At 37.6% G+C, this 72,089-nt stretch overlaps 3 protein-coding genes across 3 annotated transcripts in view; all 3 read left to right on the top strand.

Annotated features, from left to right (window-relative positions):
- LOC107556526 (huntingtin-like) overlaps positions 1–11,836 on the top strand; it is a 54,786-nt gene extending 42,950 nt beyond the window's left edge. The window contains exons 49-66 of the mRNA XM_016239666.1: positions 443–620; positions 724–804; positions 905–1,089; positions 1,386–1,512; positions 2,477–2,580; positions 2,663–2,817; positions 2,891–3,030; positions 3,129–3,211; positions 3,513–3,643; positions 3,740–3,872; positions 4,725–4,880; positions 4,969–5,159; positions 5,658–5,772; positions 7,374–7,605; positions 9,059–9,164; positions 9,252–9,414; positions 10,010–10,170; positions 10,294–11,836. Of these exons, the coding sequence (XP_016095152.1) occupies positions 443–620; positions 724–804; positions 905–1,089; positions 1,386–1,512; positions 2,477–2,580; positions 2,663–2,817; positions 2,891–3,030; positions 3,129–3,211; positions 3,513–3,643; positions 3,740–3,872; positions 4,725–4,880; positions 4,969–5,159; positions 5,658–5,772; positions 7,374–7,605; positions 9,059–9,164; positions 9,252–9,414; positions 10,010–10,170; positions 10,294–10,507 (2,655 nt within the window). The 3' untranslated portion in view covers positions 10,508–11,836. The remainder of the gene's footprint in view (positions 1–442; positions 621–723; positions 805–904; positions 1,090–1,385; positions 1,513–2,476; positions 2,581–2,662; positions 2,818–2,890; positions 3,031–3,128; positions 3,212–3,512; positions 3,644–3,739; positions 3,873–4,724; positions 4,881–4,968; positions 5,160–5,657; positions 5,773–7,373; positions 7,606–9,058; positions 9,165–9,251; positions 9,415–10,009; positions 10,171–10,293) is intronic.
- Positions 11,837–16,468: 4,632 nt separating this feature from the next.
- On the top strand, positions 16,469–53,603 carry LOC107556525 (regulator of G-protein signaling 12-like). The gene is made up of 17 exons (XM_016239664.1): positions 16,469–16,540; positions 16,790–18,890; positions 26,909–27,019; positions 39,341–39,362; positions 43,485–43,654; positions 44,917–45,009; positions 45,277–45,420; positions 46,918–47,097; positions 47,823–47,973; positions 48,207–48,301; positions 48,599–48,793; positions 49,099–49,172; positions 49,367–49,493; positions 49,899–49,995; positions 50,774–50,841; positions 51,463–51,559; positions 51,839–53,603. Exons 2-17 carry the CDS (start codon positions 16,932–16,934, stop codon positions 52,414–52,416), a joined length of 4,161 nt encoding a protein of 1,386 aa, XP_016095150.1. The 5' UTR covers positions 16,469–16,540; positions 16,790–16,931; the 3' UTR covers positions 52,417–53,603.
- Positions 53,604–64,759: 11,156 nt separating this feature from the next.
- LOC107556527 (protein Dok-7) overlaps positions 64,760–72,089 on the top strand; it is a 23,586-nt gene continuing 16,256 nt past the window's right edge. The window contains exons 1-4 of the mRNA XM_016239667.1: positions 64,760–64,971; positions 65,092–65,137; positions 67,890–68,120; positions 70,625–70,825. Coding sequence (XP_016095153.1) covers positions 64,918–64,971; positions 65,092–65,137; positions 67,890–68,120; positions 70,625–70,825 — 532 coding nt within the window. The 5' untranslated portion in view covers positions 64,760–64,917. The remainder of the gene's footprint in view (positions 64,972–65,091; positions 65,138–67,889; positions 68,121–70,624; positions 70,826–72,089) is intronic.

Below are 72,089 nucleotides of genomic sequence, written 5' to 3' on the forward strand. Positions count from 1 at the left end.
TTTTTCGTCGACAAAATTAATGCTAGCATAGCATGCTCATTGGCTGGTCTATCCTGAAAAATAAGGTCTCCCTCAAGCCATCCTAGGTGTATATGATTTTGTTCTTTCAGATGAATACAATCGGAGTTATATTTAAAAATGTCCTGGCTCTTTCAAGCTTTATAATGGTAGTGAATTGAGGTCAAGATTTTGAAGCCCAAAAAAGTGCATCCATCCATCATGAAAAGTATTCCACATGGCTCCGGGGGTTAATAAAGGCCTTCTGAAGTGAAGCGATGCGTTTGTGTGAGAAAAATATAAATATTTAAAACTATATAAACCATAATCTCTAGCTTCCCCTATGTGCGTTCACGAGAGAGTTGCGTTTCAGCGTATGATGTAGGCATAACGTCCTATATAAATAAAAGCCACTCAGCGCATGTTTCTCTTTCTGTATCTGTAGGTGGTGGTTTGGCGTTTGCTGCAGGATCAGCTGCCTCTGAGTGTGGACATGCAGATGAGTCTGTCGTGTCTGTGTCTGGCTCTCCAGCAGCCGGCGGTGTGGACACACTTCGCCTCACACACTTACCTCACACACACCTGCTCCATTGTCCACTGTATACAGCTCCTCATCCACGCAGGTGTGCGTTGCAAAACTTTGGAAAACACTTATAAAAAACCTTATAAAAGTGCAATCAAAATTTATATTCATTTTGTGATTATGATGTTATGTGTGTTATGTAGTCGCTGTTGGTCCTGGTGACCAGCTTCTGAGGCCGGAGCGGAAAACAGAGCAGTCAGAAGACCAGTTGGACTCTGCAGATAGTAGGTTAACACATATATGTTACACACTGATCCATGATGACCACAACAACAAGCGTTAATGTCACGGTTGTTTTTTAAATTTTTTTTATTTTTTTTTAAGAACAACTTGAATGGCGGTGTTGTGAGATCATGGCTGAGCTGGTTGAAGGGCTGCAAAGTGTGCTGGCTCTGGGTCACCACAGAAACAAGAACATTCCAGCGTTCCTTACACCTACCCTACGGAATGTCATCATCAGCCTGGCCAGGCTGCCCATTGTGAACAGCTACACCCGAATCCCACCACTGGTGAGAGACAATGATTGAGTGTGTATGCGTTCATTGTTGTTATTGACCAAATACTTATTTTCCACCATAATTTGCAAATAAATTCTTTAAAAATCCTACAATGTGATTTTCTGGATTTTTTTTTCTCATTTTGTCTCTCATAGTTGAGGTATACCTATGATGAAAATTACAGGCCTCTCTCATCTTTTTAAGTGGGAGAACTTGCACAATTGGTGGCTGACTAAATACTTTTTTTCCCCACTGTATGTGTGTTTAGAAGCATATGAAAGTTTTTTTTGTTTTGTTTGATTTAACAGGTCTGGAAGCTGGGCTGGTCACCCAGGCCAAGTGGAGAATTTGGCACAGCATTGCCAGAGATCCCTGTAGAGTTCCTGCAGGAGGAAGATGTCTTCAGAGAGTTCCTCTACCGCATTAACACTCTGGGTATGAGAGACTAGTTTCAGAGTTTGTGTCTCTTTAAAAGTAGTCATGAAATTTTACGATATCTTACAGAATCTTTGATTTCTTCGTTATAACCCTGAACCCTGAAAAAATGAATGATAGTAAAGACATATGTGGAGGCATAAGATAATTTAAATAGTGCCTTAAATAGGTAAGCTACTATGTCAAATTACTGATTAAGTGGAGTATACACAACAGTCCAAAAGTTTGGGGTAAGAATTTATTTTTTTTTCATTATTAAGAAATTAATTTTATTCAGCAAGGATGTATTAAATTGATCACAAGTGACAGTTAAGACAATTATGTTGTTATGAAAAAAACATTATTTTACACACAAAGGCTGTTCTTTTGAACCGTCTATTCATCAAAGAATCCTGAAAAAAATTTATCAAACTTACACTGATAATTACAATAAATGTTTCTTAAGCATCAGCTCAGCATATTAGAATGATTTCAGAAGGATCATGTGAGACTGAAGACTGAAGTAATGAATGCTGAAAATTCAGCTTTGTATCAAAGGAATAAATTACATTTTAAAATGTATTTAAGTAGAAAACAGTTTATATTTTATATTAAATTAATTATTAATAATTCTTAATATATAATATATATAATTGATTATTATTATCTAATATTATATTATTTATATAGTTAATATTTCACAGTATTGCTGTTTTTTTCTGCATTTTTGATAAATGAAATGCAGCCTTGGTTAGCATAAGAGACTTCTTTAAAACGCATAAAAAAAATCTTACTGACCCCAAGCTTTTGAATCTATACATAAACATACTCTGTACGATACATAAATAAACAATCAGTCCAATAATAAAAAAATAAGAAATAAATATAAATATACATATATATTATCAGGCAGACCTCATGTATAGTCTTATGTATAGTACATGATAATTAAACAGCTCGATTTGTTCATGTGGTCTCTTTGCAGGCTGGAGCAGTCGGACACAGTTTGAGGAGACGTGGGCCACTCTGTTGGGAGTGCTGGTCACTCAGCCAATCACGATGGACCAAGAAGAAGAAACCCAGCAAGAGGTAAATCATTCAACTTCTAGCAAAAATAAAAACACTCATCCAGGTTTTGGTAATGGATAAAACGTGTCTGTTTGTGTCACAGGAGGATATGGAGAGGACTCAGATCAATATACTGGCGGTTCAGGCCATCACCTCTCTGGTGCTGAGTGCCATGACTTTGCCAACAGCAGGAAACCCAGCCGTCAGCTGCCTTGAACAGCAACCCCGAAACAAAATCCTCAAAGCTCTGGACACCAGGTATGTACACATTTATTTTATTATGTTTGGCCTCTAGGTTTAGATGTGGATCATACGTTTGTGTGTTTTGTAGGTTTGGTCGCAAGCTGAGTGTGATTAGAGGTATGGTTGAGCGTGAGATTCAGGCCATGGTGTCAAAGAGAGACAACATCGCCACACATTTCCCCTATCATGCCTGGGACCCCGTGCCATCCTTATCATCCTCAACGGCAGGTCAGCGGTCAGCCGAAAGATCCTCTTGCTCTGTATGTATACAGTCTCTTGTCGTATTCTTGACCTTTGTGTGTATGTGTTTATATCTGCATGTTCAGGCACCCTCATCAGCCATGAGAAACTCCTGCTGCAGATTAACACAGAGAGGGAGATGGGCAACATGGACTACAAAATGGGTCAAGTTAGTAAACTGACTATTCTACAAACCTTGATTTTATTAACATTTATCTGCATATTTGATTCACGCTTATTTCATTTAGAGTTTACACTCATTCACTTCACACACTTATTGTTGCGTATTAATTGTAAGAGGTTGATGTAGCTTGCTTGTTATCCAGCAAACACAAGGAGTATGCCATATATTTTTTCTATTATTCGGTAGAATTCGTAAATCGCTTTGAAGCTATTATCCATGACTTTCTGAATAAGGTATTTGGCTGCAGGCACATTTCTGCTTAAAATATCAATCCTGTACTTTGCAGGTGTCAATTCACTCAGTGTGGTTGGGAAATAACATCACCCCTCTGAGGGAGGAGGAGTGGGGTGAGGATGAGGAAGATGAAGCAGATGCTCCAGCACCTGCCTCACCGCCATTATCGCCAATCAACTCCAGGTCAGACTTTTACAAAGTTACTAGCAGAACAGCTCTTTAAAACCAGCATCCTCCAGACTTCACACCCTGCATTGTCTTTCTTCTTGTCCTGTCCAGGAAGCACCGTGCTGGGGTTGACATCCATTCCTGCTCTCAGTTCCTTCTGGAGCTCTACAGTCAGTGGATCCTCCCTGGCAGCCCCAGTAGCAAGAAGACTCCTGTTGTGCTCCTCAGTGAGGTGGTCAGATCAGTGAGTCTATGCTTAGCATTTCATCAGCCTTTTTATGTTGTATAGTAGGGCTGGGCGATATAGCTAAAAATGTATATCTGTAATATTTTTCCAGATTTTGACGATAAATTATATATTTTTTGGCCCCAATGAAAAAGGCATGATCTGTATAGAACAGCTATTGTTACAAAATAATTTTCTGCAAAATCAACACTTGTTAAAAGAAACCTGGATGTAGTGCCACTTGCTGCTTTTTACGAAATGAACACAAAAGGAACATTTAAAATCAATGAAATAATTTTTTTTTTTTAATTCACACAAAAAGTGCTATTTTGGTAACATTCTATTTTGGTCATTTTGAAGTGACATCTAGCAGTGAAACTGACATACTGTGTGTTTAATGTTTTAAACATTTAAGTCATGATTCAATGTTTTAATTTAAATTAAGCAGGAATGAACAGAAATTATGTTTAACTGAAATCTTTTGCTCTGCTTTGTCACAAAACTAACGTTACAAAACAGTTCTTGCCTCATTTCAAATCAGACATAACTGAAGTGAGTCAGATGTAAATTCAGTAACCACTCTTTCATTGAGTACATAATTAATTTTATTAAGACTGATAACTCCTGAGTTTGTGAGTTTTATGATTCTTTATAAGAACTAGGTCACAGGAGTAATTTGTTCATGAATCAGGCTATACTAGTCATACTGTGTATTTGTTTAGTGATTCAGTTGACATGTTTCACCTTTTGCTGCCTAGCACAGTAAATAAACATTTGAGAGTTTGAACAGTGAACAGTAAGAGTGTAAATGTTCAAATTTTCTTCCTATACAGTTAACACATCCTTTCTTTGTCTCGCTGTGTCTTTAAGCTGCTGGCAGTGTCTGATCTCTTCACTGAGAGGAATCAGTTTGATATGATGTTCTCCACTTTGACTGAGCTGCAGAAGGTTCATCCACCAGAGGATGAGATTCTCAACCAGTACCTCGTGCCAGCTATCTGCAAAGCAGCGGCAGTGCTTGGCATGGTGAGCATGTATATGCACTGATGCAGTAGCTATATAAATAAATGCAGCTACAGCTATTTAACAGTCGGGACTAATGTACTTGTGTCAGGATAAAGCCATCGCAGAGCCTGTGTGCCGTCTGTTGGAGAGCACCTTGCGTAGCACTCATCTGCCCAGTCGAATTGGCGCTCTTCACGGAGTTCTGTACGTGCTGGAGTGCGACCTACTGGACGATACGGCACGCCAGCTTATACCTACCGTCAATGAATACCTGCTGTCTAACCTTAGAGCTATAGCACAGTGAGTAACACTACAACCTGAATACATACACACACTTTACGCTCTGTCTTTGTTGGGATTGAATCAACAATCTTCCTATTAGCAGCCTTGAGCTTTAACCCCTACTCCACACACCAATCATTAGTGTTACACTAACTCTTAATATTTGCTGTTTTATTTAAGAGAATATGGAATGAGAGGTTAACGGCTTGCGTCCTGCATTGGATGAAAGACTTCACACTGTTAGCGTCTCTCTTAAGAGGTTATGCCCCATGCAGTCAAAGCTAATGCCAAAGTCTCTGTGGCATGCTGGGAGACTCAATAATAGGTTCACACTGGCAATCACAACACACGCCTGCACGCTGCATGGTCATCAGCTCCTCATTAGCTGTAATGTATGGTGTCTTACTGAGATCTGAGATCCCTCATTAAAGACCAGGTCTAGAATTAGCATCAGATAGCCTCACTGAAAATAGATGAGTGTGTTTATGCCTAACACTGTTTGTGTGTGTCTCTCAGATGTGTGAATCTACACAACCAACAGCATGTGTTGGTGATGTGCGCGGTGGCATTCTACATGATGGAGAACTACCCCCTGGATGTAGGGTCCGAGTTCAATGCCGGGATCATTCAGGTGAAACAATTTGGAAAAAAGTGTTGAAATATTAACTCTTTCCCCGTCAGCGGTTTTTTATTTTATTTTTTATTTTTTAAGTTGGCAGCCACCGCAAGCATTTTTTATCATTTTCACAAAATTTTCATGGTCCCCACAATATTTTGTTGTCTCAGTTTCTTCTCCCTGCTCATTCTTAACTTAGATTTTTTACTTTACATTTATGTATAAGGCTTGTAACTTCGTTGAAACAATATCTGAACTCCATAACTGCTCTACAGATTCTCGATCTCGAACAAGCAAATCACCAAACGGTATTCTGGGTTGAGCGAGCGGCGCTGAGCGTATTGAGCGAGTGGAGCGGAATCTTCAGAAAGGCGCTCTGCGCTCTTAAGGAAATATTACCACTCCGCTCCCCACTCCGCTCCGCTCACATGCTCTGGTATGAATATCTGAACATGTAATATATCAAAACAAAGAACAGAACATTTTTAACAGCTTTTAAACAAAAAACCCTGTTTTATTCAAGCTTCATGCATTCTGGTTTTATTAACAATAGAATATGAGTAAGTTTCATAAAAAAGCAACAAAAAAACAAGAAAATCACGTCTTTCAGTAGATGCATAATAGCGATTCCTGCCATACACCAGTGACAGAAAGCTGGAAAATTCTGTCACTGGCAGGAAAGCGTTGTCTCATAAATGGCAAAAGAGTTAACTGATCAGTCTGATTCTGGACCTCAACTGGTCGGTTTCTGGGTCAATGACATGATGCTGTTTTTATTGTCCTATATATAAATTCAGAAAATTATTCTAGTTTGGCAAGTAGTTTGCCATAATCCTGTATAATTTAGAGAAAACAAAAATGTTTTAAGTTATGTGGTGCAACCAACAAAGCCATGTGGCTGAAAAAACATGCAAAAACGGCAAAACAAGAAATTATACTATAATTTGACCTTTCTCTGGCAAGGCAAGGAATATTCAGGTTGTAAAATGTTACGTGGCATGATTTTCCAAAAACTAAATTATATTTCTGATTTAATAAATTGTGATATTTGTAAAAACATTTTTGAAAAATATATATTTTAAATGTTTTTTAAAGTAATAAATACTTGCATGTGTTCAAGGTTAAAGGAAAATATATTTTCACATTTTACTTGATGGCTACAACATACCACAAGTGTTTAATTAAAGGGATAGTTCACCCAAAAATTTTTAATTCTGTTAACATTTATTCACCCTCAAGCTGTATCCAACCGGTATTTCTTCTGTTGAACACAGAATACAATATTTTAAGGATTGTTGGGAACCAAACAGTTGCCTGGTATCCATTGACTTTGATAGTGTAGGGGAAAAAATACTATGAAAGTCAATGGCTACCCACAACTGTTTGGTTTCATTTCAGTTTCATTTTTGGGTGAACTATCCCTTTAAATTTAAACTCCTCTTGGAAATGGTGTTGTATGGTAAAATGTTTTCCAAAACCAATGTGAATATAAAGAGCATGTACTTTTAAGAACTTAACATGTTCTAAGCTACATTTTTTACATTTTATTTCCTTGGACACTCTGATATGTCACTGAACCTTCTCTCTCTCCTATTGTACCTTCTCTACATTTCCAGCTGTGCTGTATGATGCTGTCTGCTAGTGAGGAGGCCACACCATCCATCATCTACCACTGCATTCTGCGAGGTCTGGAGCGGTTGCTTCTGTCTGAGCAGTTGTCGCGTGTGGACGCAGAGACGCTAGTCAAGCTGAGCGTTGAGCGTGTGAACATGCCCAGCCCACACCGTGCCATGGCTGCCCTGGGTCTCATGCTCACCTGCATGTACACAGGTGTGGCTGGAGAGGAAGGCAGGACACATTTCAGCTTCATCTTTAATACTTACCCACCCTACTAACACGAACAGACTCACCTTAGATGCTCACCCTACTAACAGAGTCCTTAGTATGAATTCAGCATGAAAGTGTCTTGTGCGAAAGGTTTAATTTTGTTCCTGTGAAACTGAAGTGAAAATACTAGATAATAAGATTAACTTTCACTTTTCATTTCATTAACATTTGAACGCTGAGATTTTCTTTAGTCGGGATCAGGGTTTGAAATTAACACCTGCCAACCTGCCAAATGCAGGTAAAATATCAGCTGTGGCTAGCCAATTTGGCGGGTTACTTTTCGTAAGTTATGCTCACTCATTAATTTCTTGGGGAAGTTCATGCAAGCCAAATCTGCGCATGTTTAGCGCAAATACTGAACTCGTGAGACATCACATTATCGAGTATATTGCAAAAACTAAACATAACACACCTACAGAGGCACGCATACGCAACGTGATGAAGTCTGGTTAGACCAACACAGGCTTTAGTGCGCGTGTGCATTTAGAGTGCGTTCTTTCACTGCATGATTCAGTCTATTAATATGCATTAAGAATGATCACATAATTCAAGATAAGGGGGCAGAAAATGTATACATTTATATCAATTCATATAGTTAATAAATATCACACGAATAGCGCGTTTTTTTTCTTAAAAATCAGCATGGTTACAAATGTGATATGGATTTTATACAACAGTTATTCAAGTTAATATCGAGAGACTTACGTTTTAGACACCATATTGGCTGTTTATGCGCTATTTCGCCAACAAAAAAAACCATTCCAAACACAGCCACAGCACTGTTTTGCGTCTCTGAGGAACATGATGTTGTGTCGTTCCTGAATGAATCAACCGCTTAAATGATTCGGTTCAATCGTAATGACTCGCTTATTAACAGTGACTTGCTGCCACAAACTAGCGGTTTTAATTTCACATTTAAAGTATCTTTTCATTTTTTAAATTATTTCAAATATCAGTATTCAACATTTCATGTTTAAATATCGAAACATTATTTATCGAAGCATTTGTAACTGCAGGTTAAAGCAATTCCTTGTCCCCCTGAGCTGCATTGTGTAAATACATCTAAATGCCACTTCTGCAAAGATGAATTTTATTGATACTGATTTCATTTTAGTAACAGCCTAAATGTATTATTATTATAATTGACTGATTAAATGTAAGAATTTGACTCAAAAGATGTACACTTTTAGAAAAAAAATGGCTTTATAAAAGTAAAAATGCCCATAAAAGGTACAAATCAATTTAAACTTATTGGAAAAGATTAATTTCCATCACTGCTGCTGTAGCCAAATTGGCTGGTGAGTGAAAAAGTTAATTTCAATCCCTGCTCGGGATGTATAGAAATCTAGTTTTATCTGCATGGATCCATTATGGAACGGTTTCTCTTACTGGTGGCCATAATGTTACCCAACAGGGAAGGAGAAGGGAAGTCCCGGGCGCCCTGTTGATGCAGACCCCACAGCTCCTGACAGCGAATCGGTCATTGTCGCAATGGAGCGTGTATCCGTCCTGTTTGACAGGTATGTATGTCTTTTTTGAAGAAACCTGCCCTAGCTAAAAGCATTTTTGTATTGCACTGATTCGTCTATGGAAAACTCTTGCCACAGGATTCGCAAAGGCTTTCCGAGTGAGGCGCGTGTGGTATCCCGGATCCTTCCTCAGTTCCTGGATGACTTTTTCCCACTGCAGGACATCATGAACAAAGTCATTGGGGAGTTCCTGTCCAATCAGCAGCCTTACCCGCAATTCATGGCTACAGTGGTATACAAGGCAAGTGCCACTTTTTGAGCGCCAATTTCTTACATAATGCTTTAGGTGCGCTATGATCTTAAATGCTTTTGATTCTTAAAGTGCGGTCACATTAGCGAAATTTCACAGGCAAAAAAGGTCAGTTGTTTATTGTTGGTAAAGTGGCGATTATATGAAATACAGCTCACATAGTAGTCACTCTCAAACCAAGCAGCTTTGTTAGTCAACGTGGAGATTCCGCATGAACAACTTTTAAACTGTTGTGAAATCTGCATGGGGAAAAAGTTTTCGCCCCCATACAAAATTCCAGATTTTGCCCATGAAAATCAGTAAATGTGTTCGCATCTTTAGTCTTACTAGAATTCTGTCATCATTTACTCACACTCATGTTGTTCCAAACCTGTTTGTTCTTCTGTTGAACAGATTATATATATATTTTTTTAATTAAAAATATTTGTACATACAATGAAATCAATACTATCCCGTGTTGTTTTGGGCCCCATTGGCTTTCATTGTATGGACAAAAACAGTTATAACATTCTTTGTGAACTATCCCTTTAAGTCACTATATAAACAAGTAATATGGTCATATAAGTGCATGTATTTCTTGATACAGGTATTTCAAACACTTCATGCAACTGGGCAGTCCTCCATGGTGCGTGACTGGGTGCTACTCTCGCTGTCAAACTTCACACAGAGGACGCCTGTCGCCATGGCAATGTGGAGCTTGTCTTGTTTCTTTGTCAGTGCCTCGACCAGTCAGTGGATCTCTGCCCTGTATCCTTAAACATTGCAAAGTTATTGCACCTCTTGTTTTGGTGACACCACACTTCATATTCCATGCTTTCCTTTCCTTTTTGTCTTCATTCTTGTTTTCCTTAACATCTCCCTTCTCTTTAGCCTGCCTCATGTCATCAGTCGCATGGGTAAGTCCGACACAGTGGACATTAGTCTCTTTTGTATGGTAGCTATGGATTTCTACCGACACCAGATCGATGAAGAGTTAGACCGCAGGGCCTTCCAGACGGTCTTTGAGATGGTGGCTTCACCTGGTAGTCCGTATTACCAATTACTGTGCTGTTTGCAGAGCATTCACCAAGACACGTCACTATAATACAGAAAACAATATTGTATCATTAGGATCTCCATTACAAATTAGGCATCAAAAAGTTGGTAACCGTACTCGAGCGGAAGACATCACAATTATCAGAACGTTACATACCAGGATGCATGGCAACAAGAAACAATTATCTCTGATTGGATGTATGGACGGTTGCTATGAAACTGTCCGTGATACACCAGAGGACATTACCCCAAGTAGTTCATAGTTATTAGAGACAGTGGGACCAATCCAAGCAAGGACGAGGCCACACGAACCACAGCACATCAGAATCTGTAATCAAAAAAAGTAGTGCTACCATAAGAATATTTGACTGCTTTCACTGTATGTCACTTAACGTCTCAAAGTCTATATGGATGCAGGCTTCTCCATATTTTGTATGTATAAATGCTCTTCATCTAGTATCAAAGAATGCTACTGTGGCAAAACTGTGTGGCTGGTCGCAAAGGTTATCAGTTATGGGGTCAAAACTGCATGACGATGCATTTCCATCATTAGTAACGTAATATTCTAATATAGAGAATTTTCAGCTATGAACAAACTGACTAAAGAACATATTGTAGTGAATGTTCTTACAGACATGATGCAAACACTATTAAAATATCTCCTGCACTTCTGGAATTTAGCAGATCCGAGATCAGATCTTTAAGTCCACAGACTTAGCTACTCCAGTTTACTTATTGTCCAACCTTGCTAAAATCAGTACATCCGGATATTTTATACGATACCTGTCTCTACCCTCCTCTCCAACAGTCCATACTCTCTTGCTCCCTTAAAAAGGAAAGATGCTCGCTTTCATACACTCGCTACTCCTTCAGTTTAAAAGCATTCCTTTTGCATGGGGCGACGCATTGCTTTGCTCTGTGTTTGCTAGCACTTGAAGCGAAAATAGATTGTAAATTGAATTTGTATATCCCCTCTAATGTGGGAGAGGTTGCATACGACTATTGGTATGATAAGATTTTTGTGTATTTAAATGTAAAATGTGTTTGACTTGCTGAGTAAGAGGGGTGAATTGCCTGGAACAAAGTTTATTTTTCCTCTTGAAAATTGGTTGTCTATATTTGTTGTTTTTAAGTAGGTTTTTTTAAAGACGGAGAGAAACCAGATCACAAATGTGAATCTCTAAAGTCCCTTTATATGGACGCGGTTTGAAATAGCCAGCATGGATACATTTTTAGACGATGGTTTATGCATATGAAAATTGCAGCTCAAATCTACATACTGTGTCCCTTTAGTTATTTGTTAAATTTCTTTTAAAAGCTCAGGACATAAGATATGATTATTGATCTAGTGTAATGACTGGAAGTATGTATTTTAATCTATAGAGTGTTTACATCAATGTATAATTTGTGTAAAAGAAATACTATTTGTGATTAAATTAATAAACTGGTGCATGACAACATATAATGGTGGACATGAGATGGTGTAAATACAAAGGCCGTTAACTGAATGTGCGCAATAACCCAACCTTTTGTTTTTGAGAGCCTCTGACTGACTAAAAAAAATTGTTTATCCATCTTGGGTGGCATAGAAACCTTCACTGTAAATATAAGTCTATTTGAGAAGCTAATGTACGTATATTAACTTGAAGCATGCTTTAGTCTGCTTTCAATATTGAGTCAGTATTTTATGTGATGACACTAACTTTTGAAACTGGGTGACTTGTTATTGTTAGTCGGCTCAGTCTACATGGAAATTGCATAACCGTAACTACCAATGCAGATGAATCTGGCAAATTACATGACTCGTGGTATCTGCTTCCATGGAGACAATTAGCTGGTTATGTCTATTATATATCTGTTTATTCTGATTCCGATAAGATGTTTACGTTGTCTTAGTGAAGCGGAATATGCACATAGCAGTTAGGATATTTTCACTGCTCAGTGAAAAGCTTTTAGTTCCCTGAAATGTATTGTCAGATTCATCTCGAGTAAATATTGCCCCATGCCTACAGAATTTCTTACTGACCTACATTCAAAATATAGAGCCATTCAAAATATTAGATTTACGTAAGTCAAATCTACATACGGTGTCCCTTGAAACACATCTTTAGCGGCTGTGATGGCAGCTTTGAAGATCTTTAAATCTCAAGTCTTGTTGGGCTTAATATGACAGTAGTGTTAGGGGTCACGTACAGCTGGAATAACTTGAATGCCTTTCACAAAGACCACCAATGTGGTTGGACCAATCGTGACACACTGCAGAATTAATGTTACTACTGCGCCTATCGCAATTTCATAAAAATCAGGCGGTAAATACCTTTTATCCTCTTTAGTTTGTGTGCTTGGGAAGCTTAATTTACGAAAGATAGGAGAATCCTTAATGCACCTCAGATGGGAATAATTTTTAAGCCACTCCCCTTGCATCATATTGTTCTTTTCTAGCAAATTCAAATATATATATTTTTTTTACAGTTAAAACTTGAGATGAGTGGATTGCAGCAGCATGTCTCATAAATATCACAGTACGATGCCATGATGGTGAAGCACCGGAGCTTTCTTTTTTAAGAAACCTATTCCCTTATTTATTTAGCTCACTTATGCAAACTATAGCTGGCAAAAAGGACAAAAAATTGATGTATTTGTTTTAATGGTTTGTTTTAATGTCATAAATCATGAAAATGCTATAATATAGAAATGAATAAAAGATGTAGAATGTTCCATTTGTTTAATTGCATTTTTTTCATTGTTTATCACGTATTGTGGGGCTCGTCAACTAGTGACTCAGAAGCTAAATCCAGCCCGTCAATTATTTTTGACTTGTTTTTCACACAGAATGGGAGTTTTAAAGGGGAAACGAGAGAGACACTGTTCTTTTTTTATTATCATTATTTTGTAGTGACAGTTGGGTATTTGACATGCACGTTAGATTTTGAATAAAAGTGCTAAGCTTTGCTAATTAAAATGGTCCTTCAGATAATAATATAATGTGATTACTTCTTTTTATCATTATTATTCATTTTAGAATTTTTCTTTTTTACTTTACGTTTACTCCTAGGCTTTGAACATTTTCTATTCCAAAGTAGCATGTTTTATGATGTGCTCGATAATGGATTTAGATGTTTTTGAATTTATGCTGGTAATCCTCTGAAAAGCTTTCTGTGCAGAACAACTGGAGGATTCCAAGCCTCAGGGCTTGTGTGTATGTGTGTGTGTGTCTGTGTCTGTATGTGTACATGTTTTTCTATCCTGGTGGGGACTTAAACCTGAATACACACCAACTCATGGGGACTACATTGAGTTCCCCATAGACAAACAAGCTTATAAATCATACAGAATGAAGTTTTTTGAAAATCTAAAAATGCAGGTTTCCTGTGAGGGGCAGTTTAAGGTGTAGGGTTGGGATAGGGCAGGGGTAGGCAAGTTGGGTCCTAGAGAGCTGCAGTCCTGCAGAGTTCAGCTCCAACCCTGAAAAAACCCTCCCCTGCCTATAGCCTTAGTAATCCTGAAGACATTGATTTGAATTTATGCTGGTAATCCTCTGAAAAGCTTTCTGTGCAGAACAACTGGAGGATTCCAAGCCTCAGGGCTTGTGTGTATGTGTGTGTGTGTCTGTGTCTGTATGTGTACATGTTTTTCTATCCTGGTGGGGACTTAAACCTGAATACACACCAACTCATGGGGACTACATTGAGTTCCCCATAGACAAACCAGCTTATAAATCATACAGAATGAAGTTTTTTGAAAATCTAAAAATGCAGGTTTCCTGTGAGGGGCAGTTTAAGGTGTAGGGTTGGGATAGGGCAGGGGTAGGCAAGTTGGGTCCTAGAGAGCTGCAGTCCTGCAGAGGTCAGCTCCAACCCTGAAAAAAACCTCACCTGCCTATAGCCTTAGTAATCCTGAAGACATTGATTAGCGTGTTCAGGTGTGTTTGATTAGGGTTGGAGCTGAACTCTGCTGGACTGCGGCTCTCTAGGACCGAACTTGCCTACCCCTGGGATAGGGCAATAGAACATACAGTTCGTACAGTAGAAAAACCATTATGCTTATGGAAGGTTCCCGTAAAACATGGGGAAACAATGTGTGTGTGTGTGTGTGAAATTCAATTTTACATTTATGTTTATGTCAGGTCAATAGCAGCAGCTGTTAATTATTAACTAAATTAATTACTACTAATAATCTTGAAATAAACCATATCTCACTTGATAATTCCATGTTTTATGTGTTATGGAAAAACCTTGGATGGCAAAATCTGTCATTTTCTACAGACCTATTAAAAGAACAAGAACAATTTTTAAAATTACTTTAAATGGTGCTAGTGTGAACTTGGCAGGATATTTTACTTTATGCCATTCAAATAACTCTTAAACACCACATCTATATAACACTGAGGATAAACTGAATTATAGCCCTAAATCCTGTATGTCACGTGAAGGAAACCCCCTATGCCGGTGTTGTCCTTAAAGAAGAAAAGAAAAAAAAAACTGAGATATAGTTTCCTCCTCCTCCTGCTTCTGTCCACACACCAGCTGCCCTCTCCTTTTGTTTACTCCTTATGCAGCACTAAGGTTACCATGTCATGAAACTTCACATCAGGTTGGGACACATCCGTCACAAGTAAGTACACTTAATTACCTAATATATAGGTATGATCTTTAGTTACGATCTCAGTATTATCTGTACTGTAATGCTACGAATTTTTTTATTTCTTCCTCACAGGAAAGTTTTGGGAAGTGGCGGCTAATGTTAGCAATGTAGCCATGGGAATTTCTTGTACTTTGTGCGGATATGAAAACTTTCATACATTGTAGGTAAACGATACTGTGTTGTAACTGCATGCGTATCTGTATGGGGTTATCGTTTTATAGCTTACAACGAGTTTTGCCTCAATATATGTTACGCTTTTGTCAGTATCTGGCTATTGCTGCCGATAATTCAATACCGTTAGATGTTACTCACTGCCCAGCTGTTTCTCGCGAAAACCAATACTGATGCAGCTCGGCTGTCTACCGATATTAAATATTAAATTCATCTGAAGCGTAGTAGGTATTAAGATGTGTACGGTGGTGTTTTACTTTTCTATCGTTTTTCGCTCGTGTTGATTTGGACACCTGTAGCATGACTTTTGTGGTCAGTCAGTTGGCGAGTTTCCGTCAAACTGGGCTTGGGTCGTTGTGGAGATGATTGACAGCCATGGAAACCAATGAGCGATGAGAAATATCTAGAGACAGTCCATTGTCATGGTTACACATGTTGACGCGTGGGCATTCCAACAATGGGAAAAAGAAGGCGGGACCGTTAGCAAGAGTGGATGAGTCTGTTTCGCATCTGTAACTTCAAGAAAGCTTGTTGGAAAATACGGAAAAGATATCGATGACAAACACTATTACATTTGTGAGTTTATGTATCCTATCAGTTTTCTATCCTATCAGTTTCATGTTTATTATTATAAAATGCTAACTCCACGCCACTTTTCCAAAAACACTTTCCGCCGTCTTTAAAATGCATATTGCATATATACACTTGCAAATGTCCAGTAACTCTTGTATTTTTTATTTGGTTTGCATATTGTAAGTTCTATATTGTTATATTTTATATACATTATATATAACGTTACGTTATGTGGGTCAGTGCCAAATGGCGGCATGACCAAAAAGATATTTTGATAACACAGGTTCCAGGTTCTTAGAAATTGAATCCCTGTAGTCATGTTGGTTCCATATATATTTATTTGTTTATCAGTTACACCACCTGGACGTTTCTGATTTGTAGCCACACTAAATAAATAAATGAACGATTGAAAACATGTTGATCATGGAAAATGTAAAATCATACACTTTTGGTATACATTTTTAATGTATTTTTAAATAAATAATAAAAAAGAGTCTTGTCATTGACCCATACACATCAACGCAGATGTATATGAAAAGTTTGATTTGTGTCATTTTTATTTATGAATTTAGAATAATGCATGATCCCTGTCTGATACCCACCCTACTCCTATTGCTTAGCAACAACTCCCTGTCCTCACCTGCAACAAGGTGAACTCTCTGCTGGAATATTTCTTTCTGGTTGGCGGGTAAGGGTGGGTAAAAAAAAGTGTATGTCTGTATGAAAGCCTATTCTGGAATGAACTAATAATCATGACTAAGCAGTAACATATTTGTTACCACAATTCTCAATGTTTTAATGAATCCTTAATAATTTAATCAACTTCAAATGCATATTTTAACAACTGAAATTACATTTTCACCATTTCCATATAATTTTCTCTTAATATGATTATTAATTTGTCAATGAATTAATGACCTTTTCCCTCTTTTCTTTTGTGAAGGTGTTGTATGCATATTCAGGCATGCACCACGTTAGTGCCTTAGACTGGGGCTCTGGAGCTGGAAGGATGATATCACTAAACTCGCCATCTCTGCTTTTGTGAGCCCTAGTGAGAAGAGAGTAAAACGGGGACTGAAAGAAGGATGTTCAGACAATCAGAGCAAGGCAGGAGGCGTGTGAATGCCCAGCCGTCTGCGCGCATAAGAGGGGTGGAGGTTGCGCGGGGAAGAACAGGCTTTGGCTTTACACTGTCAGGTCAGTCTCCATGTGTGCTAAATTGCATCCTGAAAGGTAGTCCGGCTGACTATGTGGGACTTCGCTCCGGAGATCAAATACTGAGTGTGAACGACATTAATGTGTCCAAAGCATCTCACGAGGATGTTGTCAAGCTGATTGGCCGCTGCACGGGTGTCTTATACTTGGTCATTGCTGAAGGCAGTCATAACAATGCACATCTAGATTCATGTTCAAGCGATGAAGAATTGGGATTCCATGACCACAAGAGCCACTGGTTGCGACCAAAGATGGACTCAAAGACACTAGGCATAAACCGTGCAGAACGAGTTGTAGCGGAAATGCAGTCTGGTGGAATCTTTAACATGATCTTTGAAAATTCCAGCCACTCATCCAGCAGCTCGGAGAAAGCAGTAGCTTGTGCCTCTGCTTCTAAAACAAGGGCTCTCTCAGAGCCAGACTTTTCGTACGGTAATGCCGGTACCCGACAGAGTGATCCCAACTTGCTCACTGAAGAGGAGATGGCCAAAGTGCTCAATGATGACTCTGTGTTTGTTGATGTGTTTGAACAGCAAGATGAATTTGCCCTGTTGCAAAATGCAGACTCTGCGGGTATACTCAACGTTGGGATGGTTGTGGGATACTTGGGATCTATTGAATTAGCTTCAACAAGTGCCAATTTGGAAAGTGACAGCCTGCAGGCGATTCGTGGCTGTATGCGGCGTCTGCGTGCAGAACAAAAAGTACACTCGTTGGTCCTGCTCAAAGTCATGCATGATTGTGTACAGCTATGCAATGATCGAGGCACTGTTTTAGCCACTTACCCTGCAGAGAAGTTAGCATTCAGCGCTGTGTGTCCAGATGACCGCCGCTTCTTTGGCCTTGTCACAATGCAAGCTACAAATGCACATGCCATAAATAGACATGGTGAAGAGGAGCAAGGCTTGCGTACGTCTTGTCATGTCTTTATTGTAGACCCTGAACTCTGTCATCATAAGATCCACCAAGGTGTAGCCCGACGCTTTGGCTTTGACTGCACTCCAGACCCAGATACCAGTGGCTGCTTGGAGTTCCCACTGACGTCCCAGCCGCTTCTTCAGTTTGTGTCCGTGCTGTACCGTGATATGGGAGAATCTATAGAGGGAATGCGAGCTCGAGCTTTCCTCGATGGTGATCTAGATGCTCAGCAGAACAACAGCACAAGCAGCAACAGTGACAGTGGTATCGGCAACTTCCTGCCAGAGGAGAAGAGCAACCGAGTCCTCTTGGTTGACTTGGGCGCAAACCCTAGTCGCCATGTTCCCACAGGACTATGGGAAAACCCACCAGGACCTCGTAGCCAAAGTGTCCTAGGAGGTCTTCCACCACCCCCTCCGCCTCCGGTCTCGCATCGTAATGGCTACCGCCCTGACCAGTTTGTAGATCACCCTCAGCCCCATCCACATTCCCACGGAGACCCACCTTTGCTTTCTAGCAGGCATCTAAACTCCTCCTCACAGCTGGATGTGTCAGGCCTTCCTTCACGCTCCCACTATTCTGCCCATGGCAAGAAGGTGACAGGAGCATCAGGCCAGCGTTGGCTGCCAGTTCATGTCCTGAGAGACTGGCGTCAGGGGCACAGCAGTGATCAGGAGTCTTATGCAGAGTCCACAGACGGATGGTCCAGTGCTAACTGTAGCACCCTGCCACCACCCATGAGTAAGATTCCAGCCGACCGGTACCGTGCTGCAGGCGAGATCGCCTCGCAGCCTCACCGGCTCCATGCACGGAAGGACGAGTGGGCAAAGAAGCTGTTCGGGGAGAAGAGCCTACGAGAGCATCAGCAACAATCGAACGATTGCAGAAGAATGAAAGATTCAGAGAAAAAGGTAAGATAATTTTTTTACATTAAAAAGGCCCCAATTCACGTTCTGTTTTCATTTTGTGAACACCTTGTTCGGGATCACAATCAGTAAGGATACCTCATTCCAGAGGAGTTGACCAGAAATTGAAATGCATTCAGAATTACCTTAACTGATCTTCAGGATTAGGAAGAATTAATAAGTAATGATTTTAAATTTGATACAAGTGCAGTGCACTGGTTAATGAGCCAGGGAATGTGTTGTTCAAACAACTGTTGTTTGTGCAGAAAGGCTTTGCAGACTAAACTAATGTGCCTGGAATGAATATCACTTTTTCCTTGTTCTTATTATCTGGCACGGCACGATCCTTTACTTTGCTGTTTTCAATTGCTTTAGGAATTGTATCCTTTCCACCACAGAGTTTCTGCAAAAAAAAAAAAGATTTGCAAAATGTCACTCAATCTTATATTCTCACTTATTTTGTGTTTAAAATGTGCTGTTACTGTTATAATTTTTCATCGCACAGTAAAACGGCACAAACACTTCACTGTCAAAAATAATTCTGTCAGGTAGGTGACATGCGTAGCCAGGCTGAAACTACTTCATTTGCTGCTTCAGCTGCTGCTCCTGGCTTGGAGGGAACATGTTAAAACTGACCCTGAGATGAGAAGATACAAAGCTGGGTTCTTCTCATTCTCCCAGTGGAAAACTTTCAGTTCAAATGGCTGCGAGCTCCTGCTCTGATCTGACTGCCTTTGATGGGCCTCCAGCAGCTGACACCAGATCACTCATATTCATTCAAATCTTGATTCTGGGTGGTAGATTTTAAACCACTGAAATTAATCTTGATCAAGATACTTTTAAAAAACGGTTCATCCAAATATGAAAATTCTGTCATCAATTCATGTTGCTCCAAACCCGTATGATGTTCTTTCCTCTGTGGAACACAAAAAGAGAAGTTTAGTAGAAGGTTGATGCACAATTTTCCATAAAATGAAAGCAGATAGTGACCAGGGGCTGTTAACCTCCAAAAATTATGAAAGTAAGTTGCCATAAAACTACACTTTCAAGAAATGGTTCTAAATGGTACCAGATTAGGATTCTTTTGGTCCATCATTATTTTGAGTGGCAGTTTCTCTCTGCAGATGTGACAGCATCTGGGCAGAAACACACAAATTAGTTTAGAATTACAATTTGTCTCTTTTATTGTGTAAGTAAAAGCAATTATGTTTCTGAAGGCCAAAGGTAGTGTGAGCCCTTTACATTATTGTTGTTATTATTATTATTATTTTCTGTATGCGACCATTTAAAACTCTTAACAAAATAGATTATTCATTTAACATACCTGTTACTTAATGGAGAAGAGGAGAGAAGTACCCTCAACTGAGCAGTGTTGGTGTTTAGTTAAAAAAAAAAAGCATGATTGGTAGGAAACGTTTGCAATTTCTAAAATCTAACAGAGTTTCTAATTTATGGACAATTTAAGAATGAAATCATTTACCTGTTGAGAGTGTTGACAGTCTGTGTAGTTGGATGGTTGAGCTCAAGAAAATCATAAATGAGGTGATTTGTCAGTTAGAGATTTGAAAAACAAAACGGATCTAAACTCTAATACAAAGAACCATTTCAAAAGAGTTTGTGTGGATAAGGTTTTAAATAAAACTGTTACTATGTGTAAAGAACCATCTTTTTGTATTGCAAGTTTTCAAGAAGCCATATGATACTTTGTGTTCTGCAGATGAAATTAAAGTTATACAGGTTTGGATCAACATGAGGATGAAATTACAATATTCTTCAGCAGATTGGCTATTGTGGCTGGACTATTTGTGAAGTACTAAGCTCTGTTAAAACACTGTTTCTCAGATAAAGTAAAGCCCATAACTGCTCCACAGGGGCCAACAGGCCCCAAACTGGCCCAAAGCAACAAAACAGACAACATTGATTGGTTTTCCCAGAATAGTATTGTAGCTTTTTACATGCATCTTCTGTGACAATAGCTTCAGGGTCTACTAAAAACAGTAAGACATGTCAGACATCAATGGTCTGCATATACTGCTTTAAGCAATTGTTTTTCAGTTTATTCTCTGCTTCTTTCATTCTAGCACCACTCATATAATGTGGACATTAACATCAATATTTTATGTTTAAATGTATGCATCTGTATAAGGAAAAGTGGTATTTGTGGATGCTGTAGCATTTCTCTAAGGTTTTCCCACAAACTTTTAATCAACTTTAGCCTACACTAATTAATTTGAATAGTGTGGCAGATGAATAATTAAAAACTCAAGTATTCAATGAAGTCTCATTTATTGAGGTAATAAAAACTGCATTCAAAAATGTAGTTGCTTAGGTGATTCTGGGATCTGTTAATATGGGAGCGCTCTTGTTGAGTGCTGTTAACATAGCGACCATGCCACGTTTGTCTCACACAGGTGGTGGCAGCCATGACTGACGAAGAGGTGTGAGGTATCATGGCAGCATGAGTTTTAATAGAGTACAGTCAACCCGAATAAGGCTGATAAATTATAAAAATTAATGATAGGAAGTTATTTTTGAGTCAAAAGCACCTGCTGTAATTTTCTTGACTGCATTAGCACACCCCTAAAGCACAGGGATCTATTCTCAGTGGTTCGTTTCATTATGTTAGTTTAAACTTTCTTGTCTGTTTTGTGAGATCATGAAAGAGACAAAACTTAACATTTGCTTGGCATCCACATCGGGTCATAAGTTGATCTATTACTCGCCAACAGGCGGCACTGTTCCACTGTCTGTGTCAGTTACAGGTCAAATACTTGTTGCAGTATAATATGATAATTATTTTCCTTTGTCCATTTCACCTCCCAAACTCATTAGCCATTTCAAATTATTATTGATTTAGTGGTTTAAAGGTGGTATGTATGAATGGCTTTAAGAAGCAAAATATCGGTAACACTTTAGATTAAGGAACACATAAAAGTTTTCCTCTCAATAAACTCCTAATTACTGCTTATTGAAAGTAAGTAGGGTAGTTGTTTATAGTAGTTATGTTTAGGTATAGGGTAAGGTTAAGGGATCTAGAATATGGTCATGCAGAATAAGGCAATAATATGTGCTTTATAAGTACTAATATGTGTTCCCTAATCTAAAGTGTTAATCTAAAATATCTAACCAGCTGGCCTCATTTTATTGTTTTATTTAAATTTTTTATATTTTTTCATTTACTTTATTTTAGCTGTATTAGATCAAAAGGGTGCTTCTACTAAATACTGAGCAAAGGGTCTGAATACTTAGGACCATGTGATATTTCAGTTTTTCTTTTTTAATAAATCTGCAAAAATGTCAACAATTCTGTGTTTTTCTGTCAATATGGGGTGCTGTGTGTACATTAATGAGGAAAAAAAATTAACTTAATTGATTTTAGCAAATGGCTGCAATATAACAAAGAGTGAAAAATTTAAGGGGGTCTGAATACTTTCTGTACCCACTGTATATTGTTCAAAGTAAAGACGAAAAGCTTAATTTGATCATTTTATTTACATTTTTCTATATTTTTAAAATTTATTTTTTAACATATTATTATTATTTATTGTACGTTTTGTTTCAAATGATTATAAAATAGATATACTACTCAAAGTAAAGACGAAATGTGTTTAGACACTTTCTTGTTGTCTTGATGTTGTCCAAATTTAATGTAATAAATGCAGCTTAATTAATACATCCACTAAAAGTCACTTTGACACCAGTTGGCTAAAAGTAATTAGAAAAATTTCCCACTGTATGTACTGTATACAAGAAAAATTCAGTATATCATTTTCATATTATTTGTAATTTACCTACAATAACTATTGATGATGTGCTAGAACAAGACATGTTAAGAGTTGAGGAGAGCAGTACTAAACAGTTGTCACGTTGGTTATTATCAATACTGAGATTTGTTTTTCAGTATTGAGATGTTTACAGTTTTGATTATAAGAATCCTTATTTGCAGTGGCTGTAGTGTAATATTAGAGTGTGGCGGATTATTCTATAATAGATTTTTGCATCATGGTTGTACAGAGAACAAGATAGTTTAGAGATGGGTATGAAACCGATAAACAGCATGTGGAAGATGTTTTTATAGTGACATTTGTCATCCCAAAATGGATGAAGTAAACAGGAAAGAAAGCTCTTCAGAGCTCCTCAAAGATAGCTCCTCCCTGATAAGTCTAAGAGGTTGATGCAGTGCACAGTACATCCCTGCTCCCCACAGGAATCTATGATGTTATCTCAACCCCAAGACTGACCCAACTGCACCCTAAGAGCGGAGAGAGAACTAGAGAAAGAAAGTCTAAATAGTACAGTTGTGGAGTGAATAAATCATTAGGTGAAATTGTGATATGAAATAAATATATATATATATAGAATGTACTTTGAGACCGTTTAGCTTGTATGTGTATCATTCACTCTTTGGCAACCTAAAAAGAGCTTTAGGCTGTGCTGTTGTGAGCATAGTCATATGAGCCTCATGTTTCTATGCCTTTCCCTTCATCATTAGTCTTTTGAAGTATATAAATAAAACATTCTTTCCTCCTCGGATTCAAGTACAATACACAAAACAGAGCAGTTTTTGATAACATCAACGTTGTTCTCCAAAACCAATGTTGACAGCTCTATGCTTCTTTTCAGCAACCACCCGCAAGATTCACCCAAGGAACGTAGTTTAGTCCATGATATTTCTTTAGATTAATTCACAACGCTGTGGTGCTCAATTGCCATGGAAACCACTGGGGTGATCAAGAGGCGGTCGCTCATGTCTGGCTAACCTATTCCTCCATAACATGACCGATAGTGTTTTTAATGAAACCCAATATGGGTCTAGTATCCAGACACCAGGACTGTATGCAGAATTTACGCTCATTCACTGCACTACAACAGCAAACCTTTGTGTTCTTTGAATTTTTGGTTGATTCTTTTTAGTTTTTCCTCTTTAAGTTGCTTTATGCTTCAGTTTGTTTCACATTACAGTTCTTAACTTTCATATCTTTTCTTTAAGGAACCTGTGTTCATCTGTTTCCATAGCGCAGGTCATTTGTTCTCTCCTGATTCTGTGAGGTTTCTTTTTATGTACGTCATATGAGCGTGTGTGTGTTGTGTGATCACGGTGTCTATGCATGCTTGCCTTGACATTCATAATGTGAGAGTGTGTGATTGAGAGAGATATTATGTAAATGTCCTGTCTTGGTAGCCTTAAAGGCATAGTTCACAGAAAATGTTGTCATTGTGTAGACCTGCTCACGTCATTCTAAACCTCTTCTCCTGGGGAACAAAATCTTCGAAATTTCCTAGAATGAAAGGCAATTGTCACCAAAACGGTTTGATTGCCAATTTCTGCGAAACTGTATTATTTTGTGTTTGCAGAAGAAAGAATTTAAAACAGGTTTGGGAAGATATGAGTGTGAGTAAATGATGACAAAATTATAATTTTTGGTTTAACTATCCCTTTAAATGCAGACACATACTGTATGTGCATAGCTGAAGTATGTACAGCCCTGACACATGTGTATGTAGTCACTTGTGTTGGCATATTTGTGTTTGTGTGCAAATGTTTGTTATCACTTGATCTGTCATAATGATGAGGCTGAACACACAGAGTTCGTTGCGTTTCTAGGCAACACAGGAGGCCATTTGATTACACTGCTCTTGTCATCTGCACAATCAACTTCTAAACTTTAGCCTATGGAAATTATCCCTCTAATCAGGCTGTCTCTCTGTCTGTCTGACCGCCTGACTACTAGTTCTCCCATCTTTGTACTTTCGTCCTTCTGCTTCTCTGTCAAGTCCCTGTTGATCTTTCTCTGAATGCAAAACGTGACATGGTGTCATGGTTTAAAGCATTTACAGAATCGATTAGGGTTAATGCTGATGTGTGTATTTTTTTTTTCTGTTAAAATACTTTATATCAGTTGAATATGTAGAGAATGTGTAAATACTGTTTCTATGAGGCTTTGTTGAGTGTTATGCTTTATTGAGTGCTTACGTTTTAATAGCAATCAGACATAGGCTACTACTTGCACCTGGTACACTAGAAAATGGGCAAAAAATCTCTTTAAAGGGATACTGCATAAATGAAAATTCTCTCATTATTTACTTACCTTCATGTCGTCCCAGAAATACATGACTTTCTTTCTTCAAATGGACACAGAAAGATTTATAGAAAAATAATCTATCTCTTTGAGTCCATATAATGCAAGGGGATTCTCAGAGTTGACGCTTTACAAAGTGAACATGACGTTAATCCATATCACCCCATTTGATGAATCAATGTCTTCTGGCTTGTTTGTTGGAAGCAGTGGTTTATATTAAAATAGTTTATATTTAAAAAAATATATATATTTTTTTCTTACTCAAACATATTTTATTTTAATAGACATTGATTCATTCCTAAAGAATCCATGTTGGTACCTAAAAGGTACAAAAGTGTACCTTTTGAAAAGGTACCACCCCAGTGACAGCTATTGTACCTTTTTTTTCTGAGAGTGTTTAAAGAGTTTTTATGGGCAAAATCCAGTCATTTCATCTGGAATCCCAACAGTCTGGAAATTCATGTGAGTGTAAAAGATTTCCCAATATAGATTACAGGTTCAAGTTGGTCTTACAAATTCACTGTATTCTGTGTGAGCTGTGCTTTATACATCGCTACGCTATTGACAGTAGACCTATTTTGCATATAAAATTTTACTGAATGTTTGCTAATGTGCAAACATCTCCCCATGTGTCTGTTCATGTGATCCTGTGCTATAGCCAAACGTTCCTCTCATAATGAAATCAAAGAGTGAGAGGAGAGTTGTTTACCTCTGTGTATTTCACACACGGATTGGAGGAGAAATTTTGCTGTCCTTTTCAAAAAATAGGGAAAGGGCGACAAAGCGCTTATCACTTCTGTTTCTCAGGAGACAGTTTTAGTAGACGGACACTGATATGATTATGAGCTGGGATTCAGCCTGACCACCAGAGTCTCTTGTGTGTGTACAGAACTAAGGATGAATGCTAATGTAGAAGTCCGATGAATGATCACGAGTGAGCTTAGACCATTATATTTAAAAGTGAGTTATATTTAAATTAACTTTTATAATAAATAATAATTTAAAATAACATTTGCATATATTTTAAAATTTAATTTATTCCTCTGATGACAAAGTTGAATATTTAAAAATATTTAAAGGTATCTTTTTATTTTTCATATTTCTATATTCAAAAGTTTATATTTATAACCTTAATCTAATAACATTTATGCATTTGTAATTATAGTGTCAATTAATTTTTAATATTTTACCAAGACATTTCTCAGTCAGTAAATGTGGATCTTTCAGTTGAATTTGTAAAGTGCTGTCTTGATCTTGGTCTTGACTCAGTCTGAACTACAACACTATCTATTTATCAAAGAATCCTGAAATAAAATATATCTCAGTTTTTAACAAATATATTAATCAGTAAAAAATTTGTTACTTTTTAAAATATATTTAAAATAGAAAATATTTATTTTAAACCGTAATAATAATTCACAATACTACTGTTAATTAAATCTTAATTATTAAATCTTAACTATTCAGAAATTAAAATTAATAAAATCTCTCTCTTTTGACAGCTTTCGACTTCTATTTCCAGCAAATGTCTTAACGTGTAAATATTTGTATGTACAAAAAAGTTTAACAACTGAGACATAAATTCAACAACATTTGACGAACAGAAATAGAATAATGTGTTCCTGAAGTAAGTCAATTTGAAAAGTAGCTGTCAGTATCTGGTGTGGCCACCAGCTTTTTTTCAACAGTGCATCTCATCCTTATGGACCACACCAGATTTGACAGTTCTTGCTGTGAGATGTTACCCCACTCTTCTACTAAGATATTTGCAAATTCCCAGACATTTCTGGGGGACTCATGGTTTGCCAATGTGAGGACGATGGAATATTTAATGCATCACACAAATATATATTGTATCATAAGGACATCTGCATTATAAGAATTTGGTCAACCACCAGCATGTCTTGTTTATGTCACTAATGTCTTTCTCTCTGTTTCTCACAGGGCGGAAGATTTAAAGGCATCACTATGGGCTTTCCTCAGCGTTCCTCCGGCAGACGATCTTTTGGACGTTCCAAGCGTCTCAGTATGGCTCGTTCACTTGATGACCTTGAGGTAAGGTTCCCCAAATGCTTTTCTTTTTCTCCTCAGGAAGGTGTCCCTACATTTCAGTCTTTGTCTCTCTCACATTCTTATTTCTAAAACTTCCCAGCATTCCGATCCTATCACTCAGAGGGTAGGGAATTATTACATAAGGAACGAGTGATCTACGCAGTAATTCAGAGACATGCATGCACACTGAAACAAACAAACACAACCACCCCTCTGGAGTGCATGAACTCTAGGGCCCTTATTCACGAAACAACAGCAGTGTGCATGTAGAGCAGATTTGACACCACAGCGAGGGTATTCTAGTGTATTAATGACTGTGGTCACACTCACACATGTGAGTTTAATTTTAGACCCAGCAGTCAAAGAGATCCACGTGACGTGTGATGCGCGCACAAGTGTGGTGACAGCAGATTGCCATGGCAACATAGGAGACGGTGAAACATGGACGGTGTAATTTTCAGATGGAAGAGCTTGTCTAGTTATTTGGCAACCTGTTTGAAAAATCATTATTTTTATAATTACTGTCACAGTTGTGTGTTGTAAGAAGATACAAACATGACGATGAAGATATAAGGCAGTCTTTAATAAATCCACAGGCAGATAAATCCAAAAAGAGAGAGAATGGCTCACAACGCTTGGAACACAGACGTATGCGCAACGCTGAACTCATATGTCATCAGCCCGGAGCTGCTTCCGTGTACAACTGTTGGCGCTAGCTACATTAAAGTGAGTATTACGTTTTGAATATGGATATTTTTCTTATAAAAACGTATCGATTCGCTACAGGAGGCCTTTGTTCACCCCTCGGAGCCGTGTGGGACACTTTTTTTTTTTTGGATGAGCGCTTTTAATTTAATTCATTTTAGACTGATGCATGCAACACCCGCTGAGTGCCATGAAACAGCTTGAAAGATCAAAGACCATTTTTAATATAACTCCGACTGGATTTGTCTGAAAGAAGAAAGTCATATACACCTAGGATGACTTGAGGGTGAGTAATTTATGTTTATCTCATGTTTGGGCATTTAATAATCAAAAGCAGGAGCGTTACAATGCATTTTTAACTCTCTGAGGCCGCTGGCTACAGGAGGCACATACGTTCATGTGCACGTAGCTTCACATCAGTCACAAATTCGGACTATTTTATTACAGTGATGATTCAACTTTGCTCTCGGGTTTAAAAAACAGACCCCATGGTATACACCTAGGATGACTTGAGGGTGAGTAATTTATGGGCTAATTTTCATTTTAGGGTGAACTAACCCTTTAATGTTTGTATTATCTATGTGTCTAGGTGGATGTATTATCTCATGTTTGGGCATTTAATAATCAAAAGCAGGAGCGTTACAATGCATTTTTAACTCTCTGAGGCCGCTGGCTACAGGAGGCACATACGTTCATGTGCACGTAGCTTCACATCAGTCACAAATTCGGACTATTTTGTTACAGTGATGATTCAACTTTGCTCTCGGGTTTAAAAAACAGACCCCATGAATTCCTAAACACCGCTTATGGAGAGAACAGAGTTGGGACTTGTTGAAGAATGTTGCCCTTCATACCAGGTTTAGGTTTTAATAGTGCTTGTCAAACAAGGCAAATCCACACACAAACACACTGAGAAGGACAATTCGATGTTCCTGATACTTTTTATTGCACACATTGACTGCAATTATACACACACACACACACACACACACACACCCTGATATAAACACATGCCAGAAAGAAGTACCCCCTTAATTGTTCAAACACACACACACACATTCATTCTGATTCTTTCACGCTCCCTTCTTTAAGCAGATGCTGTGCTCCAGGCATACTAATAAGGTGGCACAACACATTGTGTAAATAACATGAAGACTCCCACTGTGAAGCACTTACATTTCTGTGCGTTCCACACACAAACACACTGAGAAGGACAATTCGATGTTCCTGATACTTTTTATTGCACACATTGCACACCTTTACTGCAATTACACACACACACACACACACACACCCTGATATAAACACATGCCAGAAAGAAGTACCCCCTTAATTGTTCAAACACACACACACACACACACATTCATTCTGATTCTTTCACGCTCCCTTCTTTAAGCAGATGCTGTGCTCCAGGCATACTAATAAGGTGGCACAACACATTGTGTAAATAACATGAAGACTCCCACTGTGAAGCACTTACATTTCTGTGCGTGTGTGTGTGTGCGGCTGTTTCTCACGCCTCTGTGAAGTATATGAGTGTGAATGCACAAACATGCACACTCACTCACTCCCGCTTGCGAGCGTGTCTCTGCATCTCTGTCTGTGAGCCCTGGGCTCTGTGGGCGGAATAGGAATTACAGCGGAGTGGGTGGAAAGACGGAGAGAGGGAGAGAGAGAGAGAGAGAATCAAACATAAGACGCAGAGATAGTGACAGGGACAGACTGTGAATACGGACTCACACACGCCGTACTGGACGCAGCCAGTGGATGGATGTGTTTACAGAGCGTGGAGTCATTTAACGGCCGACTGTGGAGTCTAACACTGCCATACATGGAGCCAACTTTGAGCGTCAATACTGATGGAGTGAGTACCTTTACTCACACATTTGTATGGGCTAGTGTGCTTGTTTGATCTGTCAAGTCGTGTTGTGTTTAGATGCAGAGTGTTTTAGTTGAGGTGGGGGGTTGTGGATGCACTCCGATAGTTTTCTATCACAGGAGTCTGTGTCTGCTGTTAATATTTAAGAGTGTGGTTGTGATTACAAAGCGCTGATTGGATTTTAAAACTGCTTGCACAAGTACTTGTGCGATCTTGCTTTGGAATGCAGGATCATGTCTGTTGAAACCTCAAATTAGTTTAAAAACTGTGCTGATGGACGGGTTATCAAGTGAATTTGCATCTCAAATGCTCATTTGATTCCATTCGTTGGTATGATTTATGCTTTAAATATATATTTTAATTATCAAATTTTATGCTATAAGTAGTAAGAGTAAAGATGTTGGTATACATGTAATTATATAATTGACCTTTTATGGTTTGAGCTCAAATCAACTTGCATATCCTAATCATGTGACCTGATTTGTCCAATCAGGTGTTATTGTATTCTTATGAGCTCCTGATGAAAGATTTCTGTATTTGTCATTCTTTTTTTTCAGCATCATTTGAGGTTTTTTGTTGTGGTTATTCAAGTGCCAGCTATGAATTTAAAGTAACTTTGTCTTCAGTCTCATGTGTCTCATGACTTGCATGAGCGTGTTAGAATTTTTTATTGTTGAAATTGTATAGACTTTAGACAACAAACATTTAATATAAAGAAAAGCTGTATTTCCTTTTAAGAAAGAAGAAAAACACAAATCGAAAAGTTAAAGTGAAACATTGCGAAACAAATACTTTGTGAGTGAACTCATTCGGTACTGCAATAAGGTATTTTATGTTAATGCATAGTAGTAGTTCTGAGTTCCTTAAGTCTGGGGAAAAGGACATTTTTTCACCTTTTTTTTTAGAACAGAAATTCATTAGATTTTCTTTTTTTTTCTCTTTACTATTTCCAAGAAAAATGTTATTACTCCAGTCTTCAGTGTCACATGATCCTTCAGAAATCATTCTAATATGCTGATTTGATGATTATCAATATTTAAAACAGTTGAGTACATTTTTTTTTCAGGATTCTTTGATGAATAGAAAGATCCAAAGATCAGCATGTATCTGAAATAAAAAGCTTTTGTAACATTATACACTATTCCATTCAGTAGAATTTGTATTATTGTTTTGGGAAAGAAATTATAGAAATTAATACTTTTATTTAGCAATGATGCTTAAAATTGATAAAGTGATGATAAAGGCATTTATAATGTTACAAAAGATTTCTATTTCAGATAAATAGTGTTCATATCGATATCGCAATTATATCGTATCGACCGAAATTAAGAAATATATCGTGATATCAATTTTGGCCATATCGTCCAGCCCTACTCTGTACTGATATGACCTGCTCTAGAACCTGCCTTTCATTAACATCCACTCTTACTACATGGTCATTTACCTTATGTCATTCTCCAGCTACCCCGCTCCTCACTTTCCTCCAAAAACATGCCTTTCAACATGCCTGTCCATCCTCTTGCATTTTTACCGCATTAAGAAACTCAGTGGAGCTTTGCTGCTGAGTTCCCCGACTGTGATTTTAGACGTTGGGAAATTAAGACAGATGCTTATTTGAAGTGGCAGTACAGGGCCGCCCTGTGACGTTGGAGGCCCAGAGTGAGTGCTTTCTTTTGTCTTGAATGGAGGATTTATTTGAGTTGTGGCAGAGCCATGGATGGTGAAACGGTTGAGTAAGCATTTCTTGATTTCTCTAAGTGAGAGAAAGAGAGAGGCGCTAGTCGGTGCTGAAAAAGATCACCAAGGGAAAAGTCTGACATCTGTTTTTTTAGTTACTACTCAGGTCAAGCAAAGAGAGGAACGAGAGAATCCCATCGTTTTCTTCTCCATCTGAATTTCTCACTCACAACCCAGGCGCTTTCTGCGGAAATTCGAGGTTGCCGTAGTAACAGCACAGAATCAGAATGGAACTTCCTCGTCAGTAAGACTGCCTTGCGCTTGGAGAGCATGTCAGCTCTTGCTGTGGAGGAATGAAATGAGCGCAGTCTTAGGCGTAAGAGCAGAATGGATTCGCCAGTCAGAGCGTTGGGTCTCTACACGTTGGGAGCTGCGCTATATGAATGGACACACCGCGCAAAAAGACCATGAGTCTGAAAAAGAGACTGTCATTTAAAAGGGTCTGCTACTTTCATACGGTGAGTTGGATCTGTGAATGATGAAAAGTTGTTCACTTTTTTTACCTTTTGTTTTCTTTTCCTTCTATATTCCATGTTTCTCTTTATCTGTCTATTGTCTCTTATGTGTCTAGACTGTGAGTTGTTTCTCCGTGAGTCGTTGTAAGATGTTAGAGATGTCTCTTTTGTTAGTCCCCATTCAATAGCACTGTAAACATCCTCCTGCTGTCTGAAAGGAGACAGAAAACACCTGGACTACTAGCACTGGTTGTTCCACTAAAACTATGTCTTCTTGACAAACGTGTGTGCAGATTGATTAGACGTGGGTATTTTGTCAGAATACAGCTCATCTGTCTGTCCTAAAGAGTTTGTGCTATAAGTTAGCTTGAGCATTTGTTATGCCAAAGCAAATAGGCGAGTATTGGATATGAATTCATACCGCTTCACAGTTTGCAGACACACAACTTACTCTTTCTATCCTAGGGAATTTAGCACTCAATGCGAGGGACTATTCATTTCAGATTCAAATCTAAACACTGGAATCTGTTTGTCCGTTAGCTGTTAGTCCCACAGTCTCCTGCTTCTTCTCAAACCACAGTGTGTTAGGCTTGGAAAAACCTTGTCTGTTACTTTTCAAACACCTTACTGGAATGTGTTTATGTGGGAGGGAGAACGGTCATCAAATATGTTTTTTGACCAACATTACAGAGAGCGGACATCCCTCATTTACTTTCATTTTTCCTTCTCTCTCTGTGAGCACACACATATTTTATACTTTTTTCTCCTATTCGGTCACTTTTTTCCAGTTACATTTCTGCCCCCTCTTTTATTTTATAATTTGGACTTTGCATTTAATATGAAAGCACTTGTAAAACTGTTATAAACTATTTTCTTTTGTTATAAACTATTTTCTTAATATCGATTTTTTTATATATATATTTTAATATATTTTAAAATATAATTTATTCCTGTAATGGCAAAGCTGAATTTTCAGCATCATTACGTGATCCTTCAGAAATCATTCTATTATGCTGATTTGGCACTCAAGAAAACATTTATATTATTGACATAAATGTTGAAAATAGTTGTGCTGCTAAATATTTTTGTAGAAACCATGATACATTTTTTGGTATTACTGGATATCGGTATCTTGGAATAAAAAGTTCAAAAGAACTGCTTTTATATCAATATAAATATTAATAAACCCCAAACTTTTAAACAGTAGAGTAAATGTTCTGGGTAATAGAACCGTTGCATGAGTTGTACAAAGTGTGCATCCGCAACTTGCAGCCCCACAAATACATCACATTATGCGATTGCGGTTTCATATTGACTATAATTTTCAGCTTTTAATAATTATCCCATCCTTATTAAATACAGGCCTTGCTTTGTGAGATTATACTATATGAACATCATGACTTTGTGTGTGTGTGTGCTAGCTGTGCTTTCACTCTGTCATGAAGTCGTCCCTCTGTCAGCTAACACATTTGAATATTTTACCCATGCAAATGTAGCACAGAGGTGTTGTGTGTGTGTAATGTCCATAGCCTTGTGTAAACAAACACACTTGGACATACAACAAGTGATGTTTTGTATGTAGGAGGCCTTGCTTTGTGAGATTATACTATATGAACATCATGACTTTGTGTGTGTGTGTGTGCTAGCTGTGCTTTCACTCTGTCATGAAGTCGTCCCTCTGTCAGCTAACACATTTGAATATTTTACCCATGCAAACGTAGCACAGAGGTGTTGTGTGTGTGTAATGTCCATAGCCTTGTGTAAACAAACACACTTGGACATACAACAAGTGATGTTTTGTATGTAGATATGTATTTAGTTCTGCACATTGTGGCCTGTGTTTTTAAAGGAATAATTACTTACTGATAATGTTCTCTGCTGCAACTCAGCAGTAACATCAGGAATGTGCCTCATACAGTATGAAACTCATACATCCACACATCTGGTTGTATGTGAGATCACAGGCCATCCAGCTGCATGCAACTGAAAGTATATGTAAACCCTGAGGTATGTATGGATCTCTCCACAGTCTGTGCTCTGTTAGAGAATGCACAGCAGAGGGGAAGAGAAGGAAAACACATTAAGTAACACCCAGGGTCATCGACTGGGAGAGATGTGGAGATGAAAGCAAGTTGTGATAGAACTTGTGTATTCCTGATGCTTTGATAACTCATCTGAAAAAAAAAAAATCATTTATTTTTCTTAAAATATATGATCTATAACTGGGTTGTTAGATTGTGGTGTGCATAGCTCAGTGCAGTGGTCCCCAAAGTTTTTTTTTAGTGTGAGATCACAGGCCATCCAGCTGCATGCAACTGAAAGTATATGTAAACCCTGAGGTATGTATGGATCTCTCCACAGTCTGTGCTCTGTTAGAGAATGCACAGCAGAGGGGAAGAGAAGGAAAACACATTAAGTAACACCCAGGGTCATCGACTGGGAGAGATGTGGAGATGAAAGCAAGTTGTGATAGAACTTGTGTATTCCTGATGCTTTGATAACTCATCTGAAAAAAAATAATCATTTATTTTTCTTAAAATGTATGATCTATAACTGGGTTGTTAGATTGTGGTGTGCATAGCTCAGTGCAGTGGTCCCCAAAGTTTTTTTTTTATTTTTTTTGCCTCAGGACCCAGATTTGACATCGGACATCAAGTGGTGAACATGAATTATTTATCAATATTTCCAGCCCTGCAAAATATTGAAGTCGGTATGAAATGAAAATCATTTAACCAAGCATTTTTTCGACAATCCATTGCACACTACAGGGCATAATAGGAAAGAAAATATTTGCAGTGACTTACATTATGACTTTCACATGACATGGGCAGAATAAGAAAATGAACAATTATGTAAATTGTTCTTTTTGTTCTTTGTGTCAAACTTTTTAATCCCTTTTATTGCTTTATTATTTGTTTGGTTTTTAGTTTTTTTGTCTTTTGTTATGTTTTGTTTAAATATTTTAGATGATAAATGTTGCAGGTTTGAGCCTTACAAGGGCCACGTACAGTAAAGTAAAGTTTCAGGAGTATAAACTGCATTTATTTCAAGAGTGACAACCGGGAGGGAATCCTCTAAATTATTGTTTTGTATGTGTAGGTAACAGAACTCACTCTCATAATTGTGATGATTGACACTGTGGTAACCATAGCAACGTTCATCTCACACATTTGGTATTTGCTATTTTTGAACAAAGTAATGTTAAAGACTTGTTTTTAACTAAAACCACCAATGACAGATCAAATGTATTTCATGTTTGAAAGACTGCTTCGCAGAGTGCTCTTGATGTGTTGCCATGTCCACTTATTGTAAGCAATTGTTTATTAAGCGTCTTTGGGCTTGTTGTCTGGACTTGGCTCATAATGTTAATAATATTTCTGTATGTGGCTTATTTCCAAAATAAAGTGTTTGGATTTAAGTTCTTATTTACTTATTTGTTTCTAGATCTGGCAACACTGATGAGTCAAGATGTACCTCGCTCTTCATGAACAACTAGTTGTTCAGTTCGGTTCCGTACATGCTGCATAGAATTTTTGTAAATGCATTTGTCACCACCTACATTTTTTGAGACTTAATTCGATTGCAGAATGCGGTTGCCATTCTAGCCTCTGTTTCTTTTCGACTTTCTTAACGTAGTTGCTTTCTATGCTGACGTCATGTGAAACTCATAGAAAAAACTACATCAGCCCCAGTCTTGTGGTGATAAATACGTTTTAATCTTACAAAAACAGATTTTGTTTCAGATCAACCTCATCAATAGGTAACAAAGAGTGCCATCAACCCTGTTACCTATAAAGCATCTTGTGTGTGCCACAGTCTCCTATGTTACATTAAGAAGACAGAAAGAGATTTGGGGTAGAAAGAGTCAGGAATGTGAGGGGTTGAGAGGTTAGAATATGGGGGCTTGGAAAAGGCCACTTATATTTCAATATGTGGTTACAAGCAGGTCCACTGCCAAAAAATGCAAGGAACCCACTGGAATGAGAAGAGGAAGGAGGGGAACAGAAGAGAGTATGTCTAAGCGCTTTGCTCTCTCTGTGAGTCATATAATGTCTTCAAGACATTTCATTTGGAAGGTTTTTTTTAAGAATGATCAACACCTAGGACGTTCAGCATCACTCTGACTTGATCTGCAGTCATAGTCTTCCTAGTGCTACTTTTTTTGGTTTCATATGGTGTTTCCATATAATGAATTAGTACATGGTTTTACCAGGTTAGAAAATGAGCAGCTCTTTCCCAAAGTTACTTATTCTATAGTTGCTGTGGAATTTTCATCTAAAAGTTTTTTTTAAAAATTAAACGTTTCAATTCTGCCTGGAATGGACTGTTTAATTTATCCTTTTTCCTTCTCGTTTTATTCAAGGTCACACTAAATAATTGTATAATTAAGGAAAATAATTTACTAATGGCTGCCATGATCTTTTGTCAGTGGTGTTTCTCCTTTTTGGAGATAATGGGAACCAGATGCACCACTGACAGTAACATCACTGACAGATTTTCAATTGAATTCAGTTGAAGGAAGGTATAACAAAATCAGAAATACCACTATTGGTCCTAGTTACACTACTTTTTTATTAGGAGAAAGAAATTGATTTATTTATCTATTTATGTATTATTATTATTATTATTATTATTTTATAATCCTGGTCATTTGATTCAGAAAATTTACCACATATAAAGTAACTGGTCAGTGGCTTTGGGTTATTCAGATTTGCATAAAAATGTTTTTTACTTTTATTACTTTTAAAATGGTGTTAAAATGTTGACTTGTGCAATTGTAAATGGCTCGTGTAGTCCTTGTCAACATGCTAAAAACAGCTGCTCAACCATTAACAGGCTTAGTTTTACAATTAATTTAAATACATAACTGAATGAGGTATAAAGGACCTTAATGTGAGAGATGGATCATAGATTGACATTGATGTAAAAGAAGGTTAAGTGATAAACTGTTTAGTGTGAAAATATACAAACTTTTAACACTATTGTGTTTATATAGTAAAGGTATCTAGCCTTCAGCAAGCCTCAGCAGTCAGTGATTTACACCTCACAGTCATTGGTGATTGATTGGTAATATAGTTGATGTAGGACAGTGTAGAGTGTGTCCCTGATGTCACTGGACTGATAGAATGAAGTTATAGGCTATGCTGATGTCATCTCAAACAAGGACAGAGTCAGCTTTTGAGCCAAATTATCATTATAAAGAGTGCTCCACATTTTCTGGGATTTTTTTTCAGTTTTCCAAATGCAGTATTGAATAACGTCAGGGTCAGTTTGGGCTTAAATACAAGGTCATGTTGGGAAAGAAATGGTTGTAGTTCCAGCATGTTTATTTGTATAGACTGTTCAAGGAAAACGGCATCCGTCTTTTTGTTTATGCATTCTGATACCAGCCGCCTGACATGTGGTTATTTTGTTTGTTTCTGGATCGTGAATGATCAGACTCCCCCTTTCACTGTCCTTTAATTGCTTGTAATAACCATTTCTAGGCCTGTATCGAATCAGCATTCTTGTTGCAAGAATAAAGCATTTCCTTTGAGAAGGCTTAGGTCAGTTTTGTGCAAACAAACAATGTGTGATTCAGTTTTTTTGGAAATCAGTTGTGCTTTTCTTTGTCATTTTAGGAAGTTTTTTTTTTTTATATAGTCAACATTCTTCTGAATGTGGAAAAATACTCACAGATTAAAATTGTATTATTCTTTTATGGGTTCCCTCTAAGAGAGTTTAATACATGTAATATAAAACATAATTTATTTAAAGCTGCAGTCCGTAACTTTTTTTTTGGTTAGAAATTATCCAAAATCAATATTTGAGCAAGTATATAACCAGCCAGTGTTTTGTAATATAAAACATAATTTATTTAAAGCTGCAGTCCGTAACTTTTTTTTTTGGTTAGAAATGATCCAAAATCAATATTTGAGCAAGTATATAACCAGCCAGTGTTCAAAACTATCGCCTTACTTTAGCCCAATTCACGGTTAGCTTATAATAATGTTTTCTAATTTGAGTGGTATGGGTAGGTTTTTGCGGGAAATTCGAGCATGCCGCTGCGTCATTACGTCACGTCTGTAAACATAAAGAAGTTGTCCCGGCTACTAGACTATCGCATGTGAGGATCCTGCAGGTGGCAGATCGTTTATATAGCCTTTTTTCACAGCAGCTAGAATAATTAAATGTATAATTTTGATGGCGGATTGTAATCCAGAAAGGACTATGTGTTTATGAAACACATGTGAATGAAATTAAATTATATTCCAGTTTTAAATGTGCTTCTGATTACAGATAGCATACGTGGGATTACACAAGATTTGTTTTTTAAAGACAACCAGTTCAAAGGGAGCATAATTTGCTTTTTGGGTTAAAAGAATTTCTTAATATGAAATTCTAATGGTATGACAATTAGAGATTAGACTGTGCAGAAGTTGAAATCTACACGCTAATACACACTATATGCAATGCTGATGTTGTTAACATGAATTATTTGAGAATAAAGTATAACAATAATAATAATTTGCACGGTTTGATGTGATATGAGCTAACCAATCTTTAGATTAAATCACCATTGGTAGCGCGATTTATTGTAATGCTTTTTCCTCAGTTGGTCAGAACAAACGTGGCAGACTTGTTACTTACTTGTTCAGATGACCGTATATGGTGAAAATTCTTATTTGGGTCATATATTCCAAGACGTAGGCGAGAATCTGTGATTCCTAAAATTTGAGGTTGTTTTTGAAGAAAGTCTCTCATTTAAAAAAAAAAATAGAAATCTTTTGAAACATTCTAAATGTCTTTACTGTCACTTTTGATTAATAATAATGCATCCTTATAATGCAATATTAATTTCTTAAAAAAAAAAAATCTTACTGACCCAATCCTAAAAAGAATTTCAATCTAAAGTATTCGTTCTCCGTCTTTTTCTGCGTAAATGTGCTATTTGTAGAAAAACTACACTATTTAAGCTGAAATACCCTGGGAATTTCATCACTCGCTGACCTTTGAGCCCACAGTTAAAGGAAATCACTCATTTGGCACCCATCCCATACAAACACTTTGCACATCCACTCACCTGAATGCCACTGTTATGACTGTAGCATGCATCATTTGACCCCGCAATAAATGGGTCATCTCTCTGATTAAATCACTGATGAAACTGAAATAAAAATGTAATGCAATCAACACTATCGACATTTTTTCCCATTTTGTACAAATTCTATGACTCATTATTTGTCATATGGGATAAAAAGGTTTCAGTCTCTTGCTTAATCTCTTACTAAACCATGAAATGACATGCTTAGGCAAATCAAAAACTGGGCGGTACTAATGTGTCACAATGGGCGGAGTCTGGGATATCAAGATTGCTGGAATGTACCTGATGCATCTCATTATTTTAGAGTGAGTTAGGAGGCGTGTGTGAAAGACTGTACCAGTAAAACAGGAAGAGCTGGTGTGTGTATCATGCCACCAGAGTACCCTGCTATGTTGCAGACTTCAGTGTGTGTTTGTGTTGGTGAAGAGAGTCACTCACACATGTCTTTCTGTGTTCTCTTGCAGTCTGCGGCTGTCTCCGATGGTGGTGAGTAATTAATACATTTTTCGATATTAAAATCTGAAACCGCATCTGATCCTCTTATTCAAATGTCTGTTTTTATGTCTTACTTTTGTTCCACCCATATGTTTTTTTTTTTTTTGGTCACACTTTCATCCTTGAGTTTCACTTCTTTTGTACGCCATCTCTTTGGGATCTAATTACTTCTACATTTCTCGTAGATACATTACTTTCACCTTTTTGTGTTCTTTTCCTATTCTGCTCCATTTTCACTCCAGTCTCGTTTCTGATGCTGTTTCGATTTTCTATGCTGTGTTTTCAGTGTTAATGTATATATATGTAGATCTGAAATGGAGAGCTCTACGCAAATTAAGGAGAAAGCAAACATCAATTTGGGTGTTTTTTTATTTGCCTGATCTCTTGCTAAGATTGGCTTTCTGTTCCCAATGACATCCATCCATCCCCCCAAATCCAGCTCTTATACAGCAGTTTTTGCTCTATAAGTGCTTGTTAGAATAATATAGACTAGCATTTTAAAGTCTCTGGGTCATTTTGTGGGAGTAAACAATGTAATTTAAGTTCATTTGGTTCTTTTTGAGCTCAGCTGCAACATTATTTGTGATCAGTTTTCCTCTGAAATCACTGTTGCAATTTACTGTTGCATAAGGTTAAAATGTGACCAAACTAATTCTGGTGTTTCATTACGTGCCTCTTTAAACCTTCAGCCCAACTTCCTCTTTTTATACAAAACTATACACAAGGAACAGCACCAATGATTGTACATTAAGTAATATGTTGTCTGATTCATCAGGCCAGAGCGAGTTAAATCTCTGTATTTCAAGTCCAACTGCACTAGGAGTGAAGAAGCCATAACTACCTCCCCTCTTCCCCCTCAGTGCCTCAATTAACATGTGTGAATGTGTCAGGGATTCTGTGAATGTTTGCTTAACGTTGCCGGTCGGAGCCATAGATCTTTCAGCCTTATGCATAACAAAAGGTACAGAAGGACAAATGTATGCATGCAAAACTGTGAGGAACTTATGGTTACACTTTATTTCAATAGTCCACTTTAGACTTTCTACTACCTATAAGTAACTTTGCAACTACATGTGAAACTAACTATCATTAATTTGCAACTCCATGTCACCTAACTCTCAAAGGATTATTAGTAGACTGTTAGGTTATGGTTAGGGTTAGTAGAATAATTTGACGAACTTGCAAAGGTACTTATAGTCAGTAACATGCCTGTTGAGGAACCATCAAAATTACTTCCACTAATGACTAGTAGTTGACATGTCGTTGCAAAGTTACTTATTGTTAGGAGAATTTTAAAGGTGGACTATCGAAATAAAGTGTTACCAACTTACTTCAGTGGGCTGTTTCTTTTACGATCCAGTAGTAGTTTTTAATGTTTGTGTTGTGCTGCCCTTCAAACACAACGACCATGAGAGGATCTGAATTGAGTTTAGTCCGGCTGGATGAGTGTTCAGGTGCCGGGGCCAGATTCTTTTATCCCTAGAAACTGCTCCAGGATCAATTAACGGCATGGCAGGATGTCGTAAATCTGCCTGTGAAAGCAGAGAGAGTGAGATAAGGACCACTTGTAACGTCAGTAACACCCATCCATTTTGAGATCAAAGTGCAAATCTCAGCAACCTTTCATTTCCTTCATTATTCTGCTGTCTTTAGACTTGAGCTGTGTTCTTGTAGATGTCTTGGTGTGAGTTTTACAGTCTGGACCTCTCAATGTGTCAGACTATTTAGTGTACAGGATGTCTTTATCTAGGGATCAATGACCTGATGCTTATTTATTTCTGTCAGGATCTATTAATTTAATTCATAAATACAATCACTTGAATGCACCTCATCTATGATGAATGTTTTTAATTTCTGAATTGAAATTCATTTTGATATTTTTGGGGAGCAAATAAAAACTGTTGGTGATGGATCGACATCACAATGAATAAAAAAAGTACATGTTTGAAAAGAAAACCTTGTTAAGTAGTATTATAGTGGCAAATAGTGTCATAATCTTAATCTTAGAGAGAGAAAAAAACATGTGCAAATTTAAGAGAAAAAATGTCTGCCAAATCAAAATTATGTGGTGTAGCTAACGATTATGTAGAGAAAAACACAAAAACTGGAAGTGATATCATAGGACCTACCCAGACCCTCATGACTGTGTGTCAAGGTCAGTAAGTCTCTTAAATTATCATATAATTTGACCTTTTTATCACAAGACCAGGTTAGTTCAGGTTGTGAAATGTCATGTGGACTCCCCCAATACATATTTATGTATATATTTTTTTACATATTTAATACAATTACATAATGTATTAATACATAACATACATTTATATTTATGAATTAATCATATTTGTTCAAAAATATATTTACCTTAAAAATTTTTTTTTAAACATTTGTTTGAAAATTATTAGGATGCATGCATTCTTATCGTAGATACTCTTATTTGTAATTGACCCCCATTATAACAAGGCAGGTGGACATTATGCAACACAGTCAAAATGAAATCGTCCTATCTGTTTATGTGTGCAGTTTGTCTTCAGTTATGGTGCTACTGGGTGGCTGTGCTGGTCCAGCATTAATATTGCAGGTTCTTGTTACCTCTACCGTCTAAGTTTCCCTCCCCTCTCTACTTTCAATAATTTATCATCTACCTGTTTAGAGCTTTGTGCACAGGCCACTCTATCTGTTTACCTCTATGCATGCATGTAGTCTCATCGCTGTGTCGGTTTTGTTTAGTTAGTTACTAGATGCTTATGATGTCTGCATTCAGCATGTACATTAGCTCTATGGACAGTTTGATAGCTGTTCATCCTCTGCACCGTGGTAGTGTGTGTTTGTAATGTGGGGTGATGGATGTCAAAGCCTGGCGTCCAATTGGCATGAAATACCTGGTAAAGTGGCATCAAACAGGCTCGTACCAGCTTTACCCAGGTAAGAGCTTGTGCTGATAGTGACCCACAGTCTGATGAGATTCTTTCAGAGGTGGTCTAACTGAACCTTAACCATTGGATTTCTTCTGAGTGCTTTTTTTTAGCGTACGTTTTATATTCAGCTACGCTAAAGCCTTTGCCGTTAAACTGTCTTCTGTTCATTTGAGTGTTTTTGAGGATTACTTTAAGGAATAGTTCACCTTTAGTCATTATTTCTCACCCTTATGTTGTACCAGAACACACAGAACACAAAAATAAATCTGTTCATAGTAACATGGAATATAGTTATATGAACCACTTTTATGGTATGTTTATCCTTTATGCAGCTTGACAGCTCCTGTTCGCTATGAACTGTTTGATTTTTCTGTTTGATGTTCTTCCGATAAAGTAACAGCATATGAGTTTGGAACAACACGTGGGTGAGTAAATAATGACTATTTTTATTTTTGGGTAAACTGTGCCTTTAAAGAAGAATATGCTTTGTAACTTTAATCAATAGTATTTGATTACAAGAACTCACCAACCAATCAAAATCATCCAGAAACTAAAAAGAGAGTATTTATCAGCAGAAGCAGCAGTAAAGTAGAAAAGTATCAGGTGGTTTAAGAAAGCAGGTTAAGGGCTGATGAAGGCATTTAGGTAAGTGGAGAAACATCTTGAATTTGTCGTATGTCACGTGTGCTGTTCTAGCTCTGAAGTTTTTGTTGTTCATTTGCAAATGCAGGTCTATTTTAAGAATATGGTTTTAGTTTAGAGCAGGGATCCTCAAATCTGGCCCACGAGATCCACTTTCCTGCAGAGTTTAGCTCTAACCCTAATCAAACACACCTGAGCATGCTAATCAATGTCTTCAGGATCATTCGAAAATCACAGGTAGCTGAGTTTGATCAGGGTTGGAGCTAAACTCTGCAACGCATTGGACCTCCAGGGTAAGACTTGAGGAACCCTGGTTTAGAGCACTCTCGCCCTTATTCAGGAATCTGGGTTACATAATTCAGGTCCCGTTAGGCATTTGCTGATTTGAAAGAGTTCATATTTTTTGGAGGGTTATTGTGTCTGTCATATGTAATAAGTCAAATTGAATGAAGAAAAAGCTTCATGATACTATTAATTTTTTCTTTAACAAAAATAATTGTGCCACTGTGTTTGGTGCAAATAATAGTAACATTGTTATCTCATTGTTTGTGCATAGAGCTGAACAGTGTGGACCTGAAAGGCTGCGGCAGTGATAACAGTCTGAACAGCAATGCCAGCCTACCTAGCGTGCAATGCCATAGACGCCACACTGAACGGCGCGTTGCATCATGGGCCGTCTGCTTCGAGCGGCTACTACAGGATCCCGTCGGTGTCCGATATTTCTCGGTACGTTGGATTGGTCCAAGTCATCCTTTTGCACAGCAGACAGCCACACTGTTACAGAATACTTGATCGATGTTGGCTGAGAGTACATCTCAAGCTTTATGCATTTTAATTGAAAATGGGAAGACCTCAGATACCTCTGAAGTTGTAAAGGCTTTCTCAGTGAGTTTGAATGAGGAACTTGATAAATTCAAGGTCTCAAACAAAACCACCAGGAAGTGTTTGAAAAGGAGTTTTTTGAAAAGCAAAGAATTCTTACAGAATTTACACTGAACAAAATTATAAACGCAACACTTTTGTTTTTGCTGAACTCAAAGATCTAAGACTTTTTCTATGTACACAAAATACCTATTTCTCTCAAATATTGTTCACAAATCTGTCTAAATCTGTGTTAGTGAGCACTTCTCCTTTGCCGAGATAATCCATCCACCTCACAGGTGTGGCATATCAAGATGCTGATTAGACAGCATGATTATTGCACAGGTGTGCCTTAGGCTGGCCACAATAAAAGGCCACTCTAAAATGTGCAGTTTTATCACACAGCATAATGCCACAGATGTCGCAAGTTTTGAGGGAGCGTGCAATTGGCATACTGACTGCAGGAATGTCCACCAGAGCTGTTGCCCGTGAATTGAATGTTAATTTATCTACCATAAGCCGTCTCCAAAGGCGTTTCAGAGAATTTGGCAGTACATCCAACCGGCCTCACAACCGCAGACCACGTGTAACCACACCAGCCCAGGACCTCCACATCCAGCATCTTCACCTCCAAGATCGTCTGAGACCAGCCACCCGGACAGCTGCTGCAACAGTCGGTTTGCATAACCAAAGAATTTCTGCACAAACTGTCAGAAACCGTCTCAGGGAAGCTCATCTGCATGCTCGTCGTCCTCATCGGGGTCTCGACCTGACCGCAGTTCTTTTGATATGCCACACCTGTGAGGTGGATGGATTATCTCGGCAAAGGAGAAGTGCTCACTAACACAGATTTAGACAGATTTGTGAACATTATTTGAGAGAAATAGGCCTTTTGTGTACATAGAAAAAGTCTTAGATCTTTGAGTTCAGCTCATGAAAAATGGGGGCAAAAACAAAAGTGTTGCATTTATAATTTTGTTCAGTGTAGTTCAGCCAGTGAGTAGTTAGTAAGTTTAATTTTCTAGTTTAAAGGTAAAAGACAACATGTGTGTAAAGGACTTTATTTTGTATGTTTTGCGGTATAATCAATGATCTTTAATTTATTTGTTTTTATCTTCATCCTGCAGGAGTTTCTGAAGAAGGAGTTCAGTGAGGAGAATATTTTATTTTGGCAAGCATGTGAATATTTCAGTCATGTTCCTGAAACAGACAAGAAACAGGTATAAAGTCCACATATTTACCAGTTGAATTTAAATAATGTAAATTCAGTTTAATTTATTTATTCATGTATTTATTTATTTATTTTACTTGGGTACTTGATCACAAAACATATGCCGTGAATTTTTGGAGGCTGTTTATTAGATCTTTTTTCATCTATAGCAGTCCATTTAGTGTAGTAAATACACCCTTTACATGGACAGGATGAAATAAACAATGTTTTTCATTTGCCGTTTGATTGTAACCTTGTCGTGACTTTTGGCCCCCAGCTGTCCCAGAGGGCCAGAGAGATCTACAACAGCTTCCTGTCGAGTAAGGCCACCACACCCGTCAACATTGATAGTCAGGCTCAGTTGGCTGACGACATCCTCAACGCTCCAAGACCAGATATGTTTAAAGAGCAGCAGCTACAGGTAAGTGCTCAAATTTGGAGTCTTTACTGTAACATTGGGGGTACAGCACTGTATTTCTGAATAAAAAGCTTTAGCACAGAAATAACAGTGCCTAAAAATTTCCCAAAGCACCTCAGGCTGCGTTGGTGTCAGGCCCATCCTAGAGATGTTGAAATGTTGGAAAATCCATGCCCTTACATGCCTTAACCTGTCTTTTTATGTGGTTCTACTTAACACCTTTCCCAGACCAGTTAATATAGAACAATCAAATTATTTCAGTTATTGTATTTTTCATGACAACATGACCAAAAAAATAAATAAAAACAGATCCTGATCCCAGAAAGCTGTGTACTCCCTAGCACCCTCCACTGCATGTCTGTAAGGCGTTACCATCTTTGAGGACTGTAGGCAAGATGTGAAATAATAAAGTATTTTGAATTCAGCTCTGTGATGTCATAAGATCATGAATGTAGCATCATGTAGACTCCAACCCCATGATAACCGTGAGGAAACCTGCGGGCAACCTTTGTGCTCGTAGCAGCAGAGAATGTGTTCTTATAAGGCGGAGAATCACGTAGCAGCATTTAGAGGGTCCTGTCTGGCTGTCACCTCCTTATCCAAGATCTCTGTAAATCACAAACTCACATCAACATTTTGTTGGCCACATTTTGCAATGTCAGATAACTGTGGCTGTTCAGTAGTATAATGCACAACCCCCGCAAACCAGGCCCTTCATTTTTTCCACCCCATTTTTTTTTTTTTTCTGGATTTGTCATTTAAAAACAGTGAATCTGGTGCCATAAAAACGGTGCTGTTTTTAATCAAGCTTGCATTTTGTTCAGGAAGATATTTTAATGTTTTTGAAATAAGTCTCTTATGATGAACAAGGTCGCATTTATTTGATCAATAATAGAGTAAAATCAGTAATATTGTGAAACATTATTACTGCGTTCTATTTTATTGTAAAATGTAATTTATCCATTTTGCTGAAAAAAAGCTGAATTTTCAGCAGCCATTATTCCAGTCTTCAGTGTCACATGACCCTTCTGAAATACTCGTTGAAAGCAGTTTTTTTGTTAAAAAACTTTTTTTAATGAATGAAAAGTTTAAAAGAACAGCATTTATTTGAAACTGAAATATTTTGTTACACTGTATATGTTTTCACTGTCATTTTAGATTAATTTAATACATCCTTGCTGAATAAAAGTATTAATTTCTTTAAAAAAAAAAGACTGACCTCCTTTCAACTTGAACGGAATTGTATATTATCGCAGCTGATAAGACCCACATTGGTGGTCATCAGCATATGTTGTTCATAAGGATGCTGGTCCCAGCGTGAAATGCTGGTGCCCCCACTGGTTTGCTTAAGCAGCTTTACCAGCAAGACTAGAAAAGCTATGCTAGTTGACAAACATAAAAAATATGGATATGCTAGACCAGTATCGAGATTTGTGCCTTGTCTTGTGTCTTGTAAGCAGCTGATTTTACAGTGCAACTCTTCTTTTTTTCCCTCAATAGATCTTTAACCTGATGAAGTTTGACAGTTACACTCGCTTCCTAAAGTCCTACCTGTATCAAGAATGTATGCTTGCCGAGGTGGAGGGGCGTCCTCTTCCAGACCCCTACCAGGTCCCCAGTAGTCCCACGTCCAAACATAGCACAAGCTCTGACCGCTCTAACCTCTCTACACCTAAAAAGGTAACACACACACATTTGTGTTTACTTTATATCTTACGCCCTTCATTAGAATGATGACAGTCAGTTGACAGTTGACACATTGACTTCCTTTGAAACATAATCACAAAATCAAACAATTTGTGAAGCACATCAAAGGATGATACCCCCAATTATCTCTCAGTGGAAGGTTTAGTAACACCTTCAGCAGTTTGTGTACATTGATATGTGATTATGTATGAACATTTATCAGTTATGAATTTATGACCTTTGTAACTATTGAAATATGATCTGTTCAGCATTGCAGAATGTAATAATGTGTATAGATGTTATTTGGAAGTTTTACCATCATTTGGCTAAAATGTCTCACTTTTACTGTCCTTTTAAAGTAATTTGTGACCTATGTATGTGGGAATGGCTTCACACCTAAAAGTATTTAAATGCAATTGCATTTAAGGTGTCATACTGAAGCTATTGTCAGCATTATATTCTTGTTTACATAGTCAAGTGATAATATAGTTATTCCAGAAGCTTTCAAAGGAAGAGAGACAGTCATCTCAGTTAACATCCCCACCATGCCTTCCAGTCAGATCTAATTTAACTCCGTAAATTCCTCACCGGCTATGCATCTCATTTTTATTCTGCATATCAGTGGTTCATTGGCCACCAGGAATTTTTTTTTATTGTCTGTTGCCTCAGATCTTAGTGTAACGCCTTTGTGTTTGAGAATAATTGAAATTTTTTTGAAGATGCAGGACGACAAGAAGAGTAAATCGGGAAGGTCCCTAAATGACGACAGCAGAGATGAACATAGCGATAAAAAGAAAAGCATTTTCTTCTCCTGGTCCAGAAATAGAAGTTTCGGAAAAGGATCTAAGAAGAAGGACCTTGGAGACTACAGTGAGTGGGGGACATCAGTGCTGATTCTGTTAGATTATTGTTCTGCCGTTTAGATTCATTTAGTTTCTTTATATTTACTGTGCACTTACAATGCTCATAGATTTTTGATACTTTTCATGTCAGCATTTTTGTTTCTGTGCTTCTTGTCTCTCCTTGAATATTTCCTCCAGCTTCTCCAATTCCCTGCATTTTCCAGTATGTTGGTTACAAATGATATTTGTCTTTCACCATAGGCTTTACTGGTAGTAACGGACGGAGAGAATCACAGGGCTCTTTGTCGTCTGGTGCGAGTTTGGAACTTGCAACCTCTGGTTCTGGAAAAAACGAGGTGAGTCGAATGTGTCTGACTTGGTAATCTGTCTAGGATTATTAGGATTTTGTCATAATTATCAAATGTAATATATTGTATTAATTCAACCCAGTCAATTAATAATGATGCTGATGATGGTCATATTATTATTATTATTTAAATGTAGTAGAATTATTTTATAATAATTATTTGTTTTTAAGAATATATCCTTCACTTATGAGCATTATCTCCAATTTAATATAGCTGAATTTAATATTTTTGTGTTCATTTCATTTGTTTGTATTGCTTATTCGTTTGTAATCCTTTGTCTGACAGGGTGAGGTGTCGCGTAACTCCATGTCGTTGTCTGAGCGTGCCGTGCGTCACTGTAACATTAACCTTCCGGATGGTTCATGCTGCTCAGTACCCATCAGGCCTGGCATCTCCATCAGAGAGGTGCTCTTAGGCTTATGTGAGAAGCTCTGCATTAATCTGGCTGCTGTGGATCTGTTCTTAGTAGGAGGAGAAAAGGTAACATGCCTATCATAGTGCAGTTCAGATCACCAATGCTAGATGTTAATTGTGTTTTGTGGTAAAACTATACTATAATAGTAACCAGTAATTAAGGTACCTTCACTTTTGCTTTTGCTTTTAATTTTGGCCTGTCCACTTTGAAAGGTTACAAGGTGGTTTCAGTATGTGTGTGTTTGTGCTGAGTGTTGCATTTACGTGTGTGTGTGTGTGTGTGTGTGTGTGTGTGTGTGCGCGCATCTGCATCATTTGATACTGCAATGCTGTAATGGACTATAATAGCATGTATTGTCCTTGTGTTAAAGCCTTTAGTGTTGGACCAGGACTGCATGACACTGTGCTCCAGAGATCTGCGGCTGGAGAAACGTACGCTATTCCGGTACACACCTGTTTAGTTTTTATCTCTGTCTATCCATTCATTCATCTTTTCATCTATCATTTTTGTCTGTCTTTATGTATTCATCAGGCCTCTTTTTCTTTTATACTTTTCAAACTTAACTGAAGTTTTTCATTATCATTTTGTAAAGTTTATTTTCCTTAACTTCTCTCTCTTTCTTCATCTCCCCCTCATAGACTGGATCTGGTGCCCATAAACCGTTCTGTTGGGCTGAAAGCAAAACCCACTAAGCCAGTTACAGAAGTGCTGAGGCCGGTGGTGGCCAAATATGGCTTGAACTTAGGAGACCTGGTGGCCAGGATAGTGAGTCAAACATATGCTTATTTAATTAATTAATTTTTTTTAGAAAAGAGAGGTTTTACAAGCGGATAATGTAGTATATTGTATCTTGGATGTATCTCATTTATTGGATATATTGGCATGTATCTTAGAAAATGTTTTATGCACAATATTGTATAAAAAAAATTCTCACAAAAAACATGATGACGATGTGTTTGTGGGTTAAGAATCATGTTGGGTTATCAGGTTTCACAGTAGCGTATAAAGTATGTTTCCATCATCTTGCTTGTTTAGCTGGTTTGGTTTTGTAGCACATTGCTCTATGGAGATGGAGGAATATGGGCTACTGTACCATAAAATGTGAAATATATGCATTTTGTGATTTTATGAAATGGCTATTAATTAGATATGTTGTTTTTGTGTGGGTAGAGTGGAGAGAAAGAGCCGCTGGATCTTGGGCTTCCTATATCTAATCTAGATGGACTGAGGGTGGTTCTGGAAGCGGGAGACCACGTTCCAGGAAAAGGCAAGATGCACACACACATACAGGACAGACATCATTCACATAATCCAATCTGATTCTTTGATTTCACCCACTGTGAAACAATATCATGAAGGCCAAACAATTTTATTTCCTAAATGTGGATTTTATAATCATCTAGATCTGTAATTCCCCTGATAGCTGTATAAACAATTAGGTATCTGTTAGGTCCCTTTTAAAATAGAAATTCACTTTAGTATACTTTTAAAAAGAGTACTTACTGTATTAATTACAGAAATAATTGATTACATTACAGTATTAATTACAGAAAGAATACACTTTAAAATAATATACTTAAGTGCAAACTAAATGTAATGTTTTAGACATGTAATTGCTTGTTAACTGCAATTAAATGAAATATATTATTGTTTAATTTAAATTTTATAATTACTTCTATTGTGTTTTTAAAATTTGGTTAAAAGTGTGCTGCCGAATATACTGATGAGCATTTTTGGTAAACTAAAATATACTTGAATGTAATTTATTTTATTTACATATATTTGTAATTACACATTTGTAATGATGAAGGTGCGGTTGCGTACATTTAAAATGTATTGACTTTAAATGCAATATGGAATCACACACTACAGTAAAAATTATAGTCAAGTTCATATGCTTTAGTATGTCAACACATTAAAGTAATTGTACTCATGCACTTTGCATTATGAAAGTAAAACATGTTATGTATGCCTTGTTGTCTTAAACATAGTTGCTTGCTCTTAAGCTTGAACAGAATAAGTTAACTTTCTCCCTCTCTAAACAGACAAACAAAAGCTGGTCTCATCTAAAAGTCACGGTCCACCTCTGTCTACGCGAAGCCAGTCTGCCACAGTAAGACCTCGATCTCCAAGATCATACATTTTCATCTCCTCCTCTCTCTTTCTTTCTTTGTATTTTTTGGCCTTTGTGTGGGGAGTCTGTGCATGGCCGGCTTCCCTATTCTTTTCTCCAGTCTGAAGGCTGTCTCTGCATTTCTGGGCCTGTGGATGATCTAACCCCACTTCTCGGATCACAGCAACCCACCTCTTTACCACTTCATTTCCTTCAACACACCACAATGTTGTGAGGGGATAGCAGACTCTGTCCGCCAAGAGTTCCTTGGTTCAAGGGTTCTTCCTTTGTACAGACTCTTTCATCTTTATAGTTGCTGGTAGCTGTGTGCAAAGAACGTGGAGCGTGGATGTTTATTGATGTTGGGTCTTGTGGTGGCATGCTGTGCTGGTGGTGGTTTTTCTGCAGTGACATGCTGTGCTGAATGGAGATTGACTTTAATATGCTTGCACAAGTAGAGCGAGTATGTACACTAGCTTTAGTGATAGTGACTAGAGGCCCACCCAGTGCCCCTATGAGGCCCCAGTAGTTTTAGCCCTGCGCCCCAGAGAAAGCCTTGTAGAAAAGGCGGTTCTCATCCACGCACCCTTAATGTGCCCCATTCTTATTGTCGCTACCCAGGGGGAGGACAAAGCGGCAGGAAAGGCTTCGGCTGTGAAAACCAGGGCCCAGGTGGAAAAGCGAAAACAGAAAAAGCTTAATATAGATGAAGCTGAAGGTAAAAAACTATTCCCCTTTCACTTTCTTGAATAATCTATTTCTTTCACCTAGTTAGGCGGTGAAGTTGTTCTTGGCTACATCTTATGCTAACCAATCTCTGTAGCAACACTGGCTGATGTAGCTAATGCTAACACAAGCACACTTTGCAGCCGCAGTAAATCTTTTGCTGATGTCTTGTAAGAATGCTTTCTATCTCACGCTCTCTGTAACATGTCAGATGTGCTTTTTACTTTCCAACAAATAAAACAGTTTAAAATTTTGTTTGTTGTTCAACCAGAATTCTTCGAGCTCATATCCAAAGCACAGAGCAACAGAGCTGACGACCAGCGGGGTTTGCTGAACAAATCCAACCTTGTCCTTCCGGACTTCCTGCGCCTCAACACGGAAGCAGACAGCAACAACCTCAGCTCCACCCCTGTCTCCCACAAGAACCGGCCCCGATCCAAGGAGAACGGCTCCGCACTCAGTGCCAGCCACCAATCGCAGAGCTTAGATTCAGCGGTGGAAGGCACAGTGCCTAGACGTGCCCTGATGCCTCCCAATAGCGCTCTCAGAAACGCAGCAGGCCGAAATCCACCACCGTTTAGTTCCTCACTATCCCCAATCCCACACTCGCAAAAAGGGGGCTCGTCCGGGATCACAGACTGGAGGAGTGATGGAGGGGTCCAGGCACTGGAGGAAGAGGAGAGCGGCACGGACCTGACATTTGTCGCCGAAGGTGACATCACAAGCCCTAACAGCTCTCTCCTTCACCAGTCCCCTATGCCTCTCCCTCCCTCTCCAGACCGACTGCACCTCTTGAGGGAGGACACTTTCCAGGACAGCTGGGCTCGATCAGGTACCTCTCCTGTGTGAACAAACTACACTCGCATGTGTTATCCTCACCTCTCTCTGGTCCCTCCTGAAGATGTGTGTGATTTCTGAGTGCTGTGGATTTGCTGTGTTCCTCATCGTAAGCCCTATGCCAAACCCTGGCAAAACCACATCCTTCCCATGTACATTTGACCCCCTTTAAGCACTTTAATGAAGAATCGAAAAAGAGACTTCTACCTACAATGCATTTGACAGTTTATTTTCCCCTGAAAGTATTTTAAAACAACTAGCCACACACAATCTTGACAATCATTGACTTTCACAGCTTTTATTCCACTGAGAGAAACGACAGAATTATTGTAGCCAGTCGGACTGATTTGAGGTTAGTAGTGAACTGAATTGATCTTCCTCGTTTTCTGCATAAATCTGCCCTCTGGCTTATCACATGATGGCCTTAACAGGAGCCAAAACTGACTGAACTAAACATGTGATAGTTCTTCAACATTAAATATGAACTACATACCAGACGTGGAGTGTTTGAGGTGACAAACACCCTCGTTTATGCATGAATATATTTGTCTGTTCAAAAAAGTTGTTCAAATGATGTGAATACACAACTAAAACATAAACAAGCACAATCAGTTTTAGTACGACAGAGGCCTCACCTTACCTCTCAATGGTTACCAGTAGTGTGCCTTCCATGAACCTGTCCATGAAACCTAAATATTGACAAAGAGTCTTCAGTAACTCCTCATGACCTCACATTTCTATATTTCAATCTTAAATTGAGACCTCAGAGCTTTTTTTTTTTCCATCGTATTCGTATGAAAATGCAATTCAACAATGTGTAGCTACGCAGATCACTTCCTGTTTATCACCATGACATCACTTCCATGTTTTTTAAGCTACGGTATCATATGTTACTTATGTAATTGTGTAATATAATCCTAAAAAGGATTAATTTATCCTAGATGAAACTTCAGTATATCTTCTTGAATGATAAAATACTAAATGTGTACATAGTTTCTGTTACATCTGTGTGATTTATTGCTATGTTGAGTTGCTGACATTGTTGAATTGTTCTCCATTCAAATCCTTCTGACACTGAAATCATTTTCAGTTTTCTGTAGCAGTCCTTTTTGTAGACAACCAATATCTCTACTCAGACTGATTTCTGCAAACCTGTAAATAGAGTTAAATAAATGTTAGGGGTGAGATTTCTCCCTTCCTCTTATGTTTGTGTCTTGTTCCGATCTCTTTCCAGTACCTGTTTACAATTTCTACTATTTCTTAGGCCTGAAACACTCTTAAGTACGTAAACACACATGCTTCAAACTATGGAAGTTTGAGTTCAAGCATTGTTGTACTCCAAAATGTGTCTTAAGCACAATTCAAAATGAAGCACAAGTGCATTCTCAGTCTTACCACTATGGGTGCTATAAAAGGTGTTAGTTGTCTGCTTCTACAGTCAGTTTTCTCTTTCAGGTCAACTACTGTTATGGTGAAGCAACCGTTTAAATCTTACTGGGCCAGTTTGATCATAAACATGTTTAATGCAAAAAAAAAATATTTAATTAAAAGGTAACTATGTTCATTTACTGTACTCATGTTGGCTATGCATTGTTTGCGTACTTGTAAGAGCATGTTTCTGGCCTTAGGGTCATCACAATGCCACATATGCACTTTGAGGAACAAGACTGTATTGTGGAATTATTGCATAATGCTTTCTATGTTGTTCAATTAAATTGCACCTCAAGAACTTGGAGAACTGAATCACCAGGATTTCCCTAAGCAAACCAAGTTCAGTACTTTCTCTTGAAAAAGTAATCTTGACAAAGCTCTCCAAACCAAAAAGTTGTCAAACCAAACAGTTTGGGGTCAGTAAGATTTTTTTTGTTTTAAAGAAATTCAGCAAAGACACATTTAATTATTCAAAAATGACAGTAAATATACATTTATGTCACAAAGGTTTTTTTTTTTTTTTTTTAAATAAATGCTGTTTTTTTTTTATATTCATCAGAGGCTTTTTAAAAATGTATCACGGTTTCCCACAAAAATATTTAGCAGCACAACTGTTTTTTTAACAGTCAGTACGTTTACATGGACAACAATACTCCGATTTTAATACAGTTAAGACAAAACTCTGATTAAGAATCTACCATGGAAACAGAGATTTTTGATTACCTTAATCTGGCTAAAGTCATAATCGAAGTAAACACTAATCGAATTAAGACATGTTGAGTATTCCTATTTTAGTCGCATTATTGAAGTGCAGTAAAGACATGTACACACCTTAAAGGTGGGGTAAGCGATTTCTGGTAGCCAATGTTGACATTTGAAATCACCAAAACAAACACGCCCTACCCCAAAAGGGTCTCGCCCCTATTTTGATAGCTCCGCCCCACACATACGTACGCAACCCAGGCAACGATTAGTTCTGTGCAGAGCCCTTGAGAAACAACGAAAAGAAACTGAATTGAGAAACTTTCTCAACGGCTCTGGTTCTGTGAAACAAAGCAAAACTGCTGTTGTGTTCTATTTATGACGTATTGACACAAATTTCAAATGATTTTCAACGGTCGCTTTGTCGCGTCCAGTGTACCAGACAGACTAGACAGACAGACAACAACTAGCTGTTGCGGCGCAGACACGGTGTTACTCTCCTATCAAGAAGAAACAAAGCAACCTCTGCGTCCGATCGCAGGCCTTCCTCTCCTTGAGTTCTCTCCAGCGCCGGAAAGCTGATCCGATATTTACACGGGTCCTCCTTCTTGCCAAGAAGAAACAAAGCAACCTCTGCGTCCGATCGCAGGCCTTCCTCTCCTTGAGTTCTCTCCAGCGCTGGAAAGCTGATCCGATATTTACACGGGTCCTACTTCTTGCCTTATTGCCTTAAGCCTTCTTTTGTTCCCGCAGACGTTTTCCTCTTTTGTTTTTTATCCGCCATCTCTATCTTTCTGTCGCTCGGCTCGGCTAATGTCCATCCTGTGGTGTGCACTGAACGCTCTCTCCTCCACATCATGAGTAGACACGCCCCTTACTGCTGATTGGCTACAAGTTCGGCCCGAATCAGTTTTCTAAAGCGTTTTTGAAAAATCGCTTACCCCACCTTTAATCACATTATTACTGTCGCGTAGGACTTTTCGCCCAATTTTGCAACAGGATACACACATGGCAGTGGTCAACCATTTGACGGCAAATAAAAGTGCTTCAACACCACCATCGTCTGTATGCACGTACAAATAATTAACTGCACTTGAAGCTTTCATAAAATTAAAAAAAAAACTGTACATGGCATCATCACGAAGACGAACTATATGTTTATACGTGAAATTCCGAAGGTGACGTCGCATGGTGACGTAATGGCGTGTGCCATTAATCAAACTATGTACTATAACCATAGACTGTATAAAAACGACTATAACATGTAAAACGGGAACATGAGAGGAATATTCTAAAAGCAACTCATGTAAGCACAATAATCATAATATTGGCTTATTTAGAATAAGGTAAATAATTAGATTACTGATGTCCATGTAAACGTAGTCACTGGTAATAATAATAAATGCTTCTTAAGCAGCAAATCAGCATATAAAAATGATTTTACTGAAGGATCATGTGACACTGTAGGCTGGAATAATGGCTGCTGAAAATTCAGCTTTGCCATCACAAGAATAAATTACTTAAAATATATTGAACATAAGAACATAAACTTCTTTCAAAAGCATTTAAAAAATCCTATCAACTCCACACTTTTAAAACAGCAGTGATTAGTATAATATGAGTTAAAACAGCGCCACATCCTTCAGAGTTCAAGGAAAGACAGAAGCCCAAATAATTCTCAGATAAGATAGTTTATTGTTTCATTTTCCTGTTATTAAATAAAGAATACAAGGACATGAAGCATTAACTGCACCGCTGATCACACGATGAAATGTTCTACTCTCAGAAGCGTTTTTTTAATAACTCCTTCACATTCTCATCCTTCTTCCCCCACCGTCTGTTTAAGGGAGGCTGTTCTCAGTGCATTAGCTATGCACAGAGGCCTAGTTAAAGTGAATGGCTGGTTAGGCAGGCTTTGTGTTGTTTGGACGCTGGTACTGGGCTCAGACAAAACCAGCCTCTGTTTCCCTTCAGTGCTCCCTCTCTCATCCTCCACCGGAGGAAGTGTCCTAATTCTGCATTGTCTCCCTTGGTACATTTTCACGCTCCAAAAGAAGGGAAACCCTCCATAGACAGAAATCAAAATGCTGTCGTAATTTTACCTTGAAGCCAAATTGTTGCGTGACTACTCCTGACAAACTATTCTTCTATATATTTCAATAGCCTATCTTTACATATCACATGACCACACTGTAAAAAATAAGTGTAATTTTAACTGTATAATTTTGTAAAAACGCTACGGAAAAAAACTGTTAATAGGTTAACAGTAAGTTCCCGTACTATATACAGGGAAAAACTGTGAAATATCTAACCAGACATTTCATGTAATTTTACAGTAAAATGCTGTTAATTTTACAGTTTTTAGAACTAAAAATGACTAATCAATGTATAATTTACAGTTAAAAACTGTAAACTGATATTCCCAGAATTCCCTGCATGACACTCCACATTTGAAAGTATTTTGTTTAAATAATCATGTTTTTTAAAAAGTTTTTGTTATTAGTTATGTATATTTGGGCTTTATGTTACATCTTCTGTTGTTTAATGAAAGTTTAATGCATCATTTAAGTATCATGTGTGTTACCATGATGGTGTTTTGTGCTTGCATGAATGACTCTGGGCGCCTTCTACATATTAGGATATACTTCTGCTTGTGGCGAAGCTACTTGTGATGAGCTTTGATTCTTCATGTGGCTTTCTCTTTTACCACCTGCATTATTATGGTGGTTGTCAGTATGTTAAAGGTACAAAACAGATTTTAATAGCAGAGTGCATTGTTGAATTTACTGGTTTGCATTCAAATTTTCTTGTTTGTAAATTACAGTTTTATACTGTAAAATTTACAGGTTTTGGCCTTAAATGTTTTTTTAAGCTGCCAAAATTATTTTGTAAAAACTACAGATTTTTTTTAACCTTTTTTTTTACATTATTATTATTATTATTATTATTGCATTTCTGTCACCAAGGATTGTTTGCTCTGTTCTGTAATGCTATGGAAATAAGTAAGACAGGTTTGTTTGGCAATTATTTTTAATTTCAACAAGGACTTGAATAAAGAGTTGTTTAAGGTGATTAGCAGAAGAAATACACATGCTCTGAGTGATGGAAGCAATCTGATTTACCCTGAAAATGTATTCACAGGTCCTGATAAAAGGAGCTATTTTTGGTCCAAAAAAACAAACAAAACAGAACTGAGTTTCGTGATGTGTGCAACTAAAAGAATAAGGCATTTAAAATATGAAGACATTCATTGTAAGAACATGTTCTCCAATTTTATGAAGCCATATTCCATCTTGCTTCCAACATACCAATGTTTTAAAATGGGGAATGATATTCAACGATATAATTATTCAGTGATGTAATTTGAGCAGGTGTATTTTTTGCTCAATCAAAAACAGTGAGGGGTTTTGAACGGATTGGCAATCTCACAGCAAACTTTAACAGGTAGATTTCGGTTACTAAATACAAAAAAGAAGTATGTAACTGAGTTGAAAACACAACAGTCAGTATAGGACCGGGACTTGAATTAGTGAATACTTTTTGTCAGTTGTTCGTTTAAATGAATCGTCCGAGCGTTTCAATCGGACTTTTCAACGTTATGAGAGAGAGGAGCGTAAAGGTGCGTTCAATTCACTAGAACGAATCGTAATTTATTGCTATAAAGATGTAAGCGATCATTAAGGTGGGCCTGTTTGATGATCCCCTCAGCTGAGCTCAGACATTTAAAACAGCGATGAAGCGTTTGGTCGCACTTCCGTAAGAGCTACTATTTATAATAATAGCTAAACTACTGTCATGTTACTGAAAAATATTATTAGCGTCGCTACTTTTAGTTCTGTTTACCAACACCTGCAAATTCCTGTCAAAATTACAAATGCTTGGGAATGTCCGATGATTTGGAATATCAGTTTGACGACCACATTTCGAGATCAAATTGCAATGACTAATATTTCATTTCTGGGACGGTTTAAGGGGATTAAACGGATTAAATAATCCTACTGAAATTATTTTTTTTGTAACAAAAGCCATAGAGCTTGAACTTGTTAAATTTACTTCAATTATTAACCGCTAAGAAACATTTGCTATTTTTTGTTGTTGGCCAAGAATCCCATCGGGATGCTCATCTCCACCAAATGCTCACAAAGAAAGTCCTGCAGCATGTGAAGCACCCAATACATCCACTGGTCATGTTCAAGTGTTTGTGGTAAGACTTTTGCACCCGGCAAGTTTGAAACATCTGCTTGAACTTCAGTAACAGGAAGACTATGCTTTTTTTCCCATGAAGAAGAGTCAGAAAGAGAATCACCTCAAAGTCACTGCTGACACAAAACCCCATGTTTGTAACTGCTTGTAAACTGCAAAAAAAACAAAAAACTGAATTTATCGGGCATTCAGCATCAGCACTCACATATTCTGAAAAGAGATGGTGCTCCATCTAGTGTCCGTGGCAGAAAAGTGATCATTGAATTACTGACTGTAAAATGCATGACAGTAATGTGCCAATAGCTTTTGTCATTAGAGTTTAGACTGGGAATATTTAGTTTCCTAAAGAGAAGTTCAAATGTTTGATAATCAGTTTAATTATAACATGAAGACATGATCAGTTCATCATAAATCTAGAGAGACTAATAGCCGATACAGGGTTTACAAACAAAAATCGCTTCTGTTCAGGCAAGTAGTTTTATATGCTGCCACAAGGGGGCAGTGTGTCTGTAACTAATCACTCAACAACACAAAACAACTCAAATTCAATACATCATGATGTGCACAGCCAAACTCAGTCTGCCTTCATTAGCCTAACTTTCCCCTTTGCATTTTCCTCTAGCACATATCTTTAACACTTAGCAGTGTGTATTGGTAATAATAGCCTGTCCAATTGACCTGAGAGTGACTAATGAAACCAGTGTACACACTTGAGAGAATGGTTATAAGCATGTTAATAAGTTTGCATTTGCTCTGAAGGAGTCTTCTTGGGGGACATTAGCATCTTAAAATCAAGCGAACAAGTCACAAGCCACTCATCTCATCATGTGCTGCAACTCACATGATGAGATGCAATTCAATTGCATGTCGCTAAGCAGCCTGATGATGAGCTATAAATGTGTTTTGTATCCATCCTGCTGAAGAAGAAAAAAAGTTTAGACACTTTTCAACTGGTTAGGCTGGGAGACTGGGTGTGTTAATGTGTGCAGAAGAGCAGAAGCCAACACGTCAGTGCTGAACCAGTTTTAATTGGTGAAACATACAAGATAAGTTCCTCTTAAATTGCAATTAGGACAATCAACAGAACATGGGGAACATTTAAGGGTTGCGTTTAAGACTCATAAGGGCTACCAGCTGCACTGACCTCCAAAAAAAAACATAGTTCCAAAACAAGCCTGTTTTTGGGCATACATGTCAAATTAATTTAGATGGACAAGATAAATGTTTGTCTACATGTAAATAATTTAAATATTGCAGAATTATGAGTGGCCCATATGACTCCATATGGCACTGTTTTTAATTTTTTGTCTTCTGAACAGGGCAAAATGTGTTATTCAATAACAAACGTACTGTCTGCCATGGCTGTCAAATGTCATTGCAAAAGACACATCAATAATACTGTCTGTCTGGTCATAAGACATGGAAGAGCTGGCATTTGACATCATTGATGTCAGATCTAAAGAAGTCAAGCCTATATAGAACATGGCATTGCTTTTTCTAATGTATTTTCATGTTTGTTATTTATCAACATTCCTGCAAAAACTGTGCTCTTTTAATTAATATCTTAATAATTGCTCCTCTCACCTTTTGACTATCCTTCCTTAGTGAAAAATGAAAGCCGTCAGAGAGAGAGGACCAGTGTTTCCAAATATTCCCACAGGAGGGTGCCCTCCGCCCCACCTCCTGCTCCTCCACCTCCCCCACCCAGGGTCAGAGGGGGCAGCAAGCGGGCTCCTCTCCATGTGCGAGGTGCTCTAGATGTGGATGGGATCCGATGTGATGACCTTGGTGGTCGGAATGGAGAACTTGGAGGCTTGGAGAGGGTGGTTAGTGATCTGAAAACCAGCAAAGGAAGAATGAGAACAGGTGTTTACCAGACCTCAGACCAAGCTGAACTGTTGCCTGTGAAAAAGCGTATTGATCCAACCCCAAAAACAGCAATTAAACCTTCAGTTAAAACGTCAAGCAAGAAGAATAACCACAGCAAGAACAATGCGACTTTTGTCTGATCAGACAGTAAAGAGGCTGAGCTTGGTAACAATTAACAATCTACTACTAACAATTCTTTGATAGATTTCCCAATGCAGCAGAAAACAGATGATTCAGCCTGAAGATGATTCAGGACCTTCACCTGCAACAATTTAAATAACTTTCAACATTGTAGATTGTAGTGAATTTTCAAGCTTGTTTTTGCTCTCACTTACTGGGCTGCTATAATGTGCTTATACAGCACATTAACCTAAATAAATGTGACCTGTGAGGAGCTGTTTGGGAATGAGCTGGACTGGCACACTGGATTGCTATAGGACTTCATCTGTTTTACTTATGGACACATTAATGTCAGGTCCAATATAACAGCACTCATAATAAAGCATAATAAGATGTCATACTACTTATTGTCTCTTGCTTAATGTTTCCTCCTTGTTCTACTACCAGTGAAGTCTTCTATGCTGCTGTCTCGATGGATAAGGTAACGCTTTCTTGCGTCTCTAAAGTTCACACAGTTTTTTTTAATGGCTACTGTTCAGTGCTGAAAATGGCTGATTGACCTGAGGATGTGAAGGCACTGCTTTTTGCCAAGATGTATTTCAGGGATAATTGGAAAGAGGAAGGAGATGCTGAAAGGGAAAGACCGATGGAAGGAAAAGATCAATACAAAATGCCACAGGTATTCTAAGGACAAGCAGTGTTTTCATTTGCTAAACCACAAGCTAATGCACTGATGATTCCTGCACTCCGACACAGCAACTGTCTTCAGTAAATCTGAATGAATTTTCTGTCCCTGGTCAGCGATTTGAATCTCTGAATGTTTGTTGATTTCATTAGTATCAGTGTGCATTGAAGAATTTAAATTTCATTCATAAAAGAAGATCCTGATTTCTGAGTGGCAACGTCTGATTGGCATTGGTTTTCCTTTGTGGCCATTGTGTCCTTGAGTAAAATCTGATGAAACCCAAGTTCCCCCAGGGATGCTAAACATTACACTTCTGTCATTCTCACAAGCTAATGCACTGATGATTCCTGCACTCCGACACAGCAACTGTCTTCAGTAAATCTGAATGAATTTTCTGTCCCTGGTCAGCGATTTGAATCTCTGAATGTTTGTTGATTTCATTAGTATCAGTGTGCATTGAAGAATTTAAATTTCATTCATAAAAGAAGATCCTGATTTCTGAGTGGCAACGTCTGATTGGCATTGGTTTTCCTTTGTGGCCATTGTGTCCTTGAGTAAAATCTGATGAAACCCAAGTTCCCCCAGGGATGCTAAACATTACACTTCTGTCATTCTCAACCCCCCCCCCCCCCCCCCCCCCCCCCCTCCTTCTAGCACTTCAAACAGTTCAATAAACAACAAGGTAAATACAAAAGCAATTCATAACTATTTTACAATTTGGCAAATTGGTGGCTAATTTGTATGAATTTGTACGATCTCATTTATACATTTTCATTCAATCTGCTTGTGCCCCACAGATGGTCAGGTTTAGGGGTAGACATTCATGCTTACGTTATCTTTCTAAAAACTGAATTACATTGTACAAATTAATATGAAACCTTGTAAATAGTTGTTTTCTCGTCAGATCTGCTTGGTAATTATGTAACTTGTAAGTTACTTAATGACCTTGTTGTTTATTGAACTGTTGTATAAAATCAATATCACAAAGTTACTTATATTTCAGATATGTTGCTTTGTCTATTTGCTCCACCAATAAAACAGTTCCAAACAAAGCCACAATATAATTACCTGCTGCTTGTCTCCGAGCAATAGATGGTATACTGACATTCCCAAATGTCTTGTGTGCTTGAACAAACCAGTTGAGTGAATAATTCAGTGACTCATTCAAGTCTCTGTCCGAATATGCCTACTTTCCCACCATATAGTAACTGAAAACACTGTGATTCAGTAGTGTATCCAACTAGTATTCACAGATAGTATTCATAAAACAGTAGGTGAAAAGTACCAAGATGATCTACGGACACTTTTCAATCCCATGAGGCCACAGGAGAGGAGTTGTGAATGGTAGTGAAGCAACACAACTCATGGCGTAAGTCAAAGATGAAGATGGTGAATGTCTGGATTTCATTCATACTATATAGTTTATACAGTTGTGAAGTAAATTATTCAAAAGAAGTACCCACTCAGAGAGTATGCAATTTTGGACATTTCATTTCCTGAATGAATGTGTTTCTGAACAAATTAGTTTGTGTGAATAATCCAATGACTCAGCCATAAAAACAGTTACTTTTCTTTTGTTCAATGAATCAGTGTGTTTGAACGAATCAGTTGAATAATGATTAAATAACTCTTTATCTACTCATAACCTGCTGGCATATCGTGTAACCTGCAGGAAAAACTGTTGCATAAGTCCAGCATTTACCTAGATTAATAAATAATATAAATTCTTGTTCATAGTTACTTGATGATACCGAATGCATTAACTATGAATGAATGGAACCTTACTGTAAAGTGTCGCCCATATATAAAATTCATTTAGGAGGAGCACAGCTGTGTCCTATAGGGGTGTAAAATGCTTGAATCACAGCTTTCAACTGGTCCTACTGCTTCACGCTTCACAAAGGACAATAAGACTCTTTGTCAACCACTAGTCTTCTTATCTCCTTACACAGGCTGTAGTCGTTTTACAACTACCTACACTCCTTCTACTAGCATCTGCTATTTGTCCTCTGGAGTGCATTCAAAATGCTTCAGCTTGATTTGTCTTTAACCTCTGGAATTCTCTCATGTTACGCCTCTGCTGCCTGCCAATATGACGCCATTTCTGACTTTTACACTACTGCCAAAAGCCTGACACCCACTACCTTCAATCTTTCATCTAAACTTCACCCCAGCCTAGCCTTGTCAGGCAGTTGAGCTCACTCAGCTCCCTCATCTCTCCATTTGAATGGTTACTGCTTGTCTAGGTGCAGACATTTCTCCATTTGATCTCTCCATGGTGGAACAAAATACAAAAAGCTGTCAAAACAGCAGATTTTTCAATACAAAGCCACAAAGGAACATACCTTTTAGAGTTATCTTCTCCTACATCCACCTTTCAAATGCAAATATTTAAATACAGTGGGGTCTGAAACTCAGAGACCCATGGAAATGCTTCTATTTTGAAATTTTCTAGTTTAACACAACTCTTTTCAATCATGTTCAAATACATAAAATCTCATGATCCATGTTATCCAGCATAACGAGAATGCTCCAAAGAGCATCTTGTGCTTCAGTGGAAGCAGGAATATCTGACATTTTGTACAAATACACACTAATATGGTCATTGTCATTTGCTTATTTGATTAGGGCCCTAAAATACCACGGCATTTAGATGTCTTTTTCAGTAATTGCCATTTTCATGATACACGCGCTTTGTGATCACTTTAGAAAGAAAGCATCTGCTATGGACATACATAATGTAAATGTAATTTCATGAATATTGTGTTTTGCTATCAGGTTATTTCAAGGAAATGCATTTTAAATTACACAGGCATAAGGAAAGCCTCTATAGAGTCAGATCATTTGCAGGGATATTAGACAAAAATGCTCTCTGCGGGAAACCGAATGGAATCAGACATAAGGGATATGAACTGATTCCTCCGGTGAGGAAAACTGGTGTTATGCTTTTTAAGAGAGATTCAAAATGCTTCATGGTGCTGTCCCATCTAACTTCAGTGTTAACTGTATTTCCCAGTTACTCACTGTGTGCCCAGTTGGCATACAGTATTACGCCCCTCTGAGCGTTACATCCTGTAGAAGGGTTCCTATAGTTATCACCTTACCAGTTTCATTTATGTGGTTAAATGTTTTTTTCATTGCAGAGATTATCCACTATTATTTTAGCAGTTCACATAATGCCATGTTTGTTTAAATGTCTGTTAAAGCACATACTTGACTGTCTGAGGCTAGCAGGAATGCTTGCATCTTTTGGCCAGGTGTCGTAGGCCTAAATTAAATTGGCACCATAACTCGCCACCTTGACCCAATGAACAACTGTAAAAACCTTTTCCTTGTAGTGTAGCTCTGTGTTAAGAGGGTGGGCCAATGCATGTGTGAGTTATGTGGGTGAAAGAGAGTTTGTGCTACAGCAGTGCAGACAGTTCTGGAGGTTATTTTGAAAGTGACCCCCTCACTGCCGCGGACCGCTCGCAGCTGTCGGGACTCGGGAAGCATGACACAAGATGACGGATACAGTTGTCGTAGAGGGACAAGTTAGACTTCGAGAGGGGAAAAAGGTGAAGCAACCCAAACTACTTTTACTGTATCGCTCATTATTATTCAAAAACTCTAATCTTTGTTTGTTTACATATACGAACAGTATTTCTGTTTGTTGTTTTGTTTCCCCGCGTTTATAGTGGAAAAACAGATGGGTGATTCTTCGGAAACCTTCGCCGGTAGCAGGTAAATACTCTGAAAACTTTTTACGCTGTTGTTTAACAGTGTTCAGATGATAAAAATGAATTAAAATTGTAGTTTTGTTCCATAAACGTACTTTCTACTGAGCAAAGACCTGACAAAGCTCTGTCACGGTTGTTTTTTTCTCGTGACGGTATGTGAGGTATTGGCATGGTCGTTATGAGCAAGATTGGAATGACACTCTTGATGCACGTGTCACGATGTCGCAATTCACTCTGGCTCGAGCTGTTTTTGGATCAACAGTAACAATGTACTCTTCAAAAGTGTAGTGTAGTACAAAAAAGAGAGTTTATATCCAAGACCGGGGGCTAGGTGTCACAAAAGCTTTTACTGACGTTTTCCAGTTACACAAATGCGTACACAAATCTCTAGTTTTGTATGTTGCTTTCAAACGTTTTTGTGAATTCTGTCCTATAAACTAAAATCCAACAAACCAATACCGTCATATTTTTGCCATAGTGTATGTTGACCCATTTATTTTAAATGTTATACATTTATTAATGCCATTATTGGATAGTGAAATCAATAACTCCCTATAAGCGCTACAATAAAACACCTTATTTTTCCATTTTTGTTCTTTCATTCATTATTTTGTGTTTCATAATTGTTTTAGCCTACTTTTTATACTTTTTTTAATTCAGTGGCAAGTTCCATTTTGACAGTTTTTGTTGTTAGTGTAGATCCAATGTGTTGTTCAATGATTTTTTCCCCCTTGGTTAATAATAGTAGAAATTAGGGATGCACGATATATCGGCCACCATATCGGTATCGGACGATAAATGCTAATTTTTTCTGTAATTGGTATCGGCCCGATAAGAAAATTTGCCCGATATCTTAAAGCCGATAAATAATGCATTATTTCCTTCAGAGACACTTCAGATGCGCGCTGTTAGTTTGTATCCTTTTGTGCAATTGTACATTGTAATATTGTGTTTATTTGATGTATATCTAATTTATCTCATATAGAATGCGGTTGGTTAAGTTAAAAGAGCGCTTCAGTTTACCGGTGATCGTCTTTAGCTCAGCGCACGCAGCTCAAACAGCAGTGCACAACATTAATAACTATGATTGGGAATGTTGTGTATATAACATTCTAATGAGAACATTATTATAATAAAACGTTGTGAATTCTTTGGGTTTAGTTGCCGTGTTTCAGCGCGTTGTTATGGGAAGAGCGCATCCACAACAGGATCACACATTCTGACTATAGCATGCAATAACTGTGTCATTTTGTACATATATAAGTTGTAATATTATGTTTATGTTGTATTAATATTAATCTCAGGATGCATTTCCTTGAGTTAAATAAGCTGCCAGCAAAACGCTTCAGTTTACCGTGTTCATTCAGCTCTTCAGCTTCAGCACACGCAGCTCAAACGGCTGCTATTTAAAACGGTGGTACTAATTTGTTACTTTTTCAAAATCATTGATACATTATTAATAATAACAACCACTTTTATTTTTCTCTTATTATTTTCATCAACAATATGGTTTAGTAATTAAAATCATTTAATTATTGTCCGAGCAGAGGCTAATACGTTTTATTGATCTATGTCGCATTTATTTTGATTCTTTACACGTGTAATGATGTCCAGTGACTTGTTTGCATTATTTATGCATTATTTTATTTATTTGTAAGACTTTTTTATGACATTTGGTAATGGGAGAGTAAAATTATTTTTAAAACGTATACTGTTGCTTATGTTGAAGTGTTTGGGATGTGGTTTTTAATGATGAGACCTTTTTTGTAATCAGGCTCTCAAAAAGTATATACAATTTGGATATAGATTTATCAGCCAACATATTGGTTATCGGCTTTCAAAAATAAAGAATTATCGGTTATCGGTATCGGGAGAAAATTTTCATATCGGTGCATCCCTTTTAGAAATGTTTGAAGGCTTTTTGGTACTCAGAACTTGAAGGTATGTGACTACATTTTAAAAATAAACTTACATGGAGACATATTCACAGTCTGGAATGATATCCATCAGCATTCATAATGCAAGTCATACACTTACATAACTTCTTTAGGTGAACTTGGCTAGAGGATAGGTAATTTTTGGATCTCTGTTGCCTGAAGCTGTCATTGTTTAATAGGTTAGTCTCCAGTTGCTTTCATGGATCACTGTGTCTTTTGATGTGTGTTATGACAGCTGCTTGACTCCCCGCATACTGTATTAGAAGTCTGGTGATGTAGGGGTCTGTTCTCTTGTACAGAAGCATAAGAACAAAACATTACATTTTCAAAACAGTCAATAAGTGGAGGCATTGTAGAGACTATAGTTTAATGCTGTCACACATGCAACACTAGTTTATGGAAAGAGACAGTTTATATTTCATGGCTCAGTAATTGCGTCCCATGCAGCTGTTATTTTGTCAGTTGTAATTCCTGATGATTATGCAAATTATGATATCAACTGCTGCAACTGTAGTGCAACACAGTAGTGAAATGAATAGAAAAAGTTGACTTTTTATTGCTTTAAAGGTATAGTATCTGAATGATTTTATCTGACATGAATGGCACATTTATGGTTTTAGATTGTAATGTTACTTACACTATGGCACTCAAAGATTTCATGTACAGTGATATTTATATGGAACTCCAAAGAGTTTTGATGATATTGTCACAGTAAATATCCAAAAACCATGGTATTATTATTGTAATTTTTGATAGTAGTTGTTAGTGTAAGATGCATTTCTGATGTTTTATGAATTTGTAATCTTGACTCTGTCTCAGACTGCCTGTCCTTGCTGGTGTATAAGGAGCGTGGAGAGAAGAGTAAAGGACAGTGGGAGAGGAGTCAGGCCACGCTGAGGGATATCTGTGGGCTGGAGGCTCTTCAGGGGTTTGATGGAGTGAATTACGTGCTCAGTCTTCTCTGCCTGAGCCAGTCTGTCATGCTGGGCTTCGACAACAAAGTGTCTCTTTTGGCCTGGGATGCTCGTATCCGCTACAGCCTTGGAGAGGGTGAGAGGAAGAGCATGTGTGTGTGTGCACTAATCAAAAGAAAATGGGCATTAGTTAAAATTCTGACATTATTTACTCACCCTCATGTCATTCCAAACCTGCATGCTGTTATTTTTTATGTGGATCACAAAATTATAATTTATTTGAAAAATCATATCATAGCCATCCAATGACAGTTCAAAGTGACTGAGGGCTGTCAAGCTCCCAAAAGGACAAAAACAACACCACAGCATTATATATGTGTGTGTGTGTGTGTGTGTGTGTATACACACACACACACACACACTCATCACAGACAATTATTTAAATTATTCATCAATATATTTCTTACATATTCTTTCGCATAATTAAGTAAAAAATCCATGTAAATAATTACTTTTTACATGTATTTCCGTAGCACTTTTTTGAATGAATGCCCCTCTCACTTTCACATTGTGATTTATCAGGAAACTGATTGCAGGTAATAGCAAACTAAAATATCCCACCTCATAAGAACATCTTCATTTATTAACACAGACAATGTGGTTTAAAATATTATTTTTTAATATATTTTATATGAATCTTTATAGTTTTATAATGTAAATACTCTATCTTTAATCCTTAATTCTTAGTTTGTAATTTGTTTTGATTCCTAGCACATTTATAATCAGTAAATAAATAATTGTGGATAGGTGGTGGGACATAGAGGGCTACAGTTTGATCTCGCCTAGTGCACTATATGAGTCAAGACTCTGTTGGCTCTGTTAATCCCAGACACCCTCAAAAACACGTACAGACATACACCTACACCCAGACGGCTGACTCTTTTGCTCTCACACTTACACATGCGCTCTCAAGTCGTGCCCTTTGAGAAAGCAGCAAAGTTATAATTGGGACCCTGTGATGTGTGATACTCCATAAGATTGCTCAGAACATGCACTTGACAGAGTAACACATACTCAAAAACATAAAATGTAGTTTTCTGAACTCGGTTCAGATGACTTGAGGTCATTTCAAATGAAAGTTTCATTTCCATTTATGCATCGAAAATGTTGAATGGCAATGAAATAGTCTTGTGTATGACTGATGTTTCTCTCCTTTGCTTTTAAAAAAAAACTGTGTTCAGCTCTTGTTTGGCAGCTGTTATGCTGAGGATTTTGAATGCATGGGTCGTTTCCGCTCTGATACCTCCTTGATTTTCAGGTCCCATGTTTGTTTGTTTATTTGTTTTGCTTTAAGGCAATCAGAACGATGATAGATGGTGCTGATGTTTCATTCTGCTCTGTTGCTCTTATCAGTTTCCTTCTAAACTATCTTAACACACTGTTCTGTAGCAAGTGACCTCACATTGCTCATGACTGATGCATCAGTGACTTTACTCTGCCTAGCTTTGGTTGACCGTGGATAGAGATGTGAGAGCGTGTATGGAATTGATCAATCCTATAATAAAAAACATATCACATGATGAATGTGTGTATTACGTGTGACAAGGTATGCAGTGGAATAGGAGTTATGAAGTAAAAATTACATTAATCCCACTGCTGATGCAAGACATGCACACATACTGTATCATTAATTATGTCTGCTTGGAATCTATTGATTACTTGCCTCTATTATGATAAACTGAGGTATTTTTTCCTAATTATTTGGACTCTGTATTCATAAATTATGACCCATAAATTATGTATTGAACTCGAAAAAAATTTACTCCAAAGTTGTCAGTGCCAAAAAAGACAAATAAATATCCAGCTTATAAAAATGCACTGATGATCTATTTAGGATTTCCACAGTAATGGACAATCTGGAAATATCAGGGAAATTGTGTTTTTGTCACAATTTATAGTGAATATTGATTCAGTTAATCTCAGTGTCTTTCAAATGTAGGTTATTATCAACAAAATATCACTCTGTGTACAATAAAACTTGCTCGCGATCCATAATGTGGTTCGATTTGATTATGATTTGATCTCTTGAGTCAGTTATTATAAAATACAATTCATCTTAATGATTCATTGGCAGATTGAATCTAAATCAAACTTATTTTAACAACATTTTTCACCAGTGTTCATAAAGAACTAGAAAAACATTGGAAACTAGTTGGTTGAAGGATCTAGCAACCCTGTTCATTCCTCACGGTGTAGTTTAAATCTATTTCTGATAGTTTCCAATTTGATTGATACTGTTAACTCTTGGTACAAAGAAAATGTGATGAGAAGAATATTGGATTACGAGACATATTACCAAAATCCAGAATATGCTAATTAAAAAAAAAATTATTATTCTACTACATTTATTTAAAATACAGAAATTTCCTAAAACTGTAGAAAAAGAAACTTTTTTTCATGTACAGTACAATAAGTTTCTGGATTTTTTATGTACTCTGTCCTTGTAGCTGACGGGATGAAATTAGGCCTTTTCAGAATGTCTCCAGAACAGCTGTTTTGCTTTAATTGCAGTTGACATGTACAAATTTTAAGATCTTGCACTGTGATAATAAGCTCCTCTTAAAGTTGTCTCTCTTTCAGTCCACAGGTTCAACATCAATGTCCAGCCTGGCACCAAACTAGAAAGTGGCCCCGCCTCGCTGCATTTATGCAACAACTTGCTTGTCATTGCCAGAGACCTCCCTCCAACTGTCATCGGCCAATGGAAACTGTCAGACTTAAGGCGTTATGGTGCCATTCCTAATGGATTTGTCTTTGAGGGAGGGACAAGATGTGGCTACTGTAAGTTCAAGTTATTGTTCTTTTCTTTATTCAATGCTGTTCTATTTTTTGCTCAGTTTCTTGGTTGAATCTCTCATTTGTCACTTGATCTTTCTGAGATGCAAAGGGATTCTCGGAAATTATTCACTGAGAGGAATCCCTTGATGATTGAGTTGAATGTGTGGCTTGTTCTTGAACAAAGTCGTCTCCTTTTCTGGCTCTTTTTCATTTGGTTTTAGTGATATTCCCTGCGGTGGAAGTAGCACCCCCCCCCCCCCCCCCCTTTCATTTTCTCGCTCCCCCATACTTACAGAATCAGTACACATCACTTTTGTGCACCCACAAACAGATTGTGGTAATCTGTGATGTGCTCCAGTATAAGATGTTGCGTTAGCACCAGTGAAACCCTCCAGCTGCCTCTCTGGCAAATCCATCTGCAGCTGTTCTGTAGCTTCAGCAGCTTTAAAACTCCATCTTATATGAAACTTCCTGACAATGACAGCCGTGCCACAACAGAAAAAGTGTGTTTTATCGCAGTTATAATCAGGGTAATTAATCTGTCACTCCTAATAGTATTCAGGATGTTTGTTAGATGCTGTTTGAATGCACTGTGCAGGGAACTCTGGGCAGTTTTATGTGTTTAGACAGTGAGGCGGCATGTGAAAGGTCTCCTGCCAAGTGGAGAAACTTGAGGGGGCGGGCTGCTTATATCGGACACCAGACTCCAAACGTACCTCTCATTGCTGTAGAAGTACATTAGTACAACATAAGTCACATCTTGTTCTGCACAAAACTGCACCTGCAGAACTTCACTAAAAGCTGTAAATTACAAAATTAACTGTTATCATTTAGAAAGTTACACATTCCATGCATGTTCGTACTAATATTTCAATGATTTAAATAGTAATATTTAAAGTAATGTTAATATATATATATTTATTTTTTAAATTAATTATTTAAATATTTTGATATATGTATTTTAGAAATTGTATAATTTATAAATATGATGTTTTTAAATATATTTTAATATAATATTTAAATATGGCTAGATTTTATATATAAATCTAACAATATTAAAAAAAAATAAACATAATACATATTTATTTTTAATATTATTATTAATAATGAATTAATGTATATAAATTAATATGTAAAATATGTTTAAAAATTAGAATGTGCTTTAAAACCACTACTAAAACCTTATACGTTCGGAACATGTATGGAAATCCATAAAAACAGTCAAGGAAACGCATACCAAGACTGCCGACTTTACATAATTACCTTG

Source organism: Sinocyclocheilus grahami, unplaced genomic scaffold, assembly GCF_001515645.1.
Source record: "Sinocyclocheilus grahami isolate Dianchi unplaced genomic scaffold, SAMN03320097.WGS_v1.1 scaffold571.1, whole genome shotgun sequence".
In the NCBI taxonomy this organism is placed as follows: domain Eukaryota; kingdom Metazoa; phylum Chordata; class Actinopteri; order Cypriniformes; family Cyprinidae; genus Sinocyclocheilus; species Sinocyclocheilus grahami.

Coding starts and splice junctions, on each gene's coding strand:
- LOC107556525 (XM_016239664.1), top strand. CDS start 16,932: ATGTTCAGACAATCAGAGCAAGGCAGGAGGCGTGTGAATGCCCAGCCG. Junction 45,421..46,917: donor TTAAAGAGCAGCAGCTACAG/GTAAGTGCTCAA, acceptor TTCCCTCAATAG/ATCTTTAACCTGATGAAGTT. Junction 47,098..47,822: donor ACCTCTCTACACCTAAAAAG/GTAACACACACA, acceptor ATTTTTTTGAAG/ATGCAGGACGACAAGAAGAG.